At 34.1% G+C, this 72,089-nt stretch overlaps 2 protein-coding genes across 4 annotated transcripts; both read right to left on the reverse strand.

Annotated features, from left to right (window-relative positions):
- Positions 1 to 29,699: 29,699 nt before the first annotated feature.
- LOC141707930 (fructose-bisphosphate aldolase 5, cytosolic) lies at positions 29,700 to 31,447 on the reverse strand. Its single transcript, XM_074511382.1, has 3 exons — positions 31,293 to 31,447; positions 30,389 to 31,071; positions 29,700 to 30,204 (listed from the first exon to the last, which is right to left on the reverse strand). The coding sequence occupies exons 1-3, from the start codon at positions 31,318 to 31,320 to the stop codon at positions 29,842 to 29,844; spliced, it is 1,074 nt and encodes a 357-aa protein (XP_074367483.1). The 5' UTR covers positions 31,321 to 31,447; the 3' UTR covers positions 29,700 to 29,841.
- A 911-nt stretch (positions 31,448 to 32,358) lies between these two features.
- LOC141707929 (uridine kinase-like protein 4) lies at positions 32,359 to 51,252 on the reverse strand. Of its 3 annotated transcripts, none has more exons than XM_074511381.1 (15): positions 51,124 to 51,252; positions 49,145 to 49,315; positions 47,856 to 47,947; positions 47,477 to 47,546; positions 46,088 to 46,206; positions 45,276 to 45,372; positions 37,849 to 37,928; positions 37,476 to 37,670; positions 37,251 to 37,334; positions 37,069 to 37,129; positions 35,542 to 35,602; positions 34,624 to 34,717; positions 34,296 to 34,368; positions 33,127 to 33,209; positions 32,359 to 33,025 (listed from the first exon to the last, which is right to left on the reverse strand). In XM_074511381.1, exons 2-15 carry the CDS (start codon positions 49,296 to 49,298, stop codon positions 32,876 to 32,878), a joined length of 1,413 nt encoding a protein of 470 aa, XP_074367482.1. In that variant the 5' UTR covers positions 49,299 to 49,315; positions 51,124 to 51,252; the 3' UTR covers positions 32,359 to 32,875. The 3 variants fall into 3 exon arrangements, with proteins under 3 accessions (XP_074367482.1, XP_074367481.1, XP_074367479.1); XM_074511380.1 differs by having other exon boundaries at positions 51,047 to 51,177; XM_074511378.1 differs by having other exon boundaries at positions 51,014 to 51,152.
- Positions 51,253 to 72,089: the final 20,837 nt, after the last annotated feature.

The following is a 72,089-nucleotide window of genomic DNA, read 5'->3' on the forward strand; positions in this document are numbered from 1 at the left end:
ACTCAAACTTATCCAATCTCTTTCAAGACGACACTTTTACTAACACTACTGGTCCTATTTCTATATTCAAACTTTCTCTCGATACAATTTTGTCTTCTTTCTTTGTTTACTACGAGCTGCTTTAATCAATATTACTATGCTCTTGATGTGCCGATTTAACTTAGAATTTGACAACCTTCTTTCTCCCGTTTTATCTTAATAAAAATGGGAACTTACACTCGCATTTGCATGAAGCTTGGTAAAGTAGCATTCCAAAGCTGACATCGATGATAATTAATCATTCCATTGTTTTCTTAAAAATTTAATCTCTCAATATATCTTACAGTTTCTGAATCATTTTTATACTTTGACTTTTCGTTTAAGGATGATAGGCGGTGCTCATCTTCAACTTGAATTCTAAACATTTGAACATCTCTTACTCTTTTCCATCAGTTAAGGCTGAAAAGTAGTCTCGTATATCCACGTATTATCACCTTTAAGTATTTAAACTTCAGATTCCACTCTTTCATATTCGTCTATTAACTCCTCGGTGGTCCTAATTACATCCAATTTTCTCTGTCGGCATAATACATATGTTACCCTAACAGCTTTACTTAGGTAGTTGTTCATGGATCAATTAAGAATCTTTTGTTAATCTTAGTCAAAATTTCATTCTTGAAGACTCAACGTATAGTTTCCTGAACAGCTGAAAATATTATCAATAAATACAATTCACTTATCTGAGTACTCCTTATACAACATGTTCCTTAATTCCTTATAGAAAACTGATATACTTATTATTTCATATAATATCACCGGAGCTTGCAGTGCTCATAACTTACTTTAATCATAATCTCTGTTATGTCCTCAAGTCGGATCTTAAGTTAATTCTCAATACATAACACACTTCTTGAATTAGGTCTTGTAAGTATTCAATTCTTTATAGGGTCTCACTTCTTTTTATTCATCGTTTTGTTATATTCCCGATAATCAGTACTTAATCTCATAATTTCATTCCTTTTCTCCATAAACATCACTGATAACCTTCATGATTCACTTCTCGTAAAACCACTCCCTGGGTCTGCCTTATCTACTAGGCTTCCAATACTTCGCCGTAATTCTTTAACATATCAAACACTTCCTAATTCATCTCGAAATTTCCTTCTTATACCTGGTTGTTACTATTATTTATATTTTTATTTTTTTAAAATTTCCGTATATCTTGACATTTCTTTAATAAATTAAATACTTTATATTGTGAATTTCCTGTGGGATCTCATTTCTTAATTCTCCTACTTGTAGCATCCAAGTGCTGGAAGAAAATCTGGAGATATCGTGATCGTTCTCCTGGGCGCATAAAATTCCTCTTACTAAATGCTAACATCGTGATCCATTATCTTCTCTTGACATCTCATTATCTTTCCCTTAACAAATTTGACTGAAAGGTCATACTATCCATCCTTGCTCTTTTTGGATTATAAACTCTAACTTTCAATTCCAACTTCTAAAATTCCCTATATAATTCTTCTGGTACAGTTTCTATGTTTGTTCTCTCCTTTTTGCTTATTGCTTGCCTCTATTTGCTTTTCCTCGTGAATACATACTTTAACCTCTTATGGTCCATATAGATCTTACACCTTTCTTCATACATATCATGTTTCCCAATCTTTCAAAACAAATATTATTACTATTAGTCCCAGTTATGATTAGGATACTTCTGCTCATAAGGTTTCGATTGTCTGGGTGCATATACAATAACTTTATTGTGCTGCATCAACACACATCCTACTCTCTTATGAGAAGCATCACTATAACTACCATACCTCCTTGATACTTTCGAAATAATAAAGCAGGTGATGTAACCAGTCTTTCCTTTAACTCCACAAAAATTTCTTTACCCCTCTCCATTTCATATAAATTTCTTGCTTTTTCTAGTTAGCTTCGTCGAAGGTATTGCAACTTCCAAGAATTCTTGCACAAATTTTCGATAATAACCGGTCCATAGTAGAACTCCTTACTTTTATTGGTACATTTTGGCCTTTCTTTATTCATAGTAACTTTGATTTCTACTGGATCTCCTTTGGTCTCCTCCTCACTGATTACTTATTCTTTCTGCCATTAAAACTTTTACCTTGTAGACTTTACATATAATTTCTTTCTTCTCCGACTCCCCAGTTGTCATTAAATGCTTCGCGCGGTCCTCCGTTGACTTTAAGTAACATAATTACAACTCATCCAGATATTCCTTAAAGATTATGTCCATAGGTTCAATCTCTAATTGGTAACACCCAAATCTTAAATCAATTTTAGAAAATACTTTGCTTCTTCTGTTTGATCAACAAATCAGTAGTTCAAGGTAACAGATACTTACTCTTGATAGTAAACTTGTTGAGCTGGCTTTAGTCGACGCATAATCTCATACTTCCATTTTCTTATTAACAAATAGTACTGGTACACTTCATGGGATACACTGGATCTAATCGCTTCTTCTTCTAGCATCTCTTGCATCTGCTTTGCTAACTTCCTTATTTTAACTGGTGCCATTTTGGGTAAGGCCTTGGTCACTGGCTTCGTCCCAGGTGCTAAGTCAATCACGAACTTCATTTCTCTATCTGGAGGAATATCGATAACTCATCTAGAAACATATCTTGAAACTCTTTATTTGCTATAAAATCTTCAAGTTCGGTTTGCTCCTGACTCTTATTTATAATCGCCATAGCACTTATATTTTGGTCACTGTAATCTTAAATCATTCTTAATAAGTTCTTTATTTTCCTTTGTCCTTTAAACTTCATCATGTTCTCACTTGGCGTCTTCAGAACTATCTTCCATCACGATGGTCTACCTGGGCATCACATTTGAATAATTAATCCACTCCCTAGAATAATGTCAAATCCTCCTATTTCAAATTATATCAATTTTTCACAACTTATTGCCAGAAATATCGATTCTGCCATTGGTACTTACTTATTCCATAATTGCACGTTCTTAACTTGCTAGTCCTTTAGTCATCCACTTATTGATTCGACAAGATAATTCATCTGATTAATAAAACCTTGAGAGACATACGATCAAGTTGCTCCCACATCTTTCAATACTTTAACGCATAAGGTATTCACAATAATCTTCCTCGTCATCACATCCATATTTTAAATAACATATCGCAAATTCTCGTTCTCGGAGACATTTCCCTTATTGAAGTAGATTCCCTTGACTGTTAATGCATCCCTGGCTAAGGCCAGTGATTTGCAATTCTCACTATATGCCCTTGTTTCCTTTCCATGCATGAGAGGTAGATGAGACTTTGCCCACTGGGTGTATAGTATGTGGACTTGTGTTTGAAAAGCTCTCTCAAAGAACAATGGTACAATGAGACAACTAGAAGGATTCATAATTTTAATAAACTTAGAGTTGAAAAGAAAGAAGAAGTAATGACTTGAATATGAATGAGACAATCACATTGGTATTTAAGATGGCCAATCTTTCATACCGTATGGCATACAGCATATGATTAGGTGGCGTCCCACCCGACTCTCCATCATTCTGACAAAGTGTCTCATCATAACACTGTTTGTCCCAATCGGGAAACAAAACTTGAGGGGAATAATTAAATTTGAAAGGAATGCAAAATCCTCCGTTTTGATATCATCAGAAAGAATTTATTAAGAAAAAGAGTTCATACATTTTTAGGAATTAAAAAGGAATATACGCTGTAATGTTGAGGACGAGAATGATACCATGGGTTACCATCCACATTTCACTTGTATTCATCTTTCGAGCTTGATCGATCATTTCCCAATTGTATCATATAACAGCTTTAGAAGTATGCTAAAATGCCTTCGCAACTAAGCATTATGGTAGATTCTTACTTGTTAAATCTCGCGTCTGTAACGTCGCACCTACACGTATAATACTTTAACAATTCGATCATAATGGCGTTCTTATCAAATAACCTTGAGTTTCCTCTTTATAATTTGGAATAACCATAAGTCATTCAACATAACGATCATTTTATTAATAATATTCTTCCTTTAGAAAAGTCTAGAAATTTTCCCAATCTTCTTCGGTCATGCCCCGGCTTCCGTTAAATCAATGAATTCTTCGAACTCTGATAATCCCAGTAATTGGATGAATAGTTACTCCGTACGCTGGTCCTGTTATTAATCTTATCAGATAATACTTGCACCTACTGCTAGGAATAATCAACTTCTTCATAATTATAGGTTATCTCATTTTCCGAATTAACAATATTGAGTCTGAAACAGCATCCTTTCAGGTAATCCGGGTCTTTTAACAAACAAGAAACTCAAGTAGTAACTTGACAGCCAATGTTTAAAAATCATTTTATTCAAAAAGACTTTTAGAAATTTTGTAAGAAAAAATCTTTTTCGAAGACTTGTTAAAATTTTGAAAATCACAAATCTGGTTGTCCTTACTATATGAGTTGGTTGTTGTCCTTCCGACCTATAACAAGGTACCAATTTAAAGAAACAATCACATAAAGGTCCATTCACTTCGATCTACCTTTTCTCCTTTATCGAGTCCACGTACCTTCCTTAATCAACGAAACTTCAATTGTTGTCGCACATTATCTTATTTGTAGCTTCATATCAAGGCTCCCATACATTATCGTTACAGTAGTTAAGTAGAATAGGCTATCCAATAGTCAACAAGTCTATTTCATAGAACAAAGTTTGCCCATATCATATCACATCACTACTTTACATCTCACATTTATCATAGCACCATCATTTAATTTCACCAAAAATTCCAGATTTATATCTTTCTCTCTAACTCTTTCAAAATTCAGCTAATTCATCCCATAATTATTCACGGATGGCTTAGTCACTAATAGCTTCTTTTAACCCGATAACAGCTATCCTCTGAAACACTTAAATCTTCTCTCTAAACTTCTTCTCACCTTTATTTCTATCACAAGCGCTCACTATTTACTTAGCTCTCGAATCCATCCTTGTAGGTACAATCGCTTCATAGGACAAGTTCTAAACTGGGGGTATAGAACAGGATATAGGGTAAACTAAAGAAATACACTCATAGCCGAATGTCCAGTGAAACAAGAATAAACAGATGGAGGTTCTTGAATAGGTAATCTCATATCAAGAGGTGGAAAAGTAGCATAGAATAGCTTGAAGATGTGCAACCGTTATAACCGAAGGTAATACTATTAATATTGACGGAAGAACAAGGTACAATTCAAATCTGGGAGAAGATGACGATCCTTGAACGGAAGGCTCCAAACAATCAAATGACATCAGGAAATCAGGATCTGCCATTGCCGTTGTCTGGAAATCACATCGCAAGCTAAGAATCCCGAATCGCAACACGAACCATGCCGGAGACCTACTATGCAATCGCACTCAACCTCACAACGTCTTATCTTTCTATTTCCTATTCCTAATCCTCTACCCAATCCTGACAATCTAGGCTTATTTCAGTGACTTATAACTTGTAGCTCTGATACCAACCTGTGGCGCCCTCCAAACTCGGGTCAGAAGTTTGGGATCCACAACACAAACACAATATCTCAACCTGTAAATGAAATATTAATTGCAATGACCCTGCTCAATGTAACCAAGGATCGTAACAGGTTTAAGTATGAAAACAAGCCACAACCTTAATTTTTATTACAACGTACCAAATCCCAACTAATTTAACTTATAACTGATAATAAAATTATTCTTACGATCTTACTATCTCACTACCTCCATAAGCTTCTGCTAGCTCGATCCAACTCAATCTGGAATCCTAGCTCGCATTAAACTGGGAAACCTCGCTATCAACCGTATCCATTTTTAACTGTAGAATACATAAAAAGATTCGCAAGAGTGAGCTAACTAGCTCAGCAAGTCATAATAACGATAACTGAGGTTAAACAATGATCAAGTGAGATGATTCAGATGAATCAAGTTTCTTTTTAACTAATCATTAAAATTGGATATTCATTTTAAGTTTTAAAAACCAAGGTTAGGCTGCTGACCAGTCACGTACTAACCCCGAGCAAGCACACAGCACTGCTCTAATTACTGGATCCAAGGCACATATTGGCCTAACTTGACTATTGGTATGGTCTGACTACGAATCTGGTCCACATATATAAAAACTATCCATTCCTAAAGAAGTTCAATACGATAACAATATGATTCAATAAAACAAGATCATAATCAATAACGGTTAAACATTTGCATAAAAACATAAGGAAACTCATGGATATCTCAAGGGTATATCAAGGTATGTATAAGAAACGGTTTTCAATCTGTAAAATGACCAGATATTGGACGAATATTGATCTTTCAAGGTATAGTTCTTTGATGTTATAAGGAATGGTTGGAGTATAAAAATTTATGTGTTTTCAAACAATTTTCTTCTAGTGTTTAGTGTCTGATAGCTAAACATTTGGGAAGTGGTATCATATCTGTGTGGTTTGGTGTCTGAGGATCAACAAAGGATGGTTTGCAAAGAATAAGGCTTACGGCTCAAGATCAAGAAAGAATCAGGGTTTAAGGGTAAATAGTTTGAAGCATATGCATTATAAAACAGGAGTTATGTTTAATGATAGCAATATGTTATAAAACAGTTCGAAAACATTAGTATTATATCTTGAAGAAAAGTTCAGAAATACTTGCCTTACAGGCTTTACAACTATTACTGATCAATTCTGATCCGACTCTGCTGCTCAGGCTCTAACGTCCAACCACTAGATCCCATTGGATTTGACTTCGACACTCAGGTCTTTCTGTTGAAACTCTACTGAGCTCGTCGACTGACCACTATGTTATCTTTAGTCCATCGTCCACTTTCAGGTTCTCGACTATAACCTATGTTGGATTTTAATCGCAGCGGAGGCATGGTAAAACATTTTTACATATATAAAATCCAAATAAAAGCATATAAATCGTGGTAAAAACATAGGGATCGATTACTAACCTTTAATATGCGATCCAAAAGCAACGATCGGAGATCCTTAGCAGCTGCTCCTCAAACGTGAAGCACTCCACCGGTATCCACCAAGAAAACGACGTAAAGGAGGAGGAGGAGGTGGAGAGAATTAGGTTTTATAAAATTTTGGGGTTAGAATAAAAATAGGGTTTATAATAGTATATTTATAGGCAAAATTTTCAGCTGAAATTTTCCCATAAATATTATTATTATTATCCCATTTATTATTCTCATTAATAATTAAAACACCTTTTAATTATTAATCCTTTTTCTAAACACTTTAGAAATAAATCTCTCTCTTGATTTAATTTCCAAAAAATTAAATCCTTAATTAATAATATTAAGAACTTTTCTTAATTAATTTATAATCAATTAAATTTCATTTAATCAATTATTAAATTTGCCAATTAATTATTTATTTCACAAATAAATAATTATTAGCCATTATTAATTAATTCCTCCACCATTAAATCATTCTCCTTTTATGGTGTGACCCTGTAGGTTCAATATTAAGCCGGTAGTAGAAATAAATAATAATAAAACTATTTTATTATTATTTATAGAAATTCTCTAATTTATTAAATATGATTAATTAATTAATCACATTTATTCTACATCGTGAGGGATACTTCTCAGCATATCGCGACTATCCGGATAATATGAATTCACTGCTTAGAATACCAAGAACCTATTCAGTGAATAGTTACCGTACAATAAACTCCTTCTACCCTACAATGTCCCGATTAAATACAAGGCATGGATCTCGTGTCAAGCCTATCTAATTCAATCACTTGCTTACCATTTACTATGCTTAGTTCCATGCAAATTAGAAACTCCTTTCTAATTCCATTCACTCTGGCCAGAGATTCCTGAACTAACATAAGTGGATCAGCCTTGAACATTCGCTTCCTTCACTGGAAGGGGTAGATCCTTTATTGATCATACACTATCTTCGTGTACAAATTCCTATACCCAGTAGAGCCCTAATAATTATCCCTGGAGACTAAGAACTAAACCAAAGCATAGTTCAGTGTACACAAGATGACTATGATGACCTCAAGTCTAAGGATACTTGTACAACTATCACTACGTGAACAACTGCTGACACGTGATTGAACTCCATCAGTTGTTCAGCTGGGCGAGTCATGTTTAGTGAACTTATTCTATAATAAGCACCTACATACTAGCTATAGTGTCACCATACAAATGTCTATGAGAACAGACATCCTTCATAATGAAGCAAGCATAGTATGTACCGATCTCTGCAGATTATTAATTACCAGTTAGTAATCCTACTACCAGGAACTATTTAAGTTTAGAGTTATCATCTTTTAGGTCTCACTATTATGATCTCATCATAATCCATAAAAAGCTTTACTCTAAACTATGGTATATCTTATTTAAACAATTAAATAGATAAAGCCCGTAATAAAAACAAAACAAGTCTTTTATTAATATCAATGAAATCAAACAGATTACACAGGAAGTTATACCTAAATCCTAATACATGATTGGACTTAGGACATATTCCTTTCAATCTCCCACTTGTACTAAAGCCAATCACTCTGGTATCTAATACCCATCTAGTCTTTTTGACGATCAAAGTGACTTTCAGAAAGTAGTTTTGTGAGTGGGTCTGCTATGTTGTTATATGTGTCAACTCTATTTCAATACAACACAAGAAATGTTATCGCGCTCCCACTAACCCTTTTGTAGACGCATGGTTCATCTACGTTTTTGATAAAATCAAACTCTTTGATTGTCTCATCAAAACGAATGTTCCATCTTTCGAGAAGCTTGCTTTAAACCACATATGGTTCGCAGCAGCTTACACACTAGGTTTTCATTTCTCTTGGAAAGAAAACCATCTGGCCATCTGCCAGATTTCATAGTCGTAGTAAGCAGCAATCGCAAGCAAAATCCGAACTGATTTTAACAGGGCTACAGGTAAAAGGTTTCATCAAAGTCAATCCATTGCCTTTGTTTGAATCCTTTTTCCACAAGCCTGGCCTTAAAGGTCTCCACCGGGCCATCTGCTCTAATCATTCTTTTGTATCCCGTATACATAGATTTCATTCCGGATTTCATGGCACTATGCCATTTTTCTGAGTCAACACTACTCATAGCCTCATTATAGGTCACAGGGTCGTCATCATCAATGATCGACAACTCATTGTCATTCTCAATGACAAGGCCATAATACCTCTCAGGTTGGCGAGACACTCTCCCTGTTCTATGAATGGGCTGTTCCACAGAAGGTTGTTCAGTCAGAACAGGTGTTTCTACTTGATCCGTAGTAGTTTGTGCTTCTTGAACTTCATCAAGTTCAATTTTGCTCCCACTGTTTCCTTCAAGGATTAACTCCTTTTCCAAGAAGGTAGCATGTCTGGAGACAAACACCCGATGATCGGTGTAAAAGTAATATCCTAAAGTCTCTTTAGGATATCCCACAAAACTACATTTTACGGATCGATATTCCAGTTTATCTGGGTCAACTTATTTGACATAAGCTGGACATCCCTAAATCTTAACGTGTTTAAGACTCGGTTTCCTTTCTTTTCATATCTCATACGGAGTTTGAGGAACAGATTTGGAAGGCACCTTATTCAGTAAATATGCTGAGGTTTCCAATGCATAACCCCATAGGAATACTGGAAGATTTGCATAGATCATCATGGACCGAACTATGTCTAACAAAGTTCGATTTCTCCTTTCAGATACCAATCTGGAGGAGTCCACTGGGAGACTATACCATTTACTTTGAGATAATCTAGAAACACTCCTTTAAAGTATTCACCACCTCGATCTGATCGAAGAGTTATAATACTATGTTTGGTTGTTTCTTCACTTCATACTTATACTCTTTGAACTTTTCAAAGGCTTCAGACTTGTGTTTCATCAAACACATATCGGAATCTAGATTTATTATCCATGAAAGTAATGAAGTATGAAAATCCACTCATGGCTTGCTTAGACATTGGTCCACATACATCTGTGTGTACCATTCCTAGCAAATTTACAGTCCTTTTTTCATGTCTACTAAATGGAGACTGCAGTGCCACAATAAAGTGAGATTTTCATCATCCCTTTTCTTTTATTAGTTTATTCAATCTGAAGTAAATTATGTCACATATATACAGACCATTATTTAAAGCACCGCGTCCATGAAGAATATTATCTCTAAGAATAGAACATTCATTATTCTCAATAATAAATGAAAATCCAGCCAAGTCTAACATGGGAATAATATTCCTCACAATCGAGGGAACAAAATAACAATTATTTAAAAAACAATAGTCTTGCCCGTAGGCATATGTAAATGAAATGATTCTACATCTTCAGCAGCAACTCTTGCTCCATTTCCCATCAGTAGAATCACCTCCTCTTCTTTAAGAGTCCTACTTCTCCTTAGTCCCTGCAACAAATTGCAGATTTGAGAACCACAGGCGGTATCTAATACCCAAGTAGAAGTTTGGCTTAATGACATATCCACTTCTATCATGAACATACCTGAATCAGAAGCGGCAGTCTCACTACCCTTCTTCTTCTTCAATTCTGCAAGGTAAACCTTGCAGTTCCTCTTCCAGTGCCCCCACCTTGTTACAGTGAAATCAAACAACTTTGCTCTTGGGGTCTTCAGGTGGAACCGGCTTTTCTTCACCTACTTTCTTCTTCTTGGAAGAGTTCCTCTTCCTTTTCTTAGGATTGGAACCTTCACCAATTAGAAGAACATAACTCTTCTTAGGGGGAAAATTTGATTCCGCAGTCTTCAACATGTTGTGGAGTTCAGGCAGGCTGACATCCAACTTATTCATGTGAAAGTTCACAACAAACTGCGAGAACAAACTCGGAAGCGATTGCAAGACCAAGTCTTGGCTCAGCTCCCCATCCATGGCAAAACCAAGTTGTCCAAGACGTTCAATCAAATTGATCATCTTAAGTACATGGTCATTCACAGATGATCCCTCAGACATCCTACAACCGAACAGCTCCTTCGATATCTCATATCGAGCTGTCCTCCCTGCCACATCAGACAACTCTTGTAGATGCATGAGGATAGTGTGAGCATCCATATGCTCATGTTGCTTCTGTAGCTCAATGTTAATGGAAGCTAGCATGATGTATTGAGCAACATTTGCATCATCTATCCACTTACGATACACAACATGTTCATCATTATGCGCATCGCTAGCAGGTTCAGTAGGCTTAGGTGAGTCAATCACGTATTCCAGCTTCTCAATCCTGAGAACAATTCTCAAGTTTCGAAGCCAGTCAGCATAATTAGGACCTGTCAACTTGTGAGCATCTAGTATGCTCCTGAGTGATAGTGCAGAAGACATGACGTACAAAGTAAATCTGTAAATGATAAACACATAACAACACTTAGCAAATATTCGATTTCATTTTAAAACACTATATGAATCGGGTCTTTATTTATAAGTGGCTCCCCCTAGTTTATCTAATTTATTCAACCCCCTACGTGAAAAATTAAGCATTCATAATGCTAGTGGGAATAGGGATCATACATTCCATTACACAACCCCGGCTGTGGCATGAACCGCCATGTAATGTTCAATAGGCAGACAACTCTTGTCAATTACATCTTATGTTATTCCCTAATCAAACTTTAGCCTCTTGAATAATTGAGTCTCGGCTGTGGCATGACAAACTCAATATTCTAAGTCAAGTCTAACCCAATATTCCGTACAGTTGAATCAGTCCCCAACGGCCCACGGCTGTGGCACGTACCGACCTTTAGATTCTTATTCAATGTACACATCTCTATGTAATAGAGAAGTATTTCTTATTTCGAAATCAAAGCCCTCGGCTGTAGCACGAACCGACAATGATTCAAAAATAAGAACTACTTTTCTATCATGTTGGAAGGCTATGACCGACACAAGCCCGTTGTGTCATTGGCCAATTACTACTTGATATTATTTAATTTTAGAGGGATTATATTACGTTACAATCATAATCATATTATAAAGAGATTCTTCCTTTTAAATTAAATATTTCAAATCAATAATCGATAATCAGATGATTCCCAGATCGGGTGGAGCATTGTCAAGAGGCGTCACTTAATAACCCTTTCTTACAGATATAAATCTGTTGTTGACAGAATCATCCTTTCTCTCATATTGAAAATTCATATTCAATTACGTGTTTCATAAACACAAGAATCTCATGATTGTATTCATAATATTATTATTTAGGTTATGAAACAATTTCACTATACTAGGTTGTCGAACAAACGCCTTATGTTCATTTAAGTTCACCTAAATCTATCATCGCATGATAAACTAAGCATATATCACATATATCAACATGAATAAACATCAAGGTAGGCATGTTACATCATCTAGTATATTAGTCTAAGCAATATACATCTCTATGTATCACATGAAGCATTTAAAAGCAATTAAAACGGTCAAAAATAGCTTAAAAACACTTCTGTCAGCTATAAATAGTTCGAAACAATTTCATAAAATATCATATAATATACCATTAGAAGTGTCTCGAAAAGACAAATCCAACGGCACCAAAATCACCCAATTCTGAGCTTCCACGCGCCCGCACGCGCCGAAAGAAGGTCTCCCACGCGCCCAGACGCGCTCCACGCGCCCTAACCTCTATGTTGATGTTAGCATGACGTCATCTGATGACGTCAGCATGACGTCAGCACGACGTCATCAGCGCGTGTCTACCACGCACCGCGCGTGGCACGCCAGCGCGTGAGCCCCACGCGCGCGTGGTCGACGCGCGGTCCTTCTTTCTGTTTTCAGCAGTCGTCGTTTTCCTCCTCGATAGTTGTACCGCCGTACTTCTACTCTGTACTTCTTTCTCCATGCATTCAACACAGCACACAGACAATACAAACATATATATATACTATATATACATATATTTATGCTTATTTAATTACGAATTTTAATTACAAGAACTTCAAAAGTTCATAATAAAAAATCTATACATCATAAAATCATGAAAAAAAATACCCAGACGATCTACAACACTTGTAGAACCCAGATCAACATTCAAAATTATTCTGAGAAACGATTTCTCATCAGACAAAATTAATCCATGATATAACTTATAAAAATCATAATTAATTCATACGAGCACATAAAATTCTGAAATTTTTGCCACAGATCTATATGCATACAACCTATGCTCTGATACCATTGTTGGATTTTAATCGCAGCGGAGGCATGGTAAAACACTTTTACACATATAAAATCCTAATAAAAGCATATAAATCGTGGTAAAAGCACAGGGATCGATTACTAACCTTTAATATGCGATCCAAAAGCAACGATTGGAGATCCTTAGCAGCTGCTCCTCAAACGTGAAGCACTCCACCGGTATCCACCAAGAAAACGACGTAAAGGAGGAGGAGGAGGTGGAGAGAATTAGGTTATATAAAATTTTGGGGTTAGAATAAAAATAGGGTTTATAATAGTATATTTAATATTATTATTATTATCTCATTTATTATTCTCATTAATAACTATAACACCTTTTAATTATTAATTCTTTTTCTAAACACTTTAGAAATAATTCTCTCTCTTGATTTAATTTCCAAAAAATTAAATCCTTAATTAATAATATTAAGAACTTTTCTTAATTAATTTATAATCAATTAAATCTCATTTAATCAATTATTAAATTTTCCAATTAATTATTTATTTCACAAATAAATAATTATTAGCCATTATTAATTAATTCATCCACCATTAAATCATTCTCCTTTTATGGTGTGACCCTGTAGATTCAATATTAAGCCGGTAGTAGAAATAAATAATAATAACACTATTTTATCATTATTTATATAAATTCTCTAATTTATTAAATATGATTAATTAATTAATCACATTTATTCTACATCGTGAGGGATACTTCTCAGCATATCGCGACTATCCGGATAATATGAATTCACTGCTTAGAATACCAAGAACCTATTCAGTGAATAGTTACCGTACAATAAACTCCTTCTACCCTACAATATCCCGATTAAATACAAGGCATGGATCTCGTGTTAAGCCTATCTAATTCAATCACTTGCTTACCATTTACTATGCTTAGTTCCATGCAAATTAGAAACTCCTTTCTAATTTCATTCACTCTGGCCAGAGATTCCTGAACTAGCATAAGTGGATCAGCCTTGAACATTCGCTTCCTTCACTGGAAGGGGTAGATCCTTTATTGATCATACACTATCTTCGTGTACAAATTCCTATACCCAGTAGAGCCCTAATAATTGTCCCTGGAGACTAAGAACTAAACCAAAGCATAGTTCAGTGTACACAAGATGACTACGATGACCTCATGTCTAAGGATACTTGTACAACTATCACTATGTGAACAACTGCTGACACGTGAGTGAACTCCATCAGTTATTCAGTTGGGCGAGTCATGTTCAGTGAACTTATTCTATAATAAGCATCTACATACTAGCTATAGTGTAACCACACAAATGTCTATGAGAACAGACATCCTTCATAATGAAGCAAGCATAGTATGTACCGATCTCTGCGGATTATTAATTACCAGTTAGTAATCCTACGACCAGGAACTATTTAAGTTTAGAGTTATCATCTTTTAGGTCTCACTATTATGATCTCATCATAATCCATAAAAAACTTTACTCTAAACTATGGTATATCTTATTTAAACAATTAAATAAAATAAAACAAGTCTTTTATTAATATCAATGAAATCAAAACAGATTACCAGAAAGTTATTCCTAAATCCTAATACATGATTGGACTTAGGACATATTCCTTTCAACCTACAGGGTCAAAATACCCTACGTTAGACGTCTAGGTATGCTTGACATATCCTCGATACTAATTCTTACCCAACGATATTTAAATCCGACTCGTAACACATACAGTATTGCAATACAGGCATCAGTTAGGGTTCACGTTCTCGAAAATCGATTCGGTGTTTGTTTTTAGAAAGTACGTATACTTGTTATCGTATGAAATTAGGGTTATTGGTTTTGGCAAAACGTTCCACTACAATGTACAATTCAGGTTTTGTATAAAACTTACGTTTATGTATATACTTATACTCGCTCGACGTCTCGATAATCCCCGGGTACGTTACCGTATTTTCGTAGTTCGATTTCCCGAAAATCGGGCAGCTTCTCCTTTGTTTATCGGACTACCCGTCGAATACAATCGACGTCAAACCAACGACAATCAAGTTCACAACAACCACAACCCAAAATCCAACCACCAATTCAAGCCAATAATCAATCCAATCACAATTCATTCACTAACTTACGTACTTGACTTTAATATAAAAATCAAATTCTCGTTTCAAAGTTAATTTCACGAACTAATTTATTTATTTTAAAATATTAGGACTCAGATAACGATCATCACAGTCCACCGTCCACTCGTAAATAGTCATCGCAGACGGCGGCAAAATATCGCGGGTACCCGATTAATTCTCGGGTTTTTAACGCGTATTTCACCGATTAATTAATTTCCCGCACGAAAATTAAAATTATTTTTATTTATATCACGAAATTCCTCAAATAAAATTCTGCAGAAAAAAAATTGATTAATAATCGCGTAACCGGAAAACAATTCAACACGAATTAAGACAGCCGGAAAGAACAATTTGGAACTAGCAGAACTAAGGGTCAACTGATGAATCAACAATACCCACATAATATGAACACAGACACACCCACAACATTACACACACAGCACCAACGCGCACGTCACGCGCCACCAAACAGCAAGACAATCGGAGAACATAACGGAAAACACAGGCGGCAACAACAATTAAGTCAAAAGCCGCACTATTTCTCCCATACTCACACACATACTTATATATATACATTTGCATATATATAAAACAGGCCAATCGGAATGTTACCGAGAAGCAAATGGAACGGAACCCGAGCACAGACAGTCACCAAGGACAGCGGCGAAGAAATTAAAGAATTGAAAGGAAGAGATTAAAGAGATGAGGTGAAGAGAGAGATGAGGATATGGGAGAGAGGAGAGAATCAGGAGAGTAAGAACCGAGAAGAAACAGGGGTGGGGTTTGATTTAATAATTTTTTATTTATTCTGCTACTGACACATATGAATTTGTTAAAATAAATATGGACACGTATCTGGTAATTCACATATGATTGCCACGTTTCCTTCTTGTTCTGGGACTGGGTTTTTATCCGGTAAACACAATTTAATGATATAATTTACCAATAAAACAACTTTAAATAAATCCATATAAATTTTAAAATTTTATAAAAATTCCGAAACTAATAAAAGGAAATTTTCATAATTTTTTTTAGAGTATTTTTACAACGCAACTCGTACCCGCATTTCACAATAAATGAACCGAGCTGTACTTAAAACAGTTTCAGAAAATCATGAAAATAGTCTTAAAGTGTTATAAATATCCCGAAGTAATTAAAAAAATAATTTTCATACTTTTAAAATAATTTCTGAAACGCAATTTATACCCGCTTTTAACAAATAACCGAAACAACGTGCGGGTGAAATTAATCCCGAAAATTTCCAAAATAATTTTAAAATTCTCAGAATATTCCAAACTTAAATAAATATAAGTTTCATAATTTTTGAAGAATTTTAGAATTAAATATGGATTTTACCATTAAACATACTCAGAAAATCATTTAAAGATAAATAATTAATGAAATATTGATTTCTCAATTTTATAAATTCCTAAAAATAATTATTATAATTATAAAATCATAAAAACAATTTTAGAAACATTCCCAATATATATGAAAATAAATTTGTGCTAAATCCACTTTTAAAAGTGAAAACAATTCAATACGATCCCATAATTAATCGCGCGGACAACCCGATACACTATAAATCACATATGGATAATAATCAAACAACACATAGCAGTTAAAACCAACACGTATATTTTATTTATTTAATAATTTTCATAATTGCACAATTAAATAATTCAAAAAGATTACACGAGTCGTTATAATCCTTCTCCTCAAACTGTGATATCAAGGCCTTATCACCTGTCATATGTCTGGAACATCCACTGTCAATGATCCATATGACCTTCTTCACCTTGCCCTGCACACAATGAGTTTTAAGTGTGTTTAGCAACCCAAGCAGTATTGGGTATTTTCTTCTTGTTAACTGATTTAGCAGAAGTAAAATGAGTTGTTTCAGATAAAATAGAATTCAATGACTGTTTTGCATTTTCCCTATCTGCTGTAGACCCAATTTTTTTTGTTTCCTTGAGGTCTCCTCTTAGTTTGTGACAACTTTTCATCACTTTCAAGTTGCAAGGGATACAGTCAAACTTGTCACAAAATGAGTAGGGATCATTTGCAATCGCTTTATTATATTTGCAGGCTCCTTCAGCTGGTTTGCTAACAACCTTTTTTATATAGGTGAGTTAGATGATTCACAGAGCCACATTTTTCACACTTCTTTCTTGGAGCATCTGCAACATAAGCATTCTATTTTTGTTCTTCTTTCTTACATCTTCAGTCTTGGTTTCTATGACAAGTGTCTTGGAGCTTTGATTATCCATGAGCTTCTCTTCAGTTTTAAAGGATTGAGTTGCTTCTGCATCTTTCTTCTCATTGTCTTTATCAGCAATTTCTTACTTGATAATCAACTCTTCTTCACTGAAGTTAACTTCACATGCCTTGAACATATGTGAATCAACCTTTTTCAGGATTGTTGAAACATTTCATTTTCTGTTGTTTTCCCTTTATCACCTATATTTGTCTTCTTGCTATTCAAGACATCAAAATCAAGACCAATAGAAATATTTGTACATGGCTTGTTTTTCTCATGGTATTGTCCAATTAACTCAAATGCATTCTTGAAGGACTTTAATTTAACTTCATTCTTTTCCAGCTTCTCCCTTAGCACTACTCAATTTCACTTGCAAACTTGAGCTTGTTTTTCAGATATGCATTTTCTTGTCTTACAGTTCAAGCTCCACCAACAACAATTCAGTTTCTTATTTCTTACTTTCAAACTTCTCATTTATCTTTGTCAATCTGCTAACTTCTTCACTAGCAGCAACCATACTTGTATGAATGTGAAACATTTCTGTGCTCATCTTTTCAACATTTTTCTTAAATTGACTCACATTTAAATCAATGGTAGTGAGAGTTGGTACCTGTGATTTTGATGAGGATAGGTCTCCTTACTCCAAGGCCATTAAAGCATTATTTCCAACTTCCTCATCTTCATCATTATCAGAATCATCCCAACTTTTTTCCTCTGCAGTATAATATTTGCTTTGCTGTTTCTTCAGAAGAGCTTCATACTTTGCTTCCAGTTCAAGATAAGATTTGTCTTTCTTTGCTTTCTTGGGTTTCCAGCATTCTGTAGCAAAATGGCCTAGTTCATCACAGTTGAAGCACCTTATCTTTGATCTGTCAACAGATCCAGTTTTATAACCATTTTTGCTATCAGATGTGTATTTCCCTTTTCTTTTCCAGCTGCTGTCTTTGTTGAAAGACTGTCCTTTACCCTTGAAGAATCTTGGCTTCTTTACTCTAATGTTAGAGAAATTTCTTGCCAGATAGGCCATTGACTGATCAAGCTCATCAAGTTCATCCAAGTTGTAGAACTCATCTTCTTCTAGTTCCAGAATGACCTGTTCTTGTGAATCATTTGTTCTTTGCTCACTTGTTGAGACAACTGAAGTTGGAGATCTTGGCTAATCATTAGAGGTCTGGCTTTCATTGATAATTAGAGCACTAGAACCATCTACAACATGCCCTTGTCCAGTTCTTAATGATATTCTTTGAATCATTTCTAATTCATAAGTTTTCAAGATTCCATAAAGAACTTCCAGTGTTATTTTGCTTAGATCTCTCCCTTTTCTGATTGCTGAGATTTTCTGTTCAAAATGATCAGGGAGTGTGAGCAAAAACTTCAAGTTCACCTCTTCAGCTTCATAGAATTTGTCATGGAGCTGCAAGTCATTTATCAGCTTATTGAACATTTCAAACACATCAGTGATACTTTCTTTTGGCTTGGCCATGAAGCCCTCATATTGTGAAATCAGTATCCTTCTTTGATTAGATCTAACTTCCTCAGTTCCTTCACAGAGTATTTTAATCTTTTCCCAGATTTTCTTGGCAGTGTCACAGTTGACAATGTTGTTGTACATTATATTGTCAAGTGACTCTATCAATATCAGTGCAAGCCACTATCCAAGGAAACTTTCTCTTTTTCAGGCTCAGTGTACTCAGAAGGGTCTTTTGGAGCATGATGAGCTGGAATGACCATATCACCCTCCGTTGATTCTTCAACTCTAAATATAGGAGTGAAGGGCCCATTTTTGAGAATCTGAATATAGAGTGGATTGGTCATCCTGATAAACAGCAACATTTTCTTTTTCCAAAGAGTGTAGTTAGCTTTGTCAAAGGTAGGAATTTTGATGCTACTGATTTTCTATGTATTCATTCTTCCAAGATCTTAAATCAGTTTACTTTCAGATTTTGCTCTGATACCACTTGTTAGGTAATGAATTGCACACAGAGTGGGGGTGAATGTGTTTTTGTGTTTTTATGCTTTTCTTGAACTATTTTGGTTGTGAACAAAGTAAATTAATTGTTGTAGTGAAATGTGTTCATGCAGAAATTAAACATGCAATAATAAAGAACACAGATCTTTCAAAACACACTTAATTTTATATTAAAATTAAGAATGTTTTGCTACAAAATTTCTAGGCTCTTTGTTGATAAAAAGCATAGCTTTTGTCTTGAGAGAATACAAGAGTTCCTTATCTAAATTGCTACTTCTAACAAAGGACCGGTGTTAACTTTATAATTTAGTTAACTGTTGGTTTACACAATATATAATAAGACATGCTATTAGTTTTAGTAAACTGTCACTTTTCATTTCCATTTAAGGAAAAGTATATCTTCCATTGCTGGCTTAGCATATCTTTGCATATTGTGTTAACTTTGATCTTCCTTTGTCAGTTAATCTTCACCCTTGATCTTGCACACTTTTCAAGCTGCTTTTTGTAGACTTGTCAATCCAGCTGGTTGGATTGTTTGTTGATTGTGAATCTTGGATATTGAAGTGGTCTGCAAATTGTACTTTGAGATTTTACCTCGAGATCTCCATTTTGGTCTACAGAGAACTTGACATCTCGATAAGTATATTGGCTTATCGAGATCTCTAATACTCCATTATAAATTTGACTTGTAGAAGTCTCTGAGTTCTCTATAAGAGAATTTGGCTTGTCGAGATCTCTAGTCTTCATATATTCACTTTGACTTATCGATATCTCTGAGTTCTCTAGTGGCTTATTGACTTATCGATAACTCAGAGTTCTCTAGTCAAATTTGACTTGTCGATAACTCAGAGTTCTCTAGTGAATTTTGGCTTATCGATATCTCTGAGTTCGCTAGTGGAATTTGACTTATCGATAACTCAGAGTTCTCTAATGAATGTTGACTTGTCGATAACTCTGAGTTCTCTAGTGAAGAAATGACTTGTCGATATCTCCAATCTCAATATCTTCAATTTGACTGGTCGATATCTCTGAGTTCTCTAATAGCTTTCCTAACTTCTCGATAAGTCATTTGGAGTTCTCGAGTGACTTCTCTATAACACTAAATCTGTGACTTGTAGAGATCTTAACTTAGAACATTTTTCTCAAAACAAATTTATTCAACTGCAAACTTCTTCATAATTCTTCTTAAGGAAAAAGACTCAAGTCTGCTCTTTGACATTTTTACAGACTTTAATGTTCCAAATACAAAATGCAAACTAAGATTACAATACAACTTACTTAGGGTTGTCAATTTTACTTGGTATTATTAAAGTACAGGTATGTCTTGCACAACATATATCATGTGATCGGGCTAAGATAAAATAATAATACTATCAATACTCCTAAAACAATTATACTAATGAACTTGGATAAACAAAATAATATATTTTATTTATCCAGGATAAAAAAAATATTTTATTTATGCAGGATAAAAAAATACATTATACAATTGATTCAGAATAACACAAAACTAAAATAAAAATACAATTCGACCAACAAAAATAAAATCATATATACTACTTATTAAGTCTAAAAAAGATTATCTTATTGATCCAGACTTTTAAAAAAAAAATTAAACTAAAAATAGTTAGTTTGATTTGGTAGGTGTATTGGACATTGGTTAAAATAAAATAATGAAAAAAGAAAATCAACTTAATATTAGACTAAGTATAATTTGTATCCTATTGATGTGAACTAAAAAATTAAATTTTAATTAAAACATAAATATTGTCTTTTTAAAAATACACATAGAATTATCAATAAAACTATATCGTTTAATTAGTAATATTGTCTTTTTCAAATATATGTTTATAGAATTACAGTTAATCGATTAGGTAATCAACATGCTAAAATAATATTTTTTTAAGGTTCCAACTTGGAGACATATTTTTACCCTCAATAAAAATAATAATTCCGTTATAATAATGTTTCCCTCCTTACCAATGCAATCATTTAAAATAAGTTTAAATGTTTTAAAAAGTTATAAACATATACATCTACTAATACAATTATTATGAAATTATATCATTTAAAATTTTAAGTGAACAAAATTAAAATTTTAATTTAATCTTTTTAAAATATATATATAATATTTAAAAACAGTGTCATCGTGCGGTTTTACTAGTATTCTATATAATCCCATGCACATATAAACAACTAGAGGTGGCCAAACGGGCGGTTAGCCCCGCCCCGGCTCGCCCCGACTCGTCAAAAAAACCGTATCAACTCAGCTCGTAACGGGCCGAATCAAACTCGGCACAATTCGCAAAAAATAACGGGTTGTTTATGGGTTCAGTTTTCAGGATTCGATAATCGGCACGGCACGACACTCTCAACCGGCACGAAACAGACTCGACACGCGAACCCGCTCGATTCGTTCAACCCGTTCGAACCGTCAACCCGTGAACCCGTTCGACCCGTGAACCCGTGAACCCGTGAACACGCACGCGCCTGGAAAAGCTGCCGCGTTCTTCCCTTTCAACTCAGTCTGCAACTTCTGCAAACATTCATGCCTGCAACTTCTGCAACTCAGTCTCTTTTCTTCTATGTAACGTAAACCTGAGCCTCTAACGTCTTTTTTTTTTTAATTCTCAAGTCCAACGGCTAAAATTTTCTCCCTATAAATTTGCAGCAGCTTCATTTTTGTTCCACAGGCCACAAACTCTCTCTCTCATTCTATCTCACTCTCACAATCTCTCCTCTCTCATTCTCTCTCACTCTCACAATCTCTCTTCTCCTCGCTCACTAACTCTCATTGTAACAAAATTCCGACGACCTTGTAATTATTCCGGCGATCTTATAAATTTTCCGGCGAAAAAATTAAAATGGAAGAAGGAAGGGGCACAACCTCATCACACGGTTCAACTCAAGCAACAAGTATGAGACCACCTCGACCCCTACAACCTGGTAAGTTATTATTCATTTTTTTATGTTTAAAAAAAATATAATTTCGATTATTATTCATTTTTTATGTTTTAAAAAATATAATTTCGATTATTATTCGTTTTTTATGTTTGAAAAAATGTAATTTCGATTATAATTCGTTTTTTATGTTCGACTTTTATTTTTTGTTTTTAAAAATATTTGTTCTTTAAATTTATTTTTCTGTTGTTTGCTAATAATGCGAATAAGTTTATTTTGCTAAAAATATTTCGTTCGACTTTAAATTTATTTTGCTAAAAATTTGTAAGTTTGGTTATTATTTTTAATTTTACAGGTAGTGCTTCCAGTGCAAGACATCAATCACATGTTTGGAATTATTATTCAAGAGAAGCAATGGAGGAAGATCCGAATAAATTTAGAGTGTTTTGTTTACTTTGTATTCAAAATGGTCGAAATCCACAACCTTTTATTCACTCTAAAGGCTCCGGTACGGGCACACTTGATCGGCATTTACAAAAACATCACGACATTACGAAGCAAAGTCACGAAAGTGGAACCGCGCGGGGAGGTTCACCACAACAAACACAAATGGGTGGTTTTGTGACATCGTCTCCCGGTGGAGGTATGCCTTTCGTCTATAATAGAGATAGAATGATTGAATCTTTTGCTACTTATGTTACACTAGACGAGTTACCTTTTTCTCACGGCGAGAGTCCGAATTTAGAGCATATGATTAAAGAATCAATAAACCCGGCATTTAAAAAAATTCCTAGGAATACACTTAAACGTCACACACAAAAACAATATTATTCTCAGCGAGCACAATTAATTGAATATTTTCGTGATTTTGATGGTATGGTTTCTTTAACTAGTGACTGTTGGAGTTCAAGTCAAGGTGAACCATTTATTTGTGTTACGGTTCATTGGATTGATTCCGAATATTTTTTACAAAAACGAATAATTGCTTTTGATGTTATGGATGAGTCACACACCGGTTATAACATAAAAACAAGAATAGTGGAAACAATGAACGAATTTAATTTATTTCACAAGGTGTTTACGATTACATATCCTAGAACATTATTACATGGTGTTAGGAGTTTCATATAATCATATTCTTTATGTAACTAATTGTTTAGATTTATTACATCGTCTTATAGATGTATATACTCCCAAAACTCTAAATCTTGTATCACCTAAGACTAGTAATAGTAGTAGTAGGTTCAATAGTAAAGTGATGGATATACTAACTAAAAAACAAAAGTGTAGAATTTCCACTACTTCTTCTGCACCTACAACTTCTTTTAGCATGACTAGAGAGTTTTTTTCTTATCATTATGAGTTAGATGAGCATTTTTCAATACTAACATGGTGGAAAAATTATGAGAACCCATTTCCGGTGTTAGCTAAAATTGCGAGGGACATTTTAGTAGTTCCCGCCTCTACAATTGCTTCTGAATCCGCTTTTAGTGCCGGTAGAAGAGTGTTGGACGAGAAGAGATCAAGTCTATCGCCGGATGTGGTAAAAATATGTGTTTGCAAAAAGGATTGGGATCAAGCCGCAAAAAGACAACAAGGAAGGAAAAAAGACGACTCGGATGGAGAAGAAGAGGTTTGGATGACAATGGACACATCATCGGAATCAGGCATGTCAACAACCGAACAACAAGAACAAGAAGAAGAAGAATTTGAATAAATGAAATAGTAAAATGATAGAATATTTTAATATTGCATTTTTTAATTTTCTTTTAATTTGTATTTTGTTCAAAATGTAAAATGCGGTTTGTTCCGTTTTTTAGAGAGGAGTCCTCTCAAATCAATTGTAATATTTTTGTAATTAATAAAATTTATAGAGGTACCGTCCTCTTTTCTTTTATTTAATTTAACACATGTTGACATTTAAAAAGATAAATATTTAACATAATTATTATTTATTATTATTATTATTAGCCGCAAATAATAAAAATGAATGATTCAACAGCCATTAGTTTTATTATTATGATTCAACCACATACTGAAACCACTTACAAGTTACAAGCTACAGACATTGACATTGACATGACACTTAAAATAACAATTGCTAAAAAATAAACAGTATCAGACTCGCGGTTCAAACGGTTCGAACAGTTCGAACGGTTCGAACTCGCCCGGCCCGGGACGTATAGCTCGTATAGCACAACCAACACGCGAGCTCGTATAGCTCGTACAAACCGCGAGTTGTACGCGAGTTTAAGTATTTTGATTCGGCACTAACCCGGCACGGCCCGTAACATTGAACGTGCCGACCACGAATCTGCTAATACGGAACCCGCCCCGCCGGAAAACCGGCCCGGCACACACGGCACACCCGTCTGGCCGGCTCTATAAACAACTATCAAGCTCACCTTTGGTCATGTTCTTTAATAATCACTTGTTATGAATTATTTATGTAATACACTACTTCTTCTGTTTTTTAATATATGACATTTAACTTTGTGCACATGTATAGAGTTTTGGCCATATAATTAAAATAACTTTTTTCAAAAAAATCTTTTTATAAATAAAAGTTTTGATCTCATATTTTTATTTAAAAAAAGAATTTTTTTAAAATAAAAATTCTAACTATGTGGTCAACCCTCCTAAATAGAGGTGGCCAAACGGGCGGTTAGCCCCGCCCCGGCTCGCCCCGACTCGTCAAAAAAACCGTATCAACTCAGCTCGTAACGGGCCGAATCAAACTCGGCACAATTCGCAAAAAATAACGGGTTGTTTATGGGTTCAGTTTTCAGGATTCGATAATCGGCACGGCACGACACTCTCAACCGGCACGAAACAGACCCGACACGCGAACCCGCTCGATTCGTTCAACCCGTTCGAACCGTCAACCCGTGAACCCGTTCGACCCGTTCGACCCGTGAACCCGTGAACCCGTGAACACGCACGCGCCTGGAAAAGCTGCCGCGTTCTTCCCTTTCAACTCAGTCTGCAACTTCTGCAAACATTCATGCCTGCAACTTCTGCAACTCAGTCTCTTTTCTTCTATGTAACGTAAACCTGAGCCTCTAACGTCTTTTTTTTTTTAATTCTCAAGTCCAACGGCTAAAATTTTCTCCCTATAAATTTGCAGCAGCTTCATTTTTGTTCCACAGGCCACAAACTCTCTCTCTCATTCTATCTCACTCTCACAATCTCTCCTCTCTCATTCTCTCTCACTCTCACAATCTCTCTTCTCCTCGCTCACTAACTCTCATTGTAACAAAATTCCGACGACCTTGTAATTATTCCGGCGATCTTATAAATTTTCCGGCGAAAAAATTAAAATGGAAGAAGGAAGGGGCACAACCTCATCACACGGTTCAACTCAAGCAACAAGTATGAGACCACCTCGACCCCTACAACCTGGTAAGTTATTATTCATTTTTTTATGTTTAAAAAAAATATAATTTCGATTATTATTCATTTTTTATGTTTTAAAAAATATAATTTCGATTATTATTCGTTTTTTATGTTTGAAAAAATGTAATTTCGATTATAATTCGTTTTTTATGTTCGACTTTTATTTTTTTGTTTTTAAAAATATTTGTTCTTTAAATTTATTTTTCTGTTGTTTGCTAATAATGCGAATAAGTTTATTTTGCTAAAAATATTTCGTTCGACTTTAAATTTATTTTGCTAAAAATTTGTAAGTTTGGTTATTATTTTTAATTTTACAGGTAGTGCTTCCAGTGCAAGACATCAATCACATGTTTGGAATTATTATTCAAGAGAAGCAATGGAGGAAGATCCGAATAAATTTAGAGTGTTTTGTTTACTTTGTATTCAAAATGGTCGAAATCCACAACCTTTTATTCACTCTAAAGGCTCCGGTACGGGCACACTTGATCGGCATTTACAAAAACATCACGACATTACGAAGCAAAGTCACGAAAGTGGAACCGCGCGGGGAGGTTCACCACAACAAACACAAATGGGTGGTTTTGTGACATCGTCTCCCGGTGGAGGTATGCCTTTCGTCTATAATAGAGATAGAATGATTGAATCTTTTGCTACTTATGTTACACTAGACGAGTTACCTTTTTCTCACGGCGAGAGTCCGAATTTAGAGCATATGATTAAAGAATCAATAAACCCGGCATTTAAAAAAATTCCTAGGAATACACTTAAACGTCACACACAAAAACAATATTATTCTCAGCGAGCACAATTAATTGAATATTTTCGTGATTTTGATGGTATGGTTTCTTTAACTAGTGACTGTTGGAGTTCAAGTCAAGGTGAACCATTTATTTGTGTTACGGTTCATTGGATTGATTCCGAATATTTTTTACAAAAACGAATAATTGCTTTTGATGTTATGGATGAGTCACACACCGGTTATAACATAAAAACAAGAATAGTGGAAACAATGAACGAATTTAATTTATTTCACAAGGTGTTTACGATTACATATCCTAGAACATTATTACATGGTGTTAGGAGTTTCATATAATCATATTCTTTATGTAACTAATTGTTTAGATTTATTACATCGTCTTATAGATGTATATACTCCCAAAACTCTAAATCTTGTATCACCTAAGACTAGTAATAGTAGTAGTAGGTTCAATAGTAAAGTGATGGATATACTAACTAAAAAACAAAAGTGTAGAATTTCCACTACTTCTTCTGCACCTACAACTTCTTTTAGCATGACTAGAGAGTTTTTTTCTTATCATTATGAGTTAGATGAGCATTTTTCAATACTAACATGGTGGAAAAATCATGAGAACCAATTTCCGGTGTTAGCTAAAATTGCGAGGGACATTTTAGTAGTTCCCGCCTCTACAATTGCTTCTGAATCCGCTTTTAGTGCCGGTAGAAGAGTGTTGGACGAGAAGAGATCAAGTCTATCGCCGGATGTGGTAAAAATATGTGTTTGCAAAAAGGATTGGGATCAAGCCGCAAAAAGACAACAAGGAAGGAAAAAAGACGACTCGGATGGAGAAGAAGAGGTTTGGATGACAATGGACACATCATCGGAATCAGGCATGTCAACAACCGAACAACAAGAACAAGAAGAAGAAGAATTTGAATAAATGAAATAGTAAAATGATAGAATATTTTAATATTGCATTTTTTAATTTTCTTTTAATTTGTATTTTGTTCAAAATGTAAAATGCGGTTTGTTCCGTTTTTTAGAGAAGAGTCCTCTCAAATCAATTGTAATATTTTTGTAATTAATAAAATTTATAGAGGTACCGTCCTCTTTTCTTTTATTTAATTTAACACATGTTGACATTTAAAAAGATAAATATTTAACATAATTATTATTTATTATTATTATTATTAGCCGCAAATAATAAAAATGAATGATTCAACAGCCATTAGTTTTATTATTATGATTCAACCACATACTGAAACCACTTACAAGTTACAAGCTACAGACATTGACATTGACATGACACTTAAAATAACAATTGCTAAAAAATAAACAGTATCAGACTCGCGGTTCAAACGGTTCGAACAGTTCGAACGGTTCGAACTCGCCCGGCCCGGGACGTATAGCTCGTATAGCACAACCAACACGCGAGCTCGTATAGCTCGTACAAACCGCGAGTTGTACGCGAGTTTAAGTATTTTGATTCGGCACTAACCCGGCACGGCCCGTAACATTGAACGTGCCGACCACGAATCTGCTAATACGGAACCCGCCCCGCCGGAAAACCGGCCCGGCACACACGGCACACCCGTCTGGCCGGCTCTACTCCTAAATATGTGTGTCAAAAAATCAAACTTCATATATTAAAAAACAGAGGAAGAATTTTTTATGGTTGGATAACTTTTTAAAGGTCAGATTTAAAAAAAAGTATTGGTCCGCATATCGGCTGTGGAAGATAGGTTCGGCTCAAAAATATTAACTAAAGAAAAAAGACCTAACTTTCTACATGCATAAATAAACAGCTTCATCTAAAAATAAAATTTATTAAATAATTATACTATTAAAGCATACTTTAAAAATAAATTTAAAAATTCTATTTTGAAACAATTAAAATTGTAAAATAATATTAATTTTTATATATGGATATATTAAAATTTAGTTTATATTAATAATAATATTATTATATAATTTTTATATGAATATTAAAATTTATTTTATATTGATAATAAAAGAAGTGTTACCATATTTAAATTTGTATTTTATTTTTACATGTTTTATGTTATTTATTTAATATCATTACTTTCTGTTTGTTTGTTATTTTTTAAATTTGTATTCAGTTTAAATAATTTTTATCATGAATAGTGATATTAATAATATTAATATGAATTCACAAATATATACATATATGTATCAAAAGAAACATATTTTATGAAAAAAATGAGTAAAAAAAATGATGACTAATAACGAATTAACACCAAAACTTCAAAAAAAATGGTTTTGTATTTTAAGCTATTTGTTAAAAAATAAAGTAAAGAAAAATAAAGTTAAAAAAATTACAATTTTGTATAAAAAGAGGTAAAATCAAAAGATTTTTTGAACTGTTAGTGTTAAACTCGTATTAGACATCATTCTTTTACTCATTTTATTCATAAAATATGTTCCTTTTGATAAAAATATGTATATGTTTGTGTATCATGTTAATATTCTTAACATTAATATTCATGAATGGTAAATTAAAAAATAATAAAATAAATGAAAATAAATAAATAAATAATAACATATAAAATAAAATATAAATCTAAATATAGTAACACTTCTCTTATTATTATTATAAAATAAATTTTAGTATTCCAATAAAATTATATAAAAACATAATAATTAATATAAAATAACTTTTTATATTCATATGAAAAATTTAATGTAATCTTAGTTGTTTCAAAATATATTTTTTAAAATTTAGTTGTAAAGTTTGTTCAAAAGGTATAATTATTCAATAAATTTTGTTTTTGATGAAATTTAGATCTCCTTACCTTAGGCGGATATTTTGAGAATAACCTATTTTTTAACTATCTCTTTCTTTCTCTCTTCCCGAAAATTTATAGCAAAAAAAAAGACAATTTTTTTTAAATCCTAACGGTTAAAAAGTTGATTCCCCAATAAAAAAGTAGTTAGATAAATGTTTCCTAATAAGTGATTATTAAGGAACATACTTCATACTCTTTTATTAAATACTTTCATCGGTATTATGGATTATCAAGTTCTAGTCCAATACTCCTAAACTGGATCCATCCTTAAGCTTATTAGACAAAAAAATTTGTTCGAACTCAAGCTCGACATCAAGCCCAGTTGAATCTAGTGGAGCTTTTGAATTTCAGTGTCTTATCGATCAGTTTTGTTGTTGGTTAGGAGCTGTAATATAAATCATTGCAACATATTAGAATGGTATAAATATATTAACATTGTTGGTAAGAGAAGCTGACTGAATTTGTGGAGACAGATAGAATGAATTACAGAGTCACTGATATCAATTTGTGATGATGGATACACGGAGCCGGGTGGCCCTGATGCATGCACCTAGTATTTGTACCCTTTGACATACAAACTCTCGGAAGCCACTCCACCCGCACTTCCACCACTATATTTTCCAAGAGTGGCATCCGAATTAGCCTTGCATCTTGCCAAGAACCCCTCCTGCGCTTTCTCAACATTCTCCTTCTTCCCTCCCCATGTCTTTAGTGTGCTTGCCTGCAGTGCTCGCCCAAACGAGAAGGAAAGTGTCCATGGCTTCAGAACCTCCAGCTTGTTCATGGCATCCAGGTTCACTGTTGCCTCTTCCTCGCTTTGCCCCCCTGATAAAAACACAATCCCGGGCACAGCTGGTGGCACCGTTCGCCTCAGTGCTGTCACTGTGTATTCAGCTATCACTTCTGGTGTTACCTGTCACGACGGACAAAATAAGAGTAACAAATATAATGCCAAACAATCTGTGGTTATCGTTAACATCTGAATATTAGCACAATATTCCTCAAGGAATTGAATTCATCATTAATAAACAAATAAAGTATAGCAATTCTAAGTTAACTTGTACTTGCATTCCAAATATGTAGGAAGAAATATGTACTTTTGGGCTATCTGAGCCTGGTGTGACCATGTTGGGCTTCAAGAGTGTTCCTTCTAGAAGAACATGTTGGTCATTGAGTGCCTTATAAACTGCAGCCAGCACAGTTTCAGTAGCTGCAGCACATTTCTTGATGTCATGACTTCCATCAGTTAAGATCTCTGGTTCCACAATCGGCACAAGTCCGTTCTCCTGGCAAATAATTGCATACCGAGCCAAGCCCTGAGCATTCTGCTGAATGGACAACTCAGATGGCTCGGTCACACCTATCTTAAGGACAGCACGCCACTTGGCAAACCGTGCACCTGCCTTGTAGTACTCAGCACAACGAGCCCCAAGTGAGTCAAATCCTTGAGTCGTAGTCTCACCATTGGTACCGGCTAAATCAACTGTGCCCTTGTCGACCTTGATGCCTGGAAGAACATTGTTTTCAAGAAGAACATCAACAAAAGGCTTTCCATCAGAAGTTTTCTGGTAAAGAGTCTCTTCAAAGAGAATGACACCGGAAAGATAAGGAAGCGCGTTTGGAGCAGTAAAAAGTAGCTCGCGGAGAGCTTGACGGTTGGACTCGACGTTTTCTACGTTGATGCTTGACAGACGTTTTCCAATGGTGCCAGTGCTCTCATCTGCTGCCAAAATACCCTTCCCAGGTGTGGCAATGTATTTGGCATTCTTGATTAGCTCATCTATAGGAATTTATAGCACAAAAGTTAGTACAATATACCAATATCTACCACAAGGTCATAAAAATAGATTGTTGTAACAAGTAACAACCTATATATGTGGATTTCAATATAGTATATTTGATGCATTATGCATGTATGAAAGTGTAGTTATATATATGTGTGTGAGAGTGTGTAATATCTTAACATGGCAGAGTAAAGCAAGGAGTAAGTGAATGTACTACCAGCATACTTTCCTACGAAGGCAGACATTATAATGTTGAAGATGAAGTAGCTAGCAGTACAGAACAATAAAATGAAAAGAAGAAGCTCTTTGATATAGAGATAAAGTTCAAGAGAATATGCCAATTGGATTCAGGGTTGCCAATAACACGTGTCAAGGAGATTAGCCTGTGGAAAGTTATCATCCTGGGATAGAAGAATGAGTGATCAGTCTGAGCTTCCACTCGCACCTTTTATCTCTACTCCTCCACAATTCCCCTCATCCATAATTTCTTTTGCCATCTTTTTTTGTTACTATCAAGGGTCCTCGTCCCAACATGTGATTGTTACAACCATCTTATAGGTGATTAATTTTGGCAGACATAATTAAAATTGAACATTTACGTGAATGTGAATGTTATGGTCATGTCACTCTTTTCATGCTCTACTAATTTTTCTTATACTGTATATCTGTGAAAAAATGCGAAAAGACGGGGGACAACATTAGTTTGTCGGGGGGACCAACGACGTACGAGTATAGGTTTACGAAACTTGAGAAGGTTAAGCAAAAAAAAAAAACTATAGAGGTAATTACATAGAAAAAGGGTTGAACTTGAAAATTTGGTTTTTGGTTGCGCCGAAATTTTTCAGACATTTGTTCCGATGTATAAAAACTTCCTTGGAGACTAAGATGAATCTGAGGATAAACAAGTATCTCAGCACTAAAATCTGAAAAGTGCCCCACACACAGAGGTCGGTTCGGTACCTGAACAAGTAACAGGGTTCTTTATTGAATTTATCCACATTGAAAAATATCTTTCTTAGCTTTAAATATCTGGCTTATATTGTATGTACAATATATGGAAATATATTAAACATGTAGCACCTTGAGTCTAATGTATGTAGATGAAATATATGCATGAAGCACTAATAAATTCTCATTTTAAGAATGCATTTAGGAATGAAGGATAATGCAACTCAATGGAAGATAATTTGATAGAAATGAACTACAGGGGAGATAGATGAACCTTTTTTGGATGTTAGGGTTTTGTTTGGTGTTTAACCAAATTATTCGGTAGAGATGTGATGTATTTCACAAAACTGACAATATTATCTCCATCCACTTGATATGTGTGATTGTAACATACAAGCGTCCATAACAAAATTCAGGTTAGTAACCCTTAGCAATAACACAACTTCCGGTTACCTCCTCTGTTTCTTCTGAAACTCTCTTCCTATGAAATGCAAAGGGTACATTGCCCACCATTCCGTTACAAACCCTCTCCCTCCATTATTGCAAACATAATTTGAGGTAATGGTGACGGAAAAATTCATCCATTACCATCACAAACAACTGATAATTAAGTCCGCCTGATGATTAAAGGAAAAAAAAAAGAGCGTCTGCCTCGTAATGCTTAGAAGTCATAGTTAAGCACCATTACATAACCAAACAAATGCAAAACTGTAAATGCTCAACTGCAGCTCACATGAGCTCTTCGGCATTCGACACAACTCTTATCAACTCTCTAGAAGTAAAGGTCAGATATAGATTGTGGTTAAAAACGAGCTCCTTTAAGACCATATATAATGATGGGAGCCACGGTGATCATTCATCATCTGTGCCGAAATATCTGTCTCCAAACTCACCCATACCAGGAATCACACGAAACTCTTTGTTTAAACCAGTTTCAATCTCTGACGTGACGATCTTAATTCTCGGAAAATGCTTGCAAACTACATGCACTCCTTGTGGTGCCTGGTAAGTGGTAACAGCAGATAAATTGAGATTAACATTCCAACTTTACTATCTTATATCTTACTTCAAACAAGTAGCAGTGTAGGAACTATTTAGCTTACAGATATAAGATTGAGAAATATGATGTTGGTCTCTGGTACACCCTTCCTTAGTAGTAAAGAGATAGCTTGAACAGCTGAATTTCCTGAAGAGATAAACAAAGTAAACTTATAAAAACAAGAATATTATATCATCTATAATCCTGTATGTAACATCATCATCCCTAAGAAACATCCTCAGTTTAAGATCAATAACAAACTAGCTTAAGAAGCCAAAGAGCCAAGATAAGAAAAGATGTAGCTGTGATTAGAACTTAGCTCTATATGCATTTCTAAGCTCTATAACTGCACAAGGCCGGAAAAAAGGTAGTAGTAGAGAAAACCACAAAAAACATACCCATCTAAAATCCCTAGCATCGATATTCTAAAAGAAAAGACAGAAAGGCTTCACACAATACAAAATCAGATAAAATGTGTTATGCTACCATCCATACACACTGATGCTGATGAGGAAGGAGAATAGGGAATTAATATATATGTAATTGATTAGTTTATATGTATTTAGTGTAAAGATATATAATGTATTTATATATTTGTTTATATGCGGGGTTATGAGTTTGTTAAATTAGTAGTGTATTTATAATAAAGCCCGATTGTTTATGGGCCTTAGTCCATATTTGGGTTTTCTATTCCTATATAAGCATTGTAATCCCCACATTATTACTTACTCATCTTTGATTATACATTTTTCTTGGGAATAATATTGATTATTATTCTTGGGAATCGTATAATTTATTGCTTATCGATAAATCTTTGTTTTATTACTCGCTTACATATTCTGTCCTACATCATATGCTCTGTTTGGTTGAAGAGATTAAAATGGGAATGGAAAGACATGACGTATTACGAACAAGAAGCAACGAGAATGAAAATATGTTAAAAGTCAACAAAAATGAGGGAGTGCTCAATTTTTATGATGAAGTTTGCATGGACAAATTGTTGGAAGGAGAATGTAGCATGCCATCTTAAATTGGTGGATTTTAGCTGTGGTTTAAGTTGCTGGAAATGGAATGGGAAAAACCGGAAAGAATAAAATCATAAACCTATACCCATAAAGTAATACAAATTTCATTCCATTCGCTCCTGCCTACACTCGTCGCAGCCAAACAGAGCATGACATTAAATGATAAAGAAAGGAAGGAAAAGAACTTCCTAAGGGTACATGCACAAACCTGTGCCCAAAATGGGATCCAATAATAACACATGCCTCTCAGAGATATCTTGGGGCAATTTCTCATATATCAACTGCATAATAAATAAATTTATCACGATGACAGTATTCTAATTCATATGCAGAATAATGCAATGAAAATACTGTTGAATTGGTAGTACGACAATCGTTTTACTAGAGTCAATTAGAAATCTCTACATTTTAGATATTAAAATATTGGGTATCCGTTTAGTAAAAAAAATATTGGGTATCCACTTTACAACAGTCATAAAAACAATACATGGATTAGATGGAGAAGATGAAAAACAACAAAGATAGCACGCACAAACCTGTTTGCCGTTATCACCCTCTCTATGAATAAGAATTTTTCCAATTTTGATACCTTTACAACATGCTCTCAGAGCATTTTCCATACTCTCACCGCTGCATAAATTTAAAAAGACTGGTCATCAAGGATTCAAGTAACAGAACTTTGGTTTTACCTCTTAACTTTATTTATAAAGACAAAAAAGACACTGCGAATTTAAAAGAACCACTTCTAGGATATCAGATATCATTATCATGGTAAAATTCAGGTATTTATTCTCTACATATTCACTTTTACCAGGTGAAAGAAAAGGTGTAAAAGAGAACAAATTTAGTGTAAATCATGGCTTCATTGTATTTTAGATCAATATTGAATAGAGGATAAATCTAGCTTCCTGCCTCTATCCAGACAGGGTGTTCCTTCTATTAAAAATGAATCTGTAGTATCAGAGGTCAATGTGTAGGACCAGGCCGGCCAAGTTAAGTTTTCCTAAATATTTTAATAAATAAATCAAGCAGAAACTAAAGATATTCTTTCAATTTGTACCTACATGCTGCACAAATTAGTTGTAACTGTAAAAGCCCATACAACCATTTCTTTTCGGTTCTCTCTAGAAAAAAATTAGTTACTGCTTTACTGCTTATATTAACTCTAGATTTCATTACCCCCTACAGATGAAAATCTCCCTTCATCTCTTTTTTGGTAGAGTCAATAACAGCAAATCAAATACTCACATATACATGCCTCCAGTGAGGCTTAAATCACTGACCTTGTTACAAAAAAGAGAGAGATACCAACTAGGCTACAATACAGCTGAAATTATTTTAAGGCCTAACAGACACCTGGAATACTGATAAAAATTTTGAGGGGTTGGTCCAAAAAGTGTTGGCTGGCATAATTCTATGTGTGAGAACAGGAACTGATATGCTGAAACCAGTACCTTCTAATGACAGAGACACCACATAACCTCTTACAAAAATCAACACCTGTGTACACAGAATCTGCATCCAAGAAATTCAGAACAATACAAAAGCAAATTGAAATAGTTGAAGAAATTTATATGTAAAGATACACTCCTCCGGATGAGACAACTAAACCAAAAAAAAAAAAGATAAGTGATGTGAGAATTACCTGTACTCGCAAGGGGTTATCAACATAGTCAAAGAAACAATGCAGTTTAACATACTTAAATTTGTTAGTTAAAAAACCATCCTACTTTGAAAATTCAAAAATTATTGGAACTCCTAAGATAACTTGTGTTTGACCGTAATACATTTATTTGCATTTAAGCTTCGAATGTCATCTTAGAAAAATGTGAAATATATAATCGTTGAAAAAATTTGGATAAATAACAGAAATTCGAAAGAGAATAAGGATACTAAGGTTAACCTTAGAATACTTTTCCCTAAGATCACCACAAATACATGTAAACAAGTAATCCTAATCATTTATTATTAAATATTTACTTATGATATATTTTGCATGGCTTTGAAATTAGGAAAGTAAGCAAATAGATAAAGAATATAATGCACCCAAATCAACCATTACCTTAGGAAATTTTCCTAAGATCTACCTTAGGATCCTTATTCTCAATTCGATATACCACTAAAATTTGCATAATCCAGACATGTTACATTTATAAACAATATCCACAGACATATATTCATCAATCATATTGGAAAAGGAAATATAAAGGGAGAGATAATACTTTTATTTAGAAATATATAACAAATCAATATGACAAGAAAAAGAACTACAAAAAGCCCCCGCTGGATAAAATAAGCACTTGATTAGAACATTGGACAAGATAAAAAACAAAAAAAAATAATTATAGGCCTTGTAAAAAAGAATAGAGAACTTGCATACAGTAATTCTAGGCAGTCTATGAAACCAAAGAACGATGGAAACAAGATGATCAAAAAAAAATAAATAAATAAGCCCACGTAAATTTGTTTTGAAAAAAAGAACTTCGTTCAGACCTCACATGTTAAGATAGGATGCTTGTATACAGAATAACATTCAAGAAATGGCCCTTTTTCTCACAATTTTGGAGTAAAATGCCCTAAATATCACAGTAGGAATAAATGGCCCTTTCTATCACAAAGAAACGATTATTAAAATTGCGTTTATAAATTTTCCAATAAGCTCATGTTGCTTCAGTGGTTCGGCGGGGAAAATAGGAGCTCAGTGCATACGAGGTCAGACGTTATCTATAACATGCGTTTAGAGATGTCACGCATTCCAAAAATGCTTTTTCAGACTTTTAACTTTTTTTTATTTTTTGTTCAAAATTTTTTACTTAAGAGAAACGCAAATTAATAATGCTTTTCTGAAAGCGCAACTTAAAATTGTGTTATTGTGTGATATAAAGGGCCATTTTTCTGAAATGTGATTTTTTGGGCCATTTTGCTTGAAATTGTGATATGAAGGGCCAACACCCATAACATTCTGAATGATAGTGACTCACCAGTTGGAGTGATCACCTGCTTTTCTGTGAATGGAAGATGTCCAAGGCCATGTTCAACAACCTACCATTTGCAGATTACTTTTTAACATACATAATAACATACATCACACAATTGGCTTACAAACTACAGAACAGAGACATTCTTTTAAATAATGACAATACAATAGCGAAGAGTAACCCACCAAACGAATCAATCGATCAGCATAAAAAACAAAATCATGCTTCGTTATTTGAGCATCACGTATAAGCGTATGCATACCACGTATCTGAATGGTAAAGAATTGCATAAGAACAAATAAGAAAACGAACTGGACCCAGTAGAGAATTACTTGTTGAAACCATGCTGTATGTTAAGCCCGTCAGAATTTAAATAAAAAGCACCATGTACAAAAGAAAAATAGTAGTACCTGGAAAGTTGACTGTATGACATATAAATTGGGATATATTTTACAAAGATCGTTTTGACCCAGTTTTGTCCGAATATGTTGAACAATCAAATCAATAGCTATATGATTGTCACCTCCGCGAGGAATTATAATATCAGCATACTTCTTTGTTGGATGTATAAAGTCATCAAAAGCAGGCTTCACAAATTTTGAGTACTGCACAAGGTCGAGATTTCAACAAATTGACACACAAGCCATCTAGAACTTATATTACATATTGTTTAGCAATTTACATAGCAATGCCTAATGAGAATGGGGGCACTATACCAATATGATGTGATTTGCAGAATAGTGAAGCTTAAATTCTATTTGAGGATATTATGGCTCAACTAACCTGATCAAGCACCATGCCTATATCTCTATCCTTTTCAACTGTATCACGTCTTATTCTCTTTGCCAATCGCACATCAGCATCTGCACTATATTGTGAACACCAAAATTTAAAAAAAATATTGTGAAGACAACAATGGTCAACAACGCAAAGATGAAAACCACAAGCTTAGATACAGATGACTGTATCCATAATAAGTACTAACTAAAATAGGGAAGAACACAGAATTTTAAATTAAAAAAAAAAACCACAAAAACTAAAAACATGAAGCCAGAAATTGCTAAAGTTCTACATGGTGAGCTTTCGAATAGATAAAACATAGCTTCTTACATTCCCTGATTAGCTCACAGTATTATATCCTAAAGTCATATGTAAGCAGATCATGAATTGTGCCTTACAAATAGCAATTTGTGAACACAGAAAACAATGTTTACATATTATCTGTATAGTGAAAATATCAGACTAAAGAGATGAAGAATGCAGAAATCTCTTATGTATTTGATCCAGCCGAGCTGCTGTATTTATAGGTACAACACAGTCATATACAGATTCTAACAGCTACGTGTATCCCATGATTACAGCCAAAGTAAACTCCCTAATTACAGCCACAAGATCAGCCTTAGGATATACTTAGATTAGATATACCATATATACAACAGTGATATGGACAACTATTGACTGATATGGACAGCTAATGACATCTGTTAACACTCCCCCTCAAACTAATGGTGGACTGACCAGTAGTTTGCTGACAAAATGATTATGTCGGCTTTTTGTTTGTGACTTCGTAAAGAAATCAGCAAGTTGGTCCTTAGATGAAACATGTGGAAGACTAATCAAGCCTTGTTCATATTTTTCTCGAACAAAATGGCAATCGACTTCAATATGTTTGGTTCGCTCATGAAAAACAGGATTGCTTGACATTTTAACCGCGCTTTCATTATCACAATACAGAGGTGTGGGAAATTTCAGTTGGATACCAAAGTCCTTTAGTAGTCGTTGAAGCCAAATAACCTCACTACTCGAAGAGGACATGGCTCGATATTCAGCTTCGGTTGATGACTTTGATACAGTTGGTTGCTTCTTTGATTTCCAAGAAATCAAGGAACTACCCAAAAATATACAATAAGCAGTAGTCGATTGAGCCGTGTCTGGACAGCCTGCATAGTTAGCATCAGAGAAAGCTCGCAGCTGTAAAGGACTCTTATGCAAGTATGATAAGCCATGCATTGGAGTGGATCGAAGATACCGGATAATGCGATGAACAGCGGTTAAATGCAATCGTCGAGGATCAGAAACAAACTGACTGACAAGTTGGACTGCATGAGCAATATCAGGACGGGTCACAGTTAGACCAAACTTCCAACGATGCTTCGGTAAAGACTCGGATCTAAAATAGGAGAGCCATCGTTTTTGTTGTACTTAACATTCAGCTCAAGAGGAGTATCGACAACCTTGTCATCGGTGAGGCCTGCCATTTCGATAAGATCTTGAGTGTATTTATGCTTTTATGCTGACTTACAAAGTAACCATCAGAATTTCGTGAGATTTCTAATCCAAGAAAGTAAGATACAAGGCCAAGATCCTTCATTTGAAAGGATTGTTGAAGAATATGCTTAAGATGTTGTATACCTTGTTGATTGTCACCTGTGATTAGAATATCATCAACATATATGAGTGCAAAAACAGTTCCTTGTGATGTGTTTGAAATAAAAAGAGAGTAGTCATTGTGACTTTGAGAATATCCGGCTTTCTGTAACACTGCTTTTAGTTTTGAAAACCAAGCCCGAGGAGCTTGTTTCAATCCATACAACGCTTTCCGTAATTTGCAAACCATGTTTGGAAAAGTTGAATATCCAACAGGAGGATGCATGTAAACTGTTTTCGAGAGATCACCACTAAGAAAAGCGTTTTTAACGTCCATCTGATATATGTCCCAATTTCGAACTGCATTAACAGCTATCAAGGTACGAACAGTAGTCATTATGGCAACAGGAGTGAAAGTTTCGCCGTAATCAATGCCATATTTTTGCTTGTAACCTTATGCTACCAACCGTGTCTTGTATCGATCTAATGAACCATCAGGCCGCAACTTTACTGTATAAACCCATTTGCATCCAACAACCGGCTGATTTTCAGGTTTAGGAACAAGCTCCCATGTATTATTCTGTATCAAGGCATCCAACTCTTCCTGCATAGCATGATTCCATTCTGTACTTTCTGCTGCCTGCTTATATGATCTGGGAATGGAAAATTGATCTAATGTAGATAAAAATGAAAACCGGTCAGGTTGTTTAGAAATACGCGATGATCGGTGTGGAACAAAGTTTTGTGATGGCGGGGATGGAGGGACATTTGGTTGTCTAAGAGAATCGATATTACCTGGATCCCGAGTTTGTGATGGTTGAGCCATAGGAGGGGGAAGCTTTGCTCTTCGTTGATAAGTAATAATTCCAGCGCATCTTTTGGAAAAACAGACAAAGGAATGGAATTATCAACAGATTCAGACGAAGAAAATGAAGACTTAAAATATGGTTTACTTTCAAAATATATCACATTCCGAGATATTCTCATTCGTTTGTTTTCCCAATCATAACAACGATATCCTTTTTGTGATTCCGAATAACCAAGAAAGATACATTTTGCAAATTTTGCATCTATTTTTGAGTACTCGGATCTAGGAAGAAGCGCATAACAAGTACTACCAAAAATACGAAGCTTTCTATAGTCAGGGCATATTTAAACAACTTCTCTAGTGGAGATATGTTACCTATCACCGGAGTAGGTAACCTATTAATCAAATATCCTGATGTTGCCACATTTTCTGCCCAAAATAACTTTGATAAACCTGCATGAATACGAATAGCACGTGCTGTCTCCATTAAATGTCTGTGTTTTCGCTCAGCAACACCATTTTGTTGGGGTTGATGAGGACAACTTGTTTGATGAATGATTCCCTCTTCAGCTAGAAAATGGTTAAATTCTTTGGATATATATTCTCCCCCTGAATCTGTGCGTAGAATCTTAATTTTCATATTAAATTAAGTTTGCACCATTGCTTGAAAATACTTAAAAACTTGTAATACTTCATTTCTGACGTAGAAAATACACCCAAGAATAACGTGACCAGTCATCAATGAACACAACAAAATAATATTTTCCACTTAACGAACCAACACGGGAAGGTCCCCAAACATCAGAATGGATAATATCAAACAAACTAACAGCATGATTATTACTCTTAACAAACGGTAAAGTATGTGCTTTGGAAAGAGCACAATCCTCACAAGTTTTATCAATTTCTGATGACATATCAAGTTTGTCTACTAAGGCACCAGAAGAAAACAAAGAATTCAAATTTAAAGCATGAGGATGGCCAAGACGGTTATGCCAAAGTCGCCACAATTTATTTGAGGTACTTATATCAGAAGAGGAGGGTGCAAGAAAGCAAGTAAATTGAGTGGAAGATGTGTCACCAAAGTCCAAAACAAAGAGATCCCCATTCCTATGGCCATTCCCAATCACATTCCCGGTTCGCAAGTCCTGTATTAAACAACCACAAGCAGAAAATGAGACGATGCAATTTTGTTATACCAACTGACTTACTGAAATAAGATTGGCAGATAATTTTGGTACATATAAAACATTCGATAGTGTTAGAGAACCAGAGTTTGGAAGATCAAGTTTTAAAGATCCGACCCGGTTAACAGGAAGACTGTCCCCATTAGCAAAAATGATATTTTTCTGTTATTTATAAGGTACACTAGAATGAAAAACATCTGAATTTCCCGTCATGTGATGGGAAGCACCGGAGTCTATAATCCAAGAGTTATGTGTATTTGTCTTACCAAAATCAGAAGCTTGAAGAGCTTGAATGACTTGTTGAATGAGTTCAGGAGAAGGAGAGGTAGAATGAGGGGCTTGACCAGAAATTTGTGAATTCGTTTCAGCAGGTTCAACTGTTGAGGTTGAAGAAGCCATATACACCTTGTGATTTCTATTCTTGGGAGGTCTTATCTTACAATTCTCGATCAGATGCCCTTCTGTCTTGCAATATCGACAAAATAGAGATGATGCAGCATTGGCCGTTGATCCTTTTCTTTTCGAACAATGACTAGCAATATGGCCTTTTTCATGGCAAATAAGACATTCTGTTGTGCTCATATTGCGATATTTTGACTTCTGGGCAGTACCAACCAAAGTTGTATCTTGGACCAATTTGTGTGATGAAAGAGACATCAATCGTGTTTCCTCGGCCAGGAGATCTGGAAGAATTGTATCAAGATCTGACTTTCCTCCACGATTGAGAATTGCAGCACGAACAAGTTCAAATTCTGGTCGTAGTTTCATCAGAAATTGTCGAGCACGAGATTTTTGTTTGAGCTTTAAAACAGTGTCTAGAGCAGCCTCTAGAATGGTATCATCAATCATATCCATTTCATTCCAAAGTAACATCATGGCAGAATATAATTCTTGAATACTGGAAGAATCTTGGGTTAAATTACTTATCTCTTGTTCAAGCTGATACATCCTTGCCTCGTTGCTTTGTTTGTAGATGCGCTTAAGATACTCCCACATTGCATGTGCAGTACTGAAAGTGCTGAGATTAACAGCGATGGAATTGTCCACAGATTCCATGAACCAAGTTTTAATCTTGGCATTTTTAATCACCCATTTGGCACTAGGTTCCTTTTCAGTGGGGTTTGGTAGTGGTGCCATCAACATATGACCTATGTTACTCGGACTCTTCATTTTACCTTTGAGTACCCGTGTCGGGCACTCGACACTCGGACATGGACACTCGGACTTGGACACTTATTTTAGGCCAAAAACATGTATATTTTTCAAAATGTTGCCGAGTCCGATACTCGGACACGTATCCTTGTCGGACACTTTTAACCGAGTCCTAGTAACATAACATATGACCACAGATCTTGACCCTCCAAAAAGTTTTTGAAATAGGAGGCCCACAGGAAGTAGTTTTTCCCATCCAACTTTATAGCCAATCTATGGTGTTGTGGCTCCATTTTAGAGGTACTACGAAAAAAAAAATTTAAGACTGAAAATACCTCGCAAGGCCTAAGGAACGGACGATGCAGACAGAACTGCCTAAAAGCTTATACAGTATATGGACCAGGCTCTGATACGATGAAAATATCAGACTAAAGAGATGAAGAATCCAGAAATCTCTTATGTATTTGATCCAGCCGAGCTGCTGTATTTATAGGTACAACACAGTCATATACAGATTCTAACAGCTACGTATATCCCATGATTACAGCCAAAATAAACTCCCTAATTACAGCCACAAGATCAGCCTTAGGATATACTTAGATATACGTTATACGTGTATCCCGGTGATATGGACAGCTATTGACTGATATGGACAGCTAATGACATCTGTTAACATATAGATGGATATTTAAAAAGAAATGTCATAGCACGAAAGTTATACTTGCACCACTACTTTTGTAAACTTTACGGTTATAGTAATTTGTGAGTCTACTTAAATGTGCTCTAGGTAGAAAGTTAAAATTAAGCCCTTTATCTGATTTGTATGTTCAAGCAAGCCTACAATAAGGAAAGCATAACACTTTATTTCAATTGACATGCTGATCTGATCTCCGGGTAAATGATCAGAAGTGATGGTTCGGTATCCATTAAATACTTGCTAAAAGTGGCACAGAACAGCAATTGTAATAAAATCACAGATAACACGTTTTAGAATCCACATCACCTACAATATTGGGTGACAAGAACAAGAGGCTTAAATGATAAAGGGATAATTAAGTTGGACTCATATATGTTAAATGTGAAAAGCCACCGTAGCGCAAAGGATCTCTCCGAACTTAAGCACAAAAAAAAACAAAGAGAAGCAGGGGATTCATCGATAAGAAGCACACTCCATACTAAGTGTGTATATATATATGAGCTATTGACTACAAAAAATATCCAAGGCTGATATGTTCTAAGTTCGAATTCTGGCAAAAATTTTCATATGATCTTGACCCCATAAACATACATGTCTGTTCATTCTTCTTTATCATCTCATAAATTTCGATACAGAAAATCTAATTCTCCACTTGGTATAAGCACTATTTATATACTTAATAAATAGAATTAAAATGTAAACAGATTCTACAACATGGCAGATCATATTTAGTACTCCCTCCGTCCCTAAGAATGTTTCCTATTTGTGTTGAACACGTTTGTCAATGCACATTTTTTATTGTTAATATCTTTAATTTCATAATAGTATTAAATATAAAAACTTTATTATATTAAAGTACTCATAAATACGAATCCAACGAGATCACTCATGACTATATTTGATCTTATAGATTAGACGTAAATTAATAGTCAATCGCTTAGCATTAATAGTGTCCGAAGTCAATATAGGAAATGTATAAAGGGACGGAGGGAGTATATATTAGAGAAAGTTCTAGTGATTTAAGGAACCACTAGGACATTGTTGGACTACCATTTTGTGTCAAATTCCTTATATATTGAAAATAGGATATCATTTAGGAAAAGTATTGGACTTGCTCTTAAACACTGCACATCTGATATAGTTGAAAAAACATATAATAGAGCCAGATAGAGGATAAAGATATCATGAAAACGAAACTATAAAAAAATGTATTAAACACTACTTGTAAGGCGGTCACGGCTGCAAAGCAACAAATAAAACAGAGTAGAACCAAAGGGGAGAATAGGGATGAAATTTAGAAAATCAAAGAGCGGAAGAGAGATGTTTGGTGTTGTGACTTGTGACCAACTTAAAATGATGGATTATTGAAGATGTGAACCTCAATGTGGAACATTAATTATTCGATGCTTGATTGCAAAAAAGTGAAGAAATGTCTGTAGGAAAACAAACACTGATCTTGCTTAGAAAAAAAAAAGTGAACTAGAAGAGATCCTCAGTAGATCATAATGTGGCTAAAGCCAGTAAAATCAAGTATTCAACCTCCTAGATACTTTGTTAATAATCTTATCAGATGAAATTGACCCAGGAATGAAGTTTAATCACTTATAAAAGCAAAATGTGTTGGATAACCCTATTTATAACTAGTTACATAATTTGTTGTTGAACGCGTACTTGTAACAATTAAGTGTGACCAATATACTGGTATAAAGTTCTGAATATGTTAATTTACTACACCACTTCTAGTGAACCTTATTAGGTAATCTACTCAAAGTTCTAATGGTAAGTGATGAATGCCACGGAAATGCTAGCTAAACTCAGAACGTAAAATGGTTTAAAATTCCAATCCAGTTCATTCCTACTAAAGTTTAACAAATTACAGGATTAAAAGGTACAGTTCAGACAGAAGAGAACCATCTCATATACATAAGTTTGAGGACGGGAAATTTGCCAGTTTGACAAACCCGCTATCAACGAAATTAAAGAAAGGAGGGAACGGGACCTGTATCTACAAAAATCTTCATGTTCATCAAAGCTCGGACACGAGAATCATGGAAAATGAGTATGCCTTCCAGGAGTATCACATCTGACGGATTGACCTGTCCAGAATATTAAGGGAGCTTTTAAGGAAATATATATGAAGCAACACACAAGATTTATCATTTGTTTTTAAATAAATTAAAACAGAAATAGGAATATGTCTGTATAATATTTATTACAGATATATGAGTCGGAATGGAACTATATTATCTAACAATTGTTTTTGGGGAAAAAACAAATCATTCTGACGAAACACCCTCTAAGTTAACCCAACAAATGTTGGTAGGCTGAAAATGGAACTCATATGTTTCACATAAGTGGAGTAATATCCTTCTGGAATATATATAGTTGCCAAGGTAGTATGTTTCTACACGATTTGAAAACTTGTAACAAAATAAACATCAATTCATTTGATTTGTATACAATTAATAATACCAAAATTTGGAAATATATCCCCATATGAGGGTCATGCTTGATGTACTTGTCAACCGTCAAGTGTTCACTAAATATCTACAAGGTCACGGGTTCAAACCCACAGCTTCACTATAAATTTTAAGGGTAAGTACGTAGACTGGAACCTTCCCCAGACCCAGGCAAGAGTATTTTGCACTGTATTCGACCTCTAAAAATATGTACTAACATCCTCCAACAAATAACAAAAGTAAAAAAAATCCATGTATCCAACATGTAAGCTGTAAGACCCCCTTCCCCGTTTTTTACCAAACTCTGAATACTGAACATAGAGTATATGGTATCTAGCTTGTTGATACTTACTTTTCGAGGTTTGGAGGTTTCAGTCTTGAAACTTCTAAAGTCATATTTAGGAATATCAACTGATTGCCCATGTTTCAACTTTTCCATAGCTAGCAACAACCCCTCAGTGTCAAATGCATCTGCAGAAATTGACATAGTTTATAGCAAAAGAAGGTTTACAACTAGCAATAATAATTCAAACAGCAACAAGACTTCCCAAATATCAAAGAATTTAAGATACAGATATCCAACATTTAACTTCACTTTGGAAGAGGACCTCTTTAAAAATTCATTATCACATTATTATCATTGTTTGAAACTATATTATTTTCTTTCATCAATTGAGATGATAATTTAAGGAATTAAAATCATCCATTCTGCTAGTCTGCTCCAAGGCCATTCCGGCTACGCAACCAATTCATGAGAAACAGACTTCAAATCATTCACTCTTATGAGACAGCATTTATCTGTATAGCCATTCCTGAAAGAACTGTTTTTGTACATCACCTAACATTTTCGTTCACTATTCAGTCATGCGTATTCAACTCTAAAAAGGTTGAATTTACCTCGTTCTTTAATTCACTACTTTTCCTTAGGATCAAGAAAATGTCAGGAGTTAGGACCAACAGGCTACAAAATGCACTCTTCAAGGCCAGGTAGGAACAGATAGGTTTTTACACAAATACTCAGTTACATCTACTACTGTGTGTACTTAATAGTCCTAGAGCCCATTTATTGGCTTGAACAAATTTCTAGACACTGTAAGATAGAAAAACTAGATAAAAACTGGGGATATGGAGTTGATTCATGGACAGACATGAATTATGCTGTCAAAACACTTTAAGAGATTCAGATGGAAAGACGTGAGGCTAACGACATAAAATTTTGATGCATTTGCTAACAACGGAATATTTTGATACATTTGTGTACTTATTGCTTTCTATACACTCTAAAAAATTGGAAAATTAAAAAGAAAAATATTTTATATTCCTTAATAAGCTGTTTTCAGAGAGATGTCAATGCAAAAATAAACAAACAAACCATGTTGATAATCAACATAACATTGTGGCATGTACTCACCAACTTAGGTGAGTACAACGGATTTTCAATGAAAATATATGATCGGTACTTTTGTAATTACAGCACTTGATTAAAGAATTACAAACTTTATCATTAAAATACACTATGTACTCATATAACTTCCCTAAGTACATTTTTCTCATTTGCAAATCTCAATAGAACACTATTAGCTCTTTTTGCTAACATTTTCAACAAAAGGGCCACACATTTTATACAGAGGTACCATATACTATAACCAACTAGACAATGAAATTCAACAATTCTCTTTGAATTGAGAAGTAGTTCAAGTTACTTGCACTAGAGATCTAAAAATTGAAATACAATACTCACCAGGATGGTCAAAGTTGTATTCATGAACATTTGCAAGTTCCTCTGGAGTCAAATTATGATAAAACGACTCCTGCCAACTCATCCATATTAGTAGATAAAAATGGAAAGACAGAGCACTATAAATAATAATACGAAGATGTATCCCAACTTTTTGTTTAGCAAATAATCAAGAGTAGTGGAAATACATACAGAAAATTCTAGAAGGAACAATGGCGGAATTGAACTAGTTATTACAAATTGTCAGAGGTAATAGATATTATTACTAGTTAACGGACCCCTCGAGCAACTGATGCAGCTGAAAATTGATTAATGATTGTAAAGAAAAAGTCTTTCAAAAGATTTTGTACATAAAAACTAAAAAGAATTGCTCAGATAATACCTGATTAACTAGTACAACTCGTTGATCATGTAGCTGCTCAATTATCATATCACAAACTGTAGTTTTTCCTGATGCTGCACCCCCGGAAACTCCTAAAAATACATTGCAAATTGAGATATAAACAAAAGGGTAATGCTGTAAATCAAGCTAGAGTAAGTCTAGTTATAAGAACACATCAACTACGCAATGTGAATAACTAGTAAAAGCTAACATGGAAAAAACACGGTGTTCATAGAAAATAAAGAACATCGTGTAGGACGTGCAGTGATATATGTAGTACCCCAGCGGTCTTTCTATACATCAACCACATGAGTGAATGCTTCATTTGTGTGACATAAGTCTGATCTGAAACACTTGAAACATGCATCTTAGGTGCTATCTGCTAAAACTAAACAATAGTAAATGATCTAAAGTACACTACTGATTTATGAATGTTTGAGGGTATTTCTGGTCCAATGTATTCTCTTAATTTATTGATCCCGATATTCTAAGTCATCCCATCAAAATCAAGCCAAAACATTTCACAAAATACATATACACATCCAGGCAAAGACAATTCTGTATAGACAAGTTTTAAGGATGAAGCATTCAAATCTGGGAAATTTGGTAAGTATGAATGATCCATGTTGAATGAACTGAAGTTTAGAATAATTCAGCTAAACCATTCAGCTATTTTCTTATCTTGATTAAGGTAATCTGTATTTCTTTAACTCAAATAAATAATGTCCTAAACAAGTTTAGTTAGATTCTTAATCATGAATCCATTCAATTTACTCTTAAAAAATGGGCCTTTGTTGTAATTTATGCCCCATGATCCATCAAGGAGGAGTTACCAAACTTATTCCCTCAAAGTCGAAGATGAAGTACATGTATGAGTTCAGTCTATGTTACTCGAACTCTTCATTTTACCTTTGAGTACCCGTGTCGGACACTAAACACTCGGACATGGACACTCGGACTTGGACACTTATTTTAGGCCAAAACCATGTTTATTTTTCAAAATGTTGCCGAGTCTGATATTTGGACACATGTCTATGTCGGACACTTCTAGCCGAGTCCGAGTAACATAGAGTTCAGTTACTACATAAATTGTCCTCAAGGCTATAGATACTATTCTCTGTAAATTGGTAAGCTTGAGCTTGAATTTTCTGTCATCGAAGCTCAATAGGCAATTATACATAATATTGTCTGCAGGTCTTAAAATAACCAAAAAAAAAAAATTACTTCCAGTCCTAAATAAAAACGCAATACTAATCGGTACTACATAAAATTTTGGGTGCAAAATGTACCAATGACAAAAGGTTGTTTATGTGCACTTTCAGCCACTGAGGCTGTTGGTTGTTCAACTTTTGCAGTTCCTTGCTGAAAGCCATTCAAGTGAAATCCTGAAAAATGAACCCCTGACAAGGAATCTAATACATCTTCCACTGGTTTAGAACCCATGCGCGAAATCTCTGAAACTGCACAATAAAATACTGCTATTTAGATATATTAATAAATGACAAAATGTTGCAGCCGGATAGATCATTTGAATTAGATATAAACTGTTTCAGTTTTGCACCTACAGACGGAATACAAAACAGTATGTATAATAATATAACTCTTTTTATGCAACATTGATCTTCATGCAGAAGATAGTAAGAAAAAAATATTATAGTATAACTTCAAATGATATTAGATGAAATATTAAAATTATAAATACACATCAAATGGTAACTAAACACTAGGCAGGAAAAATTAGGAATCCAAATTAAACCTACTAAACTTTCTTCCTCCTCTTTTTCCTTGAAATATTCTTGGATTCTAGAAAATAGTTCTCTAAGTGAGTCAGATTCTTTGTAAATTGAAACTACTAATATGGAAATCTTAAAATTGACAAGAGTCTTTTGAACAATTGACAAAACAAATGAAATATGATTTCATTCACAAATATGTAATAATTTAGGCTTGTTTGATAAATAAAAGAGCAATAATACTTAATGAATTGCAATTGTCTTGAGAACATGTTATTATATAGCATCTTTTGCAAGACAAAGAGCTTGTAAGGCTTAGCTCTGCAAGTAAGTGTGAGAAAGTTGTGAATTTATGGGTAATCTGGACTACAATGAACATAGTCGCATTTGGTAAAGTGGAACTAAACCTTGTTAAATTTAGACTCAAAGCATGACCCGGGTTATCAAGGTAATACTCGTTAATATCTTGAGTCACAAATCTCCAGAAATGGAGATTTGGAAGGAGGAAATATTGTTCTTGAGGGTGGAAGAAGAATTTAGAATTGTCCCCGAAATAAACTCTGTATTCAACTATATTAAACTTAAACACTAGGTTAGCTGCGGGATTGGAATCATAATAACATTTCTGTTTTTTTCCAGCAAGGTTTCATATCCTGCTCAAATGCTCATGCTCCATAGTGTTACATCTATTACTGTAACCTACAACGGACTACGTAAATAAAAGTGTTTGTTTGATATGAAAAGCCTTCTCAGTCTCAACCAGCAAGATCTAATAACCGAAACAACTTGAAATGAAAAGACTAATTTTCTAAGCCCCCTTAATTATATAATTGAGTTTGTATAAACCAACTTAATACCTTCAAAAAATTCAATATTAGTGTGTTAAGGTTGATATCGATGCATCACATATATAGTCTACATCTAGTATTAATCCGTATTAATCATTATATTATGATTTTCGGCTCAGAACAAGGAAATGCACTTAACAAGAACCAACATCAACACTACTCCCATCTTTCCACACAAAAAAAAGAGTACGATTTTATAATTCTACACAATATATGAATTTTACGATTTGCAAATTGATTCTAAGAAATTAAACAACACTCTTTCTTGAGGTGAATAGAGTAACATTTGGACATAAAAAATGACTTGGGTCATTCCGAACTAACACTCCACTCCCATTAAATCCATGACAATTAGGCAACATACATAATGAAGGGTACAACATTCATTGACAAATGGCAGGTAAGAATGATTCTGAAAAAAAGGCCCAACAACCATTTCCACTATCATCACAATTAGAAATAGGGCAAAAACAAAAAGGAATGCAAGGAATCAGATAAATATAGCTCAACAGAGGGAACTAATAACCAGATCAAGTAAAAAGAGACGAGAAAAGAGTGCATATAAATAAGTACATACATCAGTGAAATGAAAGCATATACTTGAATATACCTCCTCCTCCCTCTTGACTTGATTTGAAAAACCAAAGAAATAATTTTATAAAATAAATAAATAAAAGATCTTCTTACAAATATCTATTTACGGAAAAAGACACAACATAACAGACTGCTTAGCTGTTTTCTTCCGGAAGCTTGTCATTCATTTCCCTAGTTTGTTTTTTAAAATATGACCATTGGCCTTACAAATGACTAGATGAGTATTCATTTCCCTAGTTTGTTTTTTAAAATATGACCATTGGCCTTACAAATGACTAGATGAGTATTTATTCTTATAAATCACCCCAGTACCTGATACGATAGAGAATAAACTTTTAACTACTCGAGTTATATAACCGTGCTCATTCATTTCCCTAGGTTAATTATTATACCCCCATCATGTGTACCGTAACCGTATACATGTAAAGTATAGCAGCCCGTAAATTCGGATTACTTTCCTCCCTCAAAATCAATTCTTTTTACTAGGGGTGTACAGACGAACCGCATCCAACCGCTCGTAACCGAACCGCATTTTGCGGATAATCGCGAAGCGCGGGTTGGTTGTGGATGTAAATTTTAAAAACCGCTCATTCGCGGTTTGGATGCGGTTTTAAATTCTTGAAAATCGCAACTTGCAACATATATTTATAATAAAATATATTTTCAAAAATATAGTTGATATCATATAAATTAATAAGTATACACAATTATTAACTAATCTTAGGTTAATGTTAAGACTTCGTTCATAAGATTCATAATCATTATAAGTTATAGAAATAACGACAAAAATAACATTTTTTTGGACTAAGTGACAAGAATACCTATTTTCAATATCCTGACCATTTTTACCAATCAAATACCCATTCTCAGATTGGGTATTTCAAAAAAAAATTATTTATATTTTTGTAAAAAAACATTTTTCAAAAAAAAACAAAAAAAAATTAGTTGAAATACCCAATCTGAGAATGGGTATTCGGGCATATACCCAATTTGAGAAAGCGTATTTTATATACCCAATCTCAGAAAGCGTATTTCAACTTTAAAAAAAAAAATGGTTGAAATACCCAGTCTGAGAATGGGTAATCGGGCATATACCCAATCTGAGAATGGGTAATCGGGCATATACCGAGAAAGCGTATTCCAGATACCCAATCTGAGAAAGGGTATTCCGTCGGTTTTTTTGGCCGCATTTCTCAAATTTGGTATTTTGGTCACAAATTTCAAAAAAAGTGGTATTTTTGGCCATCATCCTAAGATATATAACCAAACAAATGGAAAATGTAATCAACATATAATCTTTTTTATCCTTTTCTTTTTTCTTTTCTCTCGCCTCCATATTTTTGTATGATTTTAATATCCTTACTCCACACGAAACATTAATTTGTATTTTATTTTTGAATGTAAATTTATCACGTAACTTAAACTTGAATTTATTAATATTCCGAATTTATTTTTTGTAAATTATTAATTATTATGAAATAAGTTGTTGAACCGCAAACCGATCTGCAATAACTAAAAATTCGCAACCGCAATTGACGCGGTTAACGCAACCGCATTTGCGGTTGCTGATGACAATTTTCTAAAACCGCTCTTCGCGGTTGCTGATGACAATTTTCTAAAACTGCTCTTCGCGGTTTGGTTCGACTTTTACTCCAAAACCGATCTGATCCGAACCGCGTACACCGCTACTCTTTACCTAGTTTGATTACGGAAATTAAGAAAAAAAATAAATAAATTTTTTTTATAAGAACTGTCAAAAAAGTTGTCAAAATTTGTGACTCAATAACATACATATTAATATTATAATTTATCTTTCTCTACATAATCTTTGACATGTCGAGTGTCGGGGTTTTCTTATTCATTTTACATTTTCACACATTTTAAAATATAAATAAAACATAATTTTATCTATTTGTTAAATAAAATTATTTTCCTGAATAAAAATTTGAATTTATATTTTAAAATAAATTAAGAATGAATTTGTGAAAATATATTTAATATGCACCTTCAAAAAGTGAAGTGGACGAAAATATGGGAAGGAGGAAGTACAAAATTTGTTAATATGGTCCTATACTAGTTTATATATTATACTATAATAATCGTAATTATAATTATTATTATAATTTCTAATTTAGTTAACTCTTGTCATTACGACCGGTACATCTTATCATTGGACTTTTACCCGCGCTACGCAAACTTGTTATCCGACAATTTTTCAAACATAAATTGTTATTTAAATGAAACTAATTGGTATATTGTATTCTGAGATGGTGAACTCTTAATTATATTAACAAACATATAAAATATATTAAACATGGAACAACAAAAATAATCGTCCATTTCAAAGAAAACTACAGGAACCCATTGATGGATTAAAAAACTTTAAATCAATGTGAGGATTAATCGGCATTTTAAAAGAAAACTACAGGAACCTATTGTTTTCATTAAAACATAAAATCAACGCGAGTCTTATCTTCGTTTATAAGATTTATGCCTTAAGCAAATGATGATTATAAGAACTCTAATAGTGCATAATGTCAATGCCTAAACTCCAATAGTGCATAATGTCAATGCCTAAATTGTACCGTGATGACAAAATATAATGTTGATGATCAAGTTAAGTATTAATAAAATGTTACTATAATATGAAGTGTAGTTATGAAAATATACAAAATGAAGGATTAACTATCATGAATTAGTGTTTAAAGGAATGTCGGTATAATCAAAGAGAGGCCGCTTCAACAGCAAACGCTCAAGAAAGCTAAGTCAGTACCAATATCAGTCCCAGACTCAGACTTCCATGATTTTGATAAGGATATATTAGAAGAGTGCATCCTACCAAAGCATATATGGGAATTGTATGATGAAGAAGATGACATGCCTCGATTGTAATGTTTGATCCAAAAAGTCATATTGATTCAACCATTCAAGGTCCATTTCAGTTACTTGAGCTCCAAAACTGATAATGAATTTGGACTAAAAAATTGGCTGAATTCAGGGTTTACTAAATCTTGTGGACATTTCATAGTAATGAACACATGCATTCTTGATCAAGTTAATATTTTTTTCTCATCATTTGAGTCTGGAGAAGGCTGGCAACGGGGGATATGTTAGAATTTATCAAAAAAAGGGAGACCTATGGGAAGTATATTGGAACTTGTCAACAAAATTGGACAACACAACTCTAGATGAGGTAAGACATGAGTATAATTGTATGACATGATGGAAGTTCTTGATGATTACTCTGAGGAGTTTGGAATCAAATTTCTGTGGAACATGAGGCCTAAGATTAATAACTATATACTATAGGAATGATTTCTATAAAGCCGATTATGCAAAGATATATGAAGAGAATTGAACATTGACATGATTACAATTTTACAAACTATATATTGTACTAAAATATGTAGTTAGTCTTCAAAATATTCTACATTTGCAAATTTAAGGAAGAGTGGGATGGTATTAAATTGTTTACATCATGAATTCTCATCATATGGTGCTACTAAGAAAGAATAAGGTGCATTTAACAGTGGTATACTTTGTTTGCTAACTACTTCTCTTATCAGATATGATTAATAATAAAACTAATAACACATGTAAATTGAAATGCAATAAGTCAGTTGTACATTTCTCCTACAATAGGCCTTGAAAATTCACAACATGTGTTCAAAATGACAAAAATCCATAACGTGTCCTTGCATTGTACTTTAAAACACATGCAATGTAGGAGAATATTTAAGATGCTTAATCAGTGAAACTACTTAGGAGAATCATGTACAGGATGAGTTGAGTAGCACAATGCTCACACTTAGTATTCCACAGATGAGACATATTCAAACTTTTGCTGTATACTTCACCATCAACATGAAAGTCAGGCTCAACAGTCCTATCGCAGAGGGATAGCCATAATTCACTACAAGAATAATGTCAATAGACATCACACATTAGACATCGGTTAACTTTGCCACTGATGTTAAAAAAAGTATTGACATCACCCCGTATTTTTGTGATGTCTTTGTTCTTTGTAGACATCGGTTATAATTAAACCGATGTCTAAAATTCACCAAAAAAATAATAATTTCGCGCCCACCTTTTCTTTCCCCCCTTAGTCAAATTTTCATTCAGTTTTAGTTCTACATTCCCCCCCCCCCAATCCCAAAATTTTCCCCCTTAACCAAATTTTGGTTCCCCCCAAATCAATCTTCAGACACAAAATCAAAACAAAAAACTAAAAACTAAAAATCAAAACTAAAAACTAACAAACAGAAAGATAGTCTATGTCTGTAATGTAAGCATACATCTCTTCAAATAAACTAAAAATTTCGTGCATTTGGGCAAAACTTATATACAGGCAAAAGATAGTCTCTGTCTGTAATGTAAGCATACATCTCTTCAAACAACCTAAAAATTTCTATCAGCTTCGACCTCATGTCAGTTCTATTGAGCAATTCAAACATCTCCTGGAAGGTCTGACTTCTTTCAAGGCCTCTAAATATAGTTTTAAAGAAATCATAGCCGAACAAAGATGGAAAATGATTACCTGATATATGAGCCTACACTGCGAGATGGTGATCAACATTTTGCCTCGAAAATAGATTCTAAACTGAGTTATAGAACATCGCTTGATCAACATTGTTATGAACTGCAAAAGCTATGAAACCATGAAAATGATCACGTGTAACCTCGAATGGATTCTGATGAAACTGATACAGTGCCTCACAATCCATCTTGTCCAACACTTCTTTGATACTCAGTGAGGTTTTCCTATTTAGCCAAGCCATTAACAGTTTTGCAAAACTGCTGAAATCATCTGCCTAGATAATAATGTAAGAAAATATCAAATTGATAATGTCCGATTGAAGATTTTCCATTGTTTTGGTTATTCTCAGAAATAAGAGTTGTATGAAATTGATAATATGATAGAGTAAGAATAGTGTGAAGGGGTATCTAGATGATATAATGAAAAGGTTGTGTTAAAGTAGTTATAATTATAGTTAATGAACATATCATCGAATTGAATCCATGCATGTGTAACAGTGAGGCCAAATAGACTCTTCATCTTCTATAGTTATGTTTTAAAGTAAAAGATCCTATATTTAGATTTTCTAGTTGATGATGTAAGAATGTTCATCATACTTTAGTGTGTAATACGTGCCATAATAATTACACTTTAATATATTGGTCTTTTTCATGAGACTATTTTTCTTGGAAGATGCAATATATAAAATTCTTTAGCTCTAATGTACCCACAAATGTTATTATGTGTTTAATAATGCATGTTTCTCAATATCAATTTAATTTATAACTTTTAAAATGGGTTTATATCTAACTTCGGTCAATATAAAACTAAGTAATATTGGTTTAATATCATATATGTCAGCAAAAAATATGTTAGGAAAAAATATAAAGTCTGTCATACAACGATAACAATTTCTTTTAATTAATATTAGTAAAAAATTATCCTTTTAATATCATTTTAAGCAATAATATAAACAAACTAATTCTAACTGATATTCTATATTTAAAATTTTTATCAATATTTTATATTTAATTTAAAATACATTTGATTGAAAATGAGAATAGTTTATCCATGTTGAATTTAATTAGAATATAGTAAAGGTCATGCAATATTTAAAGGTAATTAATGCGTTAAAAACTTAAATTATGTACCATCCTTAATTTATACATTAACAATTTATTTTTCCAAAATTATAACTTTAAATCTAAATATAAATTCATAAATGTAATTTAGAAGTAATCGGGTGGAATTCAATATAGAACAATAACATACGTTTATAACTAAACATTATATTTTTAAGTAAACTTTAGAAATATATTTTAATTTTAAAAAATTATAAAAATAATGCTTTGATATTGAATTTATATCAAAGCTGAAAAACGTAAAACTCTTGTTATCTAGGTGGTTTACAGTTGGGCTACATCTGATATATCTTGAAACATAAAAGTAACTTTAAAATATAATTTCTTTACAATTAGGCAATATATAATATTTTGTTGAAGCAGAGAAGAAACCATCAAGAAACCGTCAAACATCATATACGCTTACAAAGTTGATTAATTATGCAAACTACACAATACCAACAAAGTTCATCGGTGGAAGTATGCCTCTTTTTTACCGAGAAGGAAGTTATTCGATTTTGTTCTTATTTAGATTGAGCCTCTAAGAATTTTTTGCAGATGATACATGATAATGTTAAGTTTAGTTTACTTTGTAACTACTCATTCTTCCAAATTCATATTTAATTTGTACTCACATTTAACAAACACGTTTGTCATATAATCTTTCATATATTCAATGTCAATCAATATTTATGAAATCATTGCTATGAATTACTTGTATTAATATAATTAGCCGTCCAATTTAGGTTATGAGTTTATATTTTGAAATTAGGCTTTGCAAATTGGGGTTATGGGTTTAGATTTTGAATATAATATTTGCAAAACTTGAACTTAGTCACCGTAACACAAATCTAAGCAATTTATATTTTCTACATTAAGACTTTGTTAATATTAAGGATTTAAAACTTTACAAGCAATGAATCATATTAGACATGACATCTCAAATATATCTAACAATCTCCCCCAACTTGTAAATTATGCAAAATATACAAGTTAATAGATTTGATGATGTCAAAAACATTTAAGTACAATTGCAAATAAGAGTTTAACTAGATAACTAACTACAACTTACAGTCCTTGTAGCTTTTACAAATCTCACTGAGTCAATCTGAATCCATAATGATTCTTGACAAAGCTTGATATCATCTTTTCTTCTTTAATCCTCAGGACTTGAGAGAGTGTAGTCTTGACTTGCTTCATCTCTTCATTCTGACTTTCAATCTGATAGATTGCAGTCCTTAAAGCAGAGATATGGTTTCTTTCTAAACCATCATTCAGTCTTATTACCCTAGGATGAGAAGAATCTTCATTGTAGCATAAACATTTCCTTTTCAGAATCACTTCAAGCTTAGCAAAATTCTTCTTCATTGGAGTTTCACTTCCATCATTTTCAACAATACTAGGAATGAATTCTGTAACTCTTGAACCAGAAATTCTTGCTTTATCTCTGATGGTCTTCAATATGAAATTTGACCATCTCCTGGTAATATCAGACTTTACCTCTAAAAGGTAATGAAAGAATTGAAGTTCTTTCAGTTATTTGTTTACCACATCTGATTCTGACATCTGATATGTTCTTCCATCTTCAAGAAATAGTTACAGATTTTCCTTGACATTGTGCTTGTCATGAGCATCCAGTACCACTTGAACAGAGATAACCTTATCAAGGTGTTTCTGTGTAACATCTTCAAGAGGTTGATCAGTTAAAAGAAATGGATCTCTAGTCAGCACTTCAACTCCTGTTTTAATCTTAGCTTCATCAGAACCTAGTCCAGCTCTATCTCTTGCTTCTCTTGCTTTCAATCCAACAGTCATGAAATCAGATAACAATTGGCTTTTCTTTGGATCTGATGGTTTGACATTTTTCCATAGGAGTTTCTTTTTGTCAGCTACTTTCATCTTATCCAAATCAACTTGAGCACTGTCAGAGGTTGATGTCTTGATGATTTTATCAGAACTTGTTGTTTCTGTTGTAGCTTGAAGTTCTTCACTCTGAACAACTTGAGCCTTGTCAGAGGTTGTCTTTGATTCTTTAGAAATCTTCCTTCTTTTCAGAGTTTGAACATCTTTATCTTCATCAAGGTTATCATCAGTAACTTGAACCATTTTACACACCGGCTTTATTAGAATTTGAGGAATTTTCATCTCCAGTGGCTTGGTTGGTTCATCAACTTTTCCTTTCCCTTTGTCTTTGGGATCAATCTCAATCTGTGATCTAGTCTTGGGCTTTGATGCCTCAGTATTTGACTTCTCCTTGATCACAGTGCCTTTTTCCTTAGGCCTTAGAGGTTTCTTTGCAATAGAAGCTTTTGGCTTTAGATTTTTCTTTTCAGCTTTAAATCTAGCTTCTTCCTCCTTGAGATTTTCTAAATCCATTCCCGGATTATGCTTCAAAAATAATCTTCTAACAATTTCCTCATCAAGTGTCTGAATCTTGGGATCTTTGTAGTAGACTGTAGTCTGCTTTCCCTTGAGCTTCAGAGTTTGCATGAACTTTTGAGAATCTTGACTTCCACCTTGTATCAGAACATCAGGCTTTGTCATCAGACTTTGCTCATCAGAACTTGATATCAGATTTTGAGTTTCAGTACTTGCTATCAGATTTTGAGTTTGAGCAACTTCAGAACTTTTCTTCTTTTGAATAGAAGATTTGCTTGCATCAGTAATTAGTTTCCTTGAAGAAACCTTGCTGCTCTTCCCTTTACTTTGAACTTGACCTCTACCCTTGCTAGGGTTTCCCTGGTCATCAGCTTCATCATCTTTCTTCTTCAGTATTTGATCATTAGAGCATTTGGACTTAACTATCTTTTCCCCCTTTTTGGCATCATCTAATAGTAGGAGTGAGAGAAGAAGTTCAACTGAAGATTGGATTTCATCCAATTGAGCCTGTTGAGAAGCTTGATTAGCCAGGACCTCAGAGATTTGGGCCTGTTGCTTCTATTGAGCTTTCTCAATTGCTTCTACTTTCTCAAGTGTAGGTCAGGATATGTCGATTCAAATTCAACATTTGTTTGTCAAATCATCACAAATTATTAGTAACCACAATTTTAATCAAAACAGTCATCAATACAGTTCAAGTAGATGAAGTAAAGATTAACATGCTTCAATGAGAACATTCACATGCACATAATGCGAGATAAATAAAGACTAAATCTTGTAATCAAAAGAAATTTCATTAAAATATCAAAAGAGTACATTTTATGAAATTTATAGATTACATGCAAAAGATTACAAGATAATCTTAGTCTAAGATGGTGAACATTAACAACCTTGGTCTAAGAAGGAAATCTATCGATTAGTTCCTCCTGCTGCTGACAACTAGCTCTGCAAGACGGATGATTTGTTCTTGCTAAAGAAGAGCCTCTCTCCGTTCTTCTTCCAAGCGATCAAGATGGAGTTGATAGTCCATCTCAAAGAACAAGAGATTTGTCCGAACCTCTTGCGGAACCAAGTTTCATATCTCATCAGGAATGGCAGTGACGTGCCATTCCTATTCCCAGTCACCACAACTGAACTCGATGTTGAAGTTTTCATAGTTCATAAATATGTTTACAAGAACCATATTTATGAAGGAGGAAAATAGTGAGAATTAAAAGAGAGATAATGATTTTGTGTAAGAATAGAAGATGATATGTCTGAGATGAAATGTTGGCTAAATAGCCAATGGAATATCAAGGGACTAGAGGACTGATTAATGATTAAGTGTAGAGTTAACTTAATGAGTATCTCCCTAGACCGATGTGTAATGATTTAGGTAATATGTGAACAGTCAATAGTTAAAGCAGGAGTTAATGGGCACGGGAAATAAGTAATAATTACTGTGCACATGCAGTTTTTCAAGACAAACACGTTTACCACTAACCCAAATGATTATGCCTACTTTTATCTCACTTAATTATATTCTGATTAAATATGATCGTTTCAGTATTTGTCATAAATAAGTCAAGTAAATAAATAATGCCACATAAGCATCAGAGTGTCCATCAGGATTTAATATCAGAACTTGACTATTATCAGATTTTAACAGTCATCAGAATATGGAATCTGTACTCAAAAAGTGAATGTCTGTTTTTGTGATTCTTCATACAAATACTGACTTGCTTCTTCAGAGTTTAATCATCAGAACTTCCGTCAGAACTTGTCCTCAGAATTTATGCATATGACACTTAACTGTTTATCTGAAACAACTTGATCACCACAGTAATTTTTATCATTCATATGGAGTGATAGTGTGTGCATTAGCAAAATATCAGATAAAGATTAAAGTCTGATAAACTTCAGTACATCTTAGAAATAAGGCATAACTAAGAAAAGTGCTTAAAATCTGTCATTAATAATGAAATCTACTATATAATGAATTTATGCAAAAGTCCACCTCAACTGTTTGTGCTCATTTTATGCATCTTTTGAAATTCCTTTTTACAGTGGCTTCTCAGTGTAAGTGAGTCACAAATGCTATCAGAATTTATGCTATTATCAGAGTATTTCTCCAGTAATCAGAGAATGTGAAAAGTCACCAAGAAAAATTTATTTGCTTTTCTAATGCATATTACTTAATATCAGCAATGCACTCGGGTCTTCCCTTCCACATATTTACTCTAGATCTCAAAGGAGTACCTGACTTTAATTTTCTTTTCTTTTCTTTTCTTCAGATAAGTGAGGCTTATCAGCATTTAGTTCATCCTTAAGATTTACTGACATCAGAATTTGACAGATAAGAAGCAAAAATCTAGTTTGTGACTTAGTAATAAGATACACAAAGTAAATTTGACTAAGCTCAATATCAGAATTTGCTTGTATTAATGAATTTCCACATAAACAACTAATTCAAACATGGGATTTCTAGTATGTTAAAGACTACTAGGTCAGCATCTAGCACAGTAATCCTCATTGGATTGAATAGTCACAGAATATTCAAATCACTATCAGAGTATATAGATCCATATCAGATAACAATCAGCATTTAATGTATTTCAATTTAAGTACAAATTACATGAAGATAAGATAATCTGTAAACACTGATCATAAAGTCTGATGCATAAGAACAAAAACTAAGCAGATTTAGAGAAAGAACCTGAAACCATTCCAAGTTCATTTACCAGTCTTGTAAAAGTAGCTTCACATAGTGGTTTTGTGAAGATATCTGCTAGTTGTTGATCTATTGGAACAAAATGCAATTCCACTGTACCTTCCATCACATGTTACCTTATGAAATGGTACCTAATGCTGATGTGCTTTGTCATTGAGTGTTGAACTGGATTACCTATCATAGCAATAGCACTTTGATTATCACAGTAAATAGGTATTTTAGAAAATTCTAACCCATAATCTAGTAACTGATTCTTCTTCCAAAGAATCTGTGCACAACATCTTCCTGCAGCAATATATTCTGCCTTTGCAGTTGATGTGGAAATTGATTTTTGTTTCTTGCTAAACCAAGAAACTAATCTGGCTCCAACAAATTGGCAGCTTCCACTAGTTCTTTTCCTGTTTATTTTGCATCCTGCAAAATCTGCATCTGAGTAACCTATTATCTTAAAATCTGATTTTCTAGGATACCACAGTCCTAGATCAGCTATACCCTTGAGGTACTTGAAAATTCTTTTCACAGCTATTAAATGAGGTTCTCTTGGATCAGGCTGAAATCTTGCACAAAGACAGGTAGCATACATGATATCAGGTCTACTAGCAGTTAAATAGAGTAATAAGCCAATCATATCTCTGTAGTTAGTAATATCTACTGATGAACCAGTATCTTTATTTAACTTGGTTGCAGTGGCTATGGGAGTGGATGCAGTTGAACAGTCTTGCATTCTAAATTTCTTGAGTAAATTTCTGGTGTACTTGGATTGACAGATAAAAGTACCTTCTTCATTTTTCTTGACTTGAAATCCCAGAAAATAGCTAAGTCATTTTCCAAGGTTGAGGTAGAACAGAGTTTTATCAATTGTACCTCTGTGAAATTCACTTTCCAGAAGGAATTGAGCTAAAGTCTCATATCATGCTCTTGGAGCTTGCTTAAGGCCATAAAGTGCTTTGTCTAATCTTTAGACATGATTGGGAAATTTTGGATCTTCAAATCCTGGAGGTTGTTCAACATATACCTCTTCTTCCAATTCTCCGTTAAGAAAAACACTTTTCACATCCATTTGAAAGACTTTAAACTTTTTGTGAGCAGCATAAGCCAAAAAGATTCTTATGGCTTCCAGTCTAGCAACTGGTGCAAATGTTTCATCATAATCAATACCCTCATGTTGAGAGTAACCCTTAGCAACCATCCTTGCTTTGTTCCTTGTAATTATGCCATCACTGTCAGTTTTATTTCTGAACACCCATTTTGTGCCAACAATGGATCTGTTCTTTGGTCTTGGCACTAGGGTCCAAACTTTATTTCTTTCAAATTCATTTAACTCTTCCTGCATTGCTTGCACCCAATCAGCATCTTGAAGAGCTTCTTCCACTTTCTTTAGTTCAGTCTGAGAGAAAAATATTGATAGAGACATTCATTTGATGTTGTAGTTCTAGTTCTGACACCTGCTTCAGGATCCATTTATTTGATAGAGAATCCACCAGCTTTAATGTTTAGAAATTTCCCATCTTTAGAGATTTTGCTCATTCCTTTGGCCTTTAGCTCTTCTGTTCTTTTTATATATATCTCTATTTATTCATCATACTTCCTCATTCTCTCTTCAGCTGCAGCCTCATTTTTTTCTTAGTTTTCTCCCTTTCAATCAGCCATTCAGCTAGAACTGATCTCCATGCCCTTGTAGCAGTATCCTTGTCCTTTAGTAAACTTATCACTCTTTTAATTTCTGTTGGTGACAGAGAATCTATTAAGTCATTGCCAAGAAAAGTGAAGGACCCATCTTCAAAATAAATTCTAACTTCTCTCATGGAAACAACCCAGACTCTAACTATTTCTTCAGCTAGATGTTGGAAATAATCTTCATCTGAGGTGCACCAATTTAGAGGTAGAAAGTCAGACTCCTTAAAACAGTTCCAGATGGCCCTTTCAGTGAATTCTTCTTTCTTTGTAGGACTAAATTTCTTAGGCTTTCTCCCAACAGATTTGTGCTTGATTTTCAGTAAGGGTTTGGATAAAGGCAGGGCTGTCATTTTCTTGAGATTTGTTTGGCTTGTGTTGATTGGAATTTTTAGGAAAGAGTTGGCTGTTTATTTCTACAGAAATTTTGGCTTTGAGGTTTGAGGTGGTTTGATGTTTGAGATAGTTGGTGTTGTAGGTTGAGCTAGTTGTGTTTGGATTTTTAAGGATTGGTATGATTATGAGCCATCATGAAGCTTCTTGCTCCTCCTCTCACCCTTTCTCTTCTTTTTTTCATCTTTCTTGTCATCCTCCTTCTTCTTCTCTCCACCCTTGCTGCCAGATGGCTTACTGGATTGACTTGGATTTGAGTCAGAAGGATTTTGATCATCTTTCTTCTTTTCATCATCATCCAAATCATCCTTCTTGATTTGTGTTTTGGGCAAGTTAGCTTCTGCATTATCCAGATATCTCCTCAGTAGCTTTATTATTTTCATATCATCATTGTTCTTGTTCTTCTTGGTTTTTAAACCAGTTTCTAGGATCATGATAAGCTTCTTGTTACTCATGACACACTGTTTGGGGATCTGAAAATGTTTGAATTGTTTAGTATTTGGACATATGTATGTTATACCCTTGCTTGGCGGTAGATCTGCTTCAGGAAAAGCAGCCACTAGAGCATTTCTCAATTCAGTTAATAGCAATGTGTTGGTGAGACTGCGTAGCTATATGTATAGTTACGTGATAACTCAACACGATAACAACACTAGAACATGACAGGTTAATAATACTACGTCTACAAAAGAAATCAGGTAGAATGAAGACAAGGCAAATACAAAGAATCAGAAGATTAGAAGAAAGCCCGAAGTCTGTCTACAGGTCCCTGAAAGAAGTTCATTAATATGATCATGCCTCAGTGAAAAACAAAGGTTAAAGACTTTCAGGGTTTCAGAAAGGTTGAAGATTCAGTATACAAGTGCTACCGGAAGATTTTAGTGTATTGGCATTGATAGAAGATAGACAGTGTTCGAAGCATAGGAATCTGAAGAATCGAAGACAGGGTATAGACAGAGGTTAATGAAGACGTTGTCTAAAGTACCATAAAGGATTCCAGTGAAAGTACAGTTGTTTATTGACAGTCAGTGTCTGAAGCAATAAAGTTGAGGCAAGCTTAACAATGTAATCAAGGCTATAATACGAAGACCTGAATCGGGGTAAGTCGTCTGTGAACCAGACTAGTTACACCAGGTGTCAACAGCTCGTGAAAGGAATCTGGGTATTATTTATTGAAGAATTGTTAAGTTGAGGAACGTACTTGGATTGAACATTTATCTGTTAAAGTACGAGAAGAGGTGCGCGGGGTATACAGCTAAACAGCTCAGGGGACTGGCGAATCTCAAAGTTTAATTGGTAAATTAAATAAATTTATTTAGTGGACTTTAATATAATTTATTTAATAAACTTAAAATGATTTATTTTATAAATTTTAAATAAGTTTATTTTATAAATATAAATTAGTTTATTTATATAAGTTATATTTAAGTTAATTTTATAAATTAATTTAATTACAATTTGAACTTAAAAAAGAAACAAAAAAAAAGAGGAGAAAAGAAAAAGAAAAAGAAAAAGAAAATTCAAAAAAAAAAGAAAAGGAAAAACAAAAAAAAAGAAAAAAGAAAACAAACAAAACAAGAAAATAGAAAAAGGAAAAAGAAAACAAAAGAAAAGAAAAGAAAAAGAAAAAGAAAAAAAGGAATAAAAGTTAAAAGAATTCATAGGTGACATAAGATGTTATGTTTTGGTTAAGTACTAAGTACATACATATATTTGTATATTTGTAGTGAGTCGCCGCAGGAAAACAACTCCTCCCCCGTCGCCACACAACCCTCCTGTACTCCTGTCGCCAGAGAAAAGATAGAGCTTCTCGCCACAGAAGCACTCAACCTCAGCCACACAATTTATTGAATAAAGTCTACACTTTGCAGTAAAAGAGAAAAGCCATTCATTTTTTCTGTTCATCTTCTCTCCCAAAAAGAGAAGTAAAAATGACAGCATTAATTTACAGAGAAGCTCAAGTTTTTTGTTTATCCTTTAACTTTTCACCGGAGTAACATTATAATGCCCGGTTCAATTCTTGTATATTCTTATGGGCATTATAATTGTTACCTGGTAATTAAATCCAAGTACAAACAAAAGCGAGATCATTGTATAAGATTTGATTTATAAATTTTTGTAGTAGCTAGGAACTTTGTTGTTTTTAAATTGTAACCGGTTAATTTATTTACCGGAGTGTAGCAACACCCTCGAGGATTTATATATGAATATATATTTCCCCGAGTATCTTGTGTTCCTTATTTTTATCGTTCCAAACACTATTGCTCTGAAAAACACGAAACTACTAACCGAGCACTAAATATTTTATCCGCTAAAGATTCGAAAGAATTTTTAATTTAGCGATTATCGTATTCAACCCCCCCTTCTACGATAATTCGGGACCTAACAATTGGTATCAGAGCCGACTGATTGATACACAAATCAGGATCCTCAAATAAATTTATTTTATTAATTTGAATTTACATAATTTATTTTATAAATTTGATTTAGGAAATTTATTTTATAAATTTAATTTAAATGAGTTTATTATTTAAACTTGAATAAGTTTATTTTATAAACTTGATTTAAATAAATTTGATTTAAATTAATTTATTATTTAAATTAGTGTAAATAAGAATTTTTAATTGAATTTATTTTTCGGATATTTTCTTATTCCCCTCGAATTAATTTTGCTCGGCAATTAGCTGCCCTTTCCTCACTTTAGTAATGTACAAGAAGATTTGTTTGGTTTGTGCTAGCAGCAATTGTTTCCAGTTAAAATAGCTGCCAACTTTGGTTAAACAAAGTGAACATGTTGAAATGTTGAAATGGAAAACAAGGCAGCTCCATTTACAACGCGCGGCATTGAAGTAGTTTTCAGCCGGTACACTCGCGGACAAGGGAAAAGAAAAAAAAGAACACAGCAGAGCAGTTTATTTGATTGTTAAACAAATTCTCGCGGGACCCATCTGACTAAATTAAAAAAAAAGGGCAGCTTCTTTACTGATCACGCGCGACAGCTTTGGATTAATCACGCACCTGGAGCCTAGTTTGAACCCACGCGCGAGGAATGTACGGGCAGCCCTGTGTTGCTTTGTCACGCGCCGAATGGACGCACAAATCTGTGGAGTGCAATGTCTGGCTGTTCCCTCACAAACAGAAATAACCAGTCGCCATACAGACACTCCTTTGCAGCGTTAAGTGGCTGTGTTGCGACTTGCTTTGTTGGTTGAGTCGCAGTATACTAATCACCACACAAATTCATGACTATTTTATTATCTGATCGCCACAGAAAATTAGGCAGTTGAAGGGCGCCACGGAAGCATTTTACAATGTATTTGCTTACCTCCTAGTCGCCATACAATTGAGTACTACTACTGTCCCTTGTGGCCATAACCTCACTTAGACATTCTCTAACCATTTAAATAATTATTTTTGATTAATTTATTTTTCCATAAATATTTAAAATTCTTAAATTTAATTTTTTCTTAAATAATAATTTACGTTTTATTTAATTTTTAAGAAAATTCGAAATTCTTGAAAATTAAATTTTACATAAATATTTATTTTTGATTAATTTATTTTCTAAGAAAATTAAAAATACTAGGAATTTAATTTTTCTTGAATATTAAATATAAGGGTACTCAAGTATTGGTAGACTCAGAATTCCTCCGGGCTTTTAAAGTGGATTTTAATCTTTTGAAGAAAACGAAGAAGACCATGTGCTATTCAGACGACAAATTCCCGAATACGGAAATTATAGATAATGGTTTTGTTACTCCAGTGGAACTGATTTCAAGACCTACAGATGAAAATTGTGGATCTTCCTCAAAGGCTTACTCCATAGGATACCACTGGGTTTTCAGACGCAGGGAATGAATGAAATTTCTACGGGTACAATTTTTCTCGGAGATTTTAAGACAACTCAAACAGGCAGGAATTGTGGAGGTTAGAGAGAATAGTGGGGACATACAGATATCTCAGTTACATGCAGTAAAATTGGAACCTCGGGACAGAATGTAGGAGTCAATGATAGTTGAATAAGAAGAAGCTCAGGTAGAAGTACTTGAGGGACTGGACGTCAGGGCAGTGTTTCACTTGTCAGGGAAGTTTAGTCGCATCAGATTCACAAGGAGTACATAAGCTATATCCAAGAATCAAGCCTATCTATTCCGAAGCAGAGATTCTTACAGATTCAGTTCAATGAGTGATTACAAGACTAAGAATGGGACATAAACAAGATTTGATAGCTACAGGTTTGACAAGCAATATGTGTCAAGTAACTATCAGGGGTTTTGCTACAACAGAACAAGAAGCTTGGCAAACAAAGATAAGTAGGGATTCAGTTGAAAAGTTGTGACAAAGGTGGAATATTTTCTTAGGGAAGCAGCCAGTCGAAAATTATAGTGCACGGGAAAGAGTTGGGATGGATCAGATGACGAGAATCATGAATATCTTGCTTTCATAGAAATCTCTGGAGATGATCCAACTCACATATCTCAGGTTTCAAATTCTTGAACCACTGCAATACTTTGCTCTCAATATTCAATGCATGTTAAGATCATAGTGTTTAAATGTTTAACACTCACACAAGCATGATAGCATCACACATAGATAATGCTGAACTAGTTCACTAGACTATTTTTATGGTAACTAGGAATGATGTTTACTTGTGCATGTTACTTTAGATGATCTTAAATATGTGTTTGAATATTTGTTGAACATGATTAATTGCTCTAGTGAGGTATATATTTTTCCAGCATATAAGACCTTTGTTTATGCTTATCTCTCTTTATCCTATTACAATGTGTTTTTTTTTAATCTGAATTGTTTGTTAAGATATATTTGGATTGAGATAGCTAGATGAGATACATCAACATGATTGGACTAGATAGAATTAGTGACTTATTTGTTAATTCTTTTTATTCCATATCATGCCTGTCTTGCTTAATTCTTATGCGTAATGTTTCTGAATGAATGTCATGTATTTCCAATACAATGCTTGCTTATTCTTTATGCCATGAATGCATCTCTTAGTACTTGCATTAATTATAGAAAAAGCATGTTTAGGATTACTATAGGGCAGAGACTGCTAGTCCTCCTTATGTAAGGTTGGAACCAATTTTCCCCTAGCCTAGAGACAATATGTCAAGGGTATTAAAATGGAGAAAATGGTCAGTCAAAGATAAAAATTAGCATGATAAGGTTGCAGCTGTTGTTATCTCTGTTTATAATAATATCTCTAATCCATTTGGACCCAAACTGATAAGTTGGGTACCAAGAACTGTTAATCCATTTGTGAGTGCAGGACATAAAAGGTCAATTGATTCATATGCATTCTTGGTAATTGATACTCAAGGCATCTCATCAAAGAAAGAGCCTCATAATCAAATGTGATTAACAAAAGCTATTCCGTCAGTAATCTTTGGAAATGACAGCAAAGGTTTTCATTACGGGACAAGCTATGCAGAAAAGGGATGTCATCAGGGATTCAACAATTGCTATCACTGATAACAACTAATTATTGGAGTCATTGATAACAATTGAAGCAACTTCCTTGCTGGAGAATCAAGGCACAAATCCTCTTATCAGACAGTTCAACATCAATGGACAAAATGTCAATTCAATGAAGGATTAGTGTCTCATCTGAAGCAGGAAGATTGAGAAGCTTGCTCTTCTTAGAGTAAGGAAAGGAAATGCTTGTGGCTAGACTGGAATCTCAGGAAAGGTGAAGTCAATGGTTTCTACTGGAAAGCTTCATCTGACAAAAGTTTAGCTTTGACATTAGAAGCTCTCACCTTGAACATCAACTCAAGGAACTCTTTTTTGAAAAGGGGTTTGTGAGAGGACTACCTCATCTAGAATTCAGAAGATGTTAAATATGAGGCATGTCAGAAAGAGGAGTCAAAGACAACATCACATCAAACTAAAGACATAACTTAGTGATGGTGGATGACTACTCTTAATATAAAGTTATTGTTCGTGCGTTCTCAAGACAAGACATCACAGATGGTGATTGATCATATCAGAAGATCAAACTGGAAGCAACTGTAGAGACATATTCAGCACTATGAGCTCCGTGTCAGAATGGAGTGGTATAAAGGAAGAACTAGTACTTGATTAAAGCTACAAGGGAAATATCAAGCTAATTAAGACTTTTTAAATACCAAAGGGCTGGAGCAGTCAAAATAGTTTACAACAAGTACGATCAAACCTTGATCGGGATGTATACATGAAGATCACTAATGAGTTAATGACCAACAGAAGCAAACACCGGATAACCTCAAAGTGTTTGGAGAGAATGTTCTATAGTTAGGATATTTTTCATGGCTACTCAGTGGAGTTTACAACCTATAGGGCATTTGTCGTTCATCAACAGAAGGTGATTGAAAGTCTAAATGCATATTTCAACAACTCCATGATCCAAGCTGTTACAGGAGAAATTAATGGTATTGATGATTCATATCCAAGCAGTTGAATGGTAGTGTATGACACAACTCATTATTTCAATGAAGCTAGTCAGCAAGGGTAAAGATTTTCAAGAAATCTTAGCAACATCTTAGGGGGAGCAATAGTAGGATCAACCAGTCAAACACAACACCACATTGAAAATCAGAGGACACTAAAGAACATATCTGCTGAGACAAAGGGTTTGATGTCAATGTTATTCCCAGAGTCTAGTTCTTAAGTGATTCAGATGGTGGAATAATGATTAGCAGGGCTACTGAGTATGAATGATTATTTCTCTAGTTTTCTATTTGAAGAAGAAACTAAGAAAGTTACTGAAGCTCTGATAGATTCGGATTGATTGGGTGATTGTAAAGCAAGATGAAATCAATCAGTCAGTAAGCAGATTGTATGGAAGCTGGTATCCAAACCAAATGACAATATTGTAATTGGTACAAGGATAACCAGAAGTCAAAACTGGATGACAATGGCATTGTTATGAGGGACAAGGCCAAACTGGATGCTAGGTTATTATCAGGAAGCAGTATCTGACAGAAAGCACCAGTGACGAGACTTGAGGATATTATAACATATCAGGCACCTAATGTACATTACACTTGGAATTGGACTCTAGTAGATGTGTACAAGTGCACTCCTGGTCGGTGAGTCAAAAGAGGAAGTCAATGCACCACAGTTCATGGACTTTGCAGTTGCAGATCTATTGGACTATGCATATCTCTTCTTCACAATCTCACTTCAGGTTGGTATGAACTAGTATACTATTCAAGCAATCGTCAAGGACATGGTATGACACTCTAACTGAAGTTATAGTTTAATGTGAACTAGTAGAGTCGTTATATTAAGAACTCTCTTATCACTAGGCACACACATATTTTTTTATATGTGCGGTGATATAATGATAATGTTATATATTGGTCTACTAACAAAGACTTGTGCAAGATTATTTGCTAAGTAATTGCAGAGTAGGTATGAAGGATCATGTTGGAAAGTTACAATTCTTTTTGGAATTACTTCAAGCAAGCCATTAGGATAATTCTTTTAGGAGCTCAAGCAAGCCAAAAGAACAATTCTTTTAGGAGCAAAAGTAAACCAAAAGAGTGATGACAATTGTAATAACCCCAATTTTTAGAAATTTTTGAAACCCTTATGAATAGTGTTTTTGCTGAATGGGAAAACTTTTCATGCCACACTATGTAGGGGTTCTGTTATGGATATTCTGAGATTTTATTAGTACTCTATATGGCATATAAGTGTATGTAAAGATCGTCAGAATCCAATTCCGAACACTTTGATTTTTCCCGGAAATCCACTAGATACGAAAAGAATTGAGTATAAGGTAACAAGATAAGAATGATTTAAATTAAAGGATTATAAGAGAGGATCATAAAAGGAATATAATATATTGAGAAAGGTTAAGGGAACCTAAGTAATAAGATCCCGGGTATGATCCCTCAAACGATAAACGAAAACGAAAGTTAAGCGAACCGTATAACAGATCAGCGGTCATTAGGCAAACAATTAGGAAGTTAATCAAATAGATTAGAGGGGATGATGTCATCCAACCAATGGGAAGAGGACAAAGAGGGAAGGATGACACCACATGATGGCATAAGCATGATATAGGAGGGAAGGAAGTGTGGTTGAATTATAACCACACAAAATCAAGGTTAATTAGGTAATTAACCTAAAACAACTCAAAATTCAACCAACCAAGCAAAATATTTCATTTTTTTCATCAAACAAAACACAAAACCCTCCATTTCTTCATGAAGCTCTCGGCTTCTTTCTTAGCAAAATGAAGATCCAAGCTCCACCA

Source organism: Apium graveolens, chromosome 2 (assembly GCF_009905375.1).
Source record: "Apium graveolens cultivar Ventura chromosome 2, ASM990537v1, whole genome shotgun sequence".
In the NCBI taxonomy this organism is placed as follows: domain Eukaryota; kingdom Viridiplantae; phylum Streptophyta; class Magnoliopsida; order Apiales; family Apiaceae; genus Apium; species Apium graveolens.

Excerpts from the sequence above, each read along its gene's own strand:
- LOC141707930 (XM_074511382.1), bottom strand. The coding sequence starts at position 31,320 with ATGTCTGCCTTCGTAGGAAAGTATGCTG. Across the intron at positions 31,072-31,292 it reads CTTCGTAGGAAAGTATGCTG|ATGAGCTAATCAAGAATGCC; the intron begins GTAGTACATTCA and ends AAATTCCTATAG. Across the intron at positions 30,205-30,388 it reads CAGGCTCAGATAGCCCAAAA|GTAACACCAGAAGTGATAGC; the intron begins GTACATATTTCT and ends CCGTCGTGACAG.
- LOC141707929 (XM_074511381.1), bottom strand. The coding sequence starts at position 49,298 with ATGGGTTCTAAACCAGTGGAAGATGTATTAGATTCCTTGTCAGGGGTT. Across the intron at positions 37,929-45,275 it reads GAAGATTTTTGTAGATACAG|ATGCTGATGTGCGATTGGCA; the intron begins GTCCCGTTCCCT and ends AATATAGTGCAG. Across the intron at positions 35,603-37,068 it reads GCAGGTGATCACTCCAACTG|ATTCTGTGTACACAGGTGTT; the intron begins GTGAGTCACTAT and ends TCTTGGATGCAG.